The sequence below is a fragment of the Schistocerca serialis genome, chromosome 3 (genome assembly GCF_023864345.2).
Source record: "Schistocerca serialis cubense isolate TAMUIC-IGC-003099 chromosome 3, iqSchSeri2.2, whole genome shotgun sequence".
In the NCBI taxonomy this organism is placed as follows: Eukaryota; Metazoa; Arthropoda; class Insecta; order Orthoptera; family Acrididae; genus Schistocerca; species Schistocerca serialis.
In genome coordinates, this window is record NC_064640.1 from 811,315,418 (window position 1) to 811,387,506 (window position 72,089).

The following is a 72,089-nucleotide window of genomic DNA, read 5'->3' on the forward strand; positions in this document are numbered from 1 at the left end:
TGTAGTTAAAACACAAATATGGGAAAAACGGTAATATGATAAAAACGCAAATATGGGAAAAACTCAAGTATGGGAAAAACGCAGATATGGGAAAAACGCAAATATGGGATAAACGCAAATATGGGAAAAACGCAAATATGGGAAAATCGCAAGTATGGGAAAAACGCAAATATGGGAAAAACGCAAATATGGGAAAAACGCACATATGGGAAAGACGCACATATGGGAAAACGCAAATATGGGAAAACGCAAATATGGGAAAACGCAAATATGGGAAAACGAAAATAAGGGAAACGCAAGTATGGGAAAACGCAAGTGTGGGAAAACGCAAGTGTGGGAAAATGCAAGTATGGGAAAACGCAAATATGGGAAAACGCAAATATGGGACAAGCAGACTTGTGGCTCAACTTGACAACAGGCTAGAATCAGTTGGTAGGACACACTGTATCAAGGGTTCGCAAAATATAGAAAAGTCGCGAATGTGGGAAAGACGCAAATTTGTGAAAGACGTTAATGTGTGAAGGACGCTCATGTGATAAAGGCGCTAATGTGGGAAAGGCGCTAATGTGGGAAAGACGCTAATGTGGGAAAGACGCTAATGTGGGAAAGACGCTAATGTGGGAAAGACGCTAATGTGGGAAAGTCGCTGATGTGGGAAAGACGCTGATGTGGGAAAGACGCTGATGTGGGAAAGACGCTGATGTGGGAAAGACGCTGATGTGGGAAAGACGCTGAGGCGGGAAAGACGCTGATGTGGGAAAGACGCTGAGGCGGGAAAGACGCTGATGTGGGAAAGACCCTGATGTGGGAAAGACCCTGATGTAGGAAAGACGCTGATGTGGGAAAAACGCAAATGCGGGAAAAACGCAAATGTGGGAAAAACGCAAATGTGGGAAAAACGCAAATGTGGGAAAAACGCAAATATGGGAAAAACGCAAATATGGGAAAAATGGAAATATGATAAAAACCCAAATGTGGGAAGAACGCAAATATGGGAAAAACGCAAACATGGGAAAAACGAAAGTATGGGAAAAACGCAAGTATGGGAAAACGCAAATATGGGAAAAACGCAAATATGGGAATAAAGCTAATATGGGTAAAACGCAAATATGGGAAAAACGCAAATATAGGAAAAACGCTAATTTAGGAGAAACGCAAATATGGGAGAAACCCAAGTCGGGGAAAAGCGCAAGTATGGGAAAAACGCAAGTATAGGAAAAACGCAAGTATGGGAAAAACGCAAGTATGGTAAAAACGCAAGTATGGGTAAACGCAAATATGGGAAAAATGCAAATATGGGAATAACGCAAATATGGGTAACACGCAAATATGAGTAAAACGCAAATATGGGAAAAACGCAAATATGGGAAAAACGCAAATTTAGGAAAAACGCAAATATGGGAGAAACGCAAATATGGGAGACACGCAAATATGGGAAAAACGTAAATATGGGAAAAACGCAAATATGGGAAAAACGCAAATATGGGAAAAACGCAAATATGGGAACAACGCAAATATGGGAATAACACAAATATGGGAAAAACACAAATATGGGAAAACCACAAATTTGGAAAAAACGCAAATATCGCAAAAACGCAAGTATGGGAAAACGTCAAATATGGGAAAACCTCTAATATTGGAAACACTCAAATATGGGAAAACCGCAAATATGGGAAAACCGGAAAAATGGGAAAACGCAAATATGGGATAACGCAAATATGGGACAAGAAAACTTGTGGCTCAACTTGGTAACAGGCAAGAATCTGTTGGTAGGACAGTCTGCATCAAGGGTTCGCAAAATGTGGGAAATACGCAAAATGTGGAAAAGACGCAAAATGTGTGGAAGATGCAAATGTGTGAAAGACGCAAATGTGGGAAAGACGCAAATGTAGGAAAGACGCTAATCCTGGAAAAACGTAAATATGGGAAAAACGTAAATATGGGAAAAACGTAAATATGGGAAAAACGCAAATATGGGAAAAACGCAAATATTGGAAAAATGCAATCATGGGAAAAACGCAAGTATGGGAAAAACGCAATTATGGGAAAAACGCAGATATGGGAAAAACGCAAATATGGGATAAACGCAAATATGGGAAAAACGCAAATATGGGAAAATCGCACGTATGGGAAAAACGCAAATACGGGAAAAACGCAAATATGGGAAAAACGCAAATATTGGAAAAATGCAATCATGGGAAAAACGCAATTATGGGAAAAACGCAATTATGGGACAAATGCAATTATGGGACAACCGCAATTATGGTAAAAAAACGAAATATGGGAAACCCGCAAATATGGGAAAAACGTAAATATGGGAATAACGCAAATATGATAAAAACGCAAATACGGAAAAACCCAAGTATGGGAAAAACGCAGATATGGGAAAAACGCAAATATGGGATAAACGCAAATATGGGATAAACGCAAATATGGGAAAAACGCAAATATGGGAAACGCACATATGGGAAAAACGCACATGTGGGTAAAACGCACATATGGGAAAACGCAAATATGGGAAAACGCAAGTATGGGAAAACGCAAGTATGGGAAAACGCAAGTATGGGAAATCGCAAGTATGGGAAAATGCAAGTATGGGAAAATGCAAGTATGGGAAAACGCAAATATGGGAAAACGCAAATATGGGAAAACGCAAATATGGGAAATTGCAAGTATGGGAAAACGCAAATATGGGAAAACATAATATGGGATAATGCAAATATGGGAAAACGCAAATATGGGAAAACGCAAATATGGGACAAGCAAACTTGTGGCTCAACTTGACAACAGGCTAGAATCAGTTGGTAGGACACTCTGTATCAAGGGTTCACAAAATATAGGAAAGACGCGAATGTGGGAAAGACGCAAAAGTGTGAAAGACGTTAATGTGTGAAGGACGCTCATGTGTTAAAGGCGCTAATGTGGGAAAGGCGCTAATGTGGGAAAGACGCTAATGTGGGAAAGACTCTAATGTGGGAAAGATGCAAATGTGGGAAAGGCGCTAATGTGGGAATGACACTAATGTGGGAAAGTGGCTGATATGGGAAAGACGCTGATGTGGGAAAGACGCTGACGTTTGATAGACGCTGAGGTGGGAAAGACGCTGATGTGGGAAAGACGCTGATGTAGGAAAGACGCTGATGTGGGAAAGACCCTGATGTAGGAAAGACGCTGATGTGGGAAAGACGCTGATGTGGGAAAGACGCTGATGTGGGAAAGACGCTGACAACAGGCAAGAATCGGTTGGTAGGACAGTCTGCATCTAGGGTCGCAAAATGTGGGAAAGACGCAAATATGGGAAAGATGCTAATGTGGGAAAGACGCAATTGTGGGAAAGACGCAAATGTGGGAAAGACGCAAATGTGGGAAAGACGCAAGTGTGGAAAAGACGCAAATGTGGGAAAGACGCAAATGTGGGAAAGACGCAAATGTGGGAAAGATGCAAATGTGGGAAAGACGAAAATAAAAACGCAAATATGGGAAAACCCAAATATGGGAAAGATGAAAATGTGGGAAAAACGCAAATATGGGAAAAACGCAAATATGGGAAAAACACAAATATGGGAAAAACACAAATATGGGAAAATCGCAAATATGGGAAAACGCAAATATGGGAAAGACTCAAATGTGGGAAAGACGCTAATGTGGGAAAGGCGCCAACGTGCAAAAGGCGCCAATGTGGAAAAGGCGCCAATGTGGAAAAGGCACCAATGTGGAAAAGGCGCCAATGTGGAAAAGGCGCCAATGTGGGAAAGGCGCTAATGTGGGAAAGGCACTAATGTGGGAAAGGCGCTAATGTGGGAAAGGCTTTAATGTGGGAAAGGCGCTAATGTGCGAAAGGCGCAAATGTGGGAAAGGCGCTAATGCGGGAAAGGCGCTAATGCGGGAAAGGCGCTACTGCGGGAAAGGCGCTACTGCGGGAAAGGCGCTAATGCGGGAAAGGCGCTAATGCGGGAGAGGCGCAAATGCGGGAGAGGCGCAAATGTGGGAGAGGCGCGAATGTGGGAGAGGCGCAAATGTGGGAAAAACGCAAATATGGGAATTACACAAATATGGGAATAACACAAATATGGGAAAAACACAAATATGGGAAAACCACAAATTTGGAAAAAACGCAAATATCGCAAAAACGCAAGTATGGGAAAACGTCAAATATGGGAAAACCTCTAATATTGGAAACACTCAAATATGGGAAAACCGCAAATATGGGAAAACCGGAAAAATGGGAAAACGCAAATATGGGATAACGCAAATATGGGACAAGAAAACTTGTGGCTCAACTTGGTAACAGGCAAGAATCTGTTGGTAGGACAGTCTGCATCAAGGGTTCGCAAAATGTGGGAAATACGCAAAATGTGGAAAAGACGCAAAATGTGTGGAAGATGCAAATGTGTGAAAGACGCAAATGTGGGAAAGACGCAAATGTAGGAAAGACGCTAATCCTGGAAAAACGTAAATATGGGAAAAACGTAAATATGGGAAAAACGTAAATATGGGAAAAACGTAAATATGGGAAAAACGCAAATATGGGAAAAACGCAAATATTGGAAAAATGCAATCATGGGAAAAACGCAAGTATGGCAAAAACGCAATTATGGGAAAAACGCAGATATGGGAAAAACGCAAATATGGGATAAACGCAAATATGGGAAAAACGCAAATATGGGAAAATCGCACGTATGGGAAAAACGCAAATATGGGAAAAACGCAAATAGGGGAAAAACGCAAATATTGGAAAAATGCAATCATGGGAAAAACGCAATTATGGGAAAAACGCAATTATGGGACAAATGCAATTATGGGACAACCGCAATTATGGTAAAAAAACGAAATATGGGAAACCCGCAAATATGGGAAAAACGTAAATATGGGAATAACGCAAATATGATAAAAACGCAAATACGGAAAAACCCAAGTATGGGAAAAACGCAGATATGGGAAAAACGCAAATATGGGATAAACGCAAATATGGGATAAACGCAAATATGGGAAAAACGCAAATATGGGAAACGCACATATGGGAAAAACGCACATGTGGGTAAAACGCACATATGGGAAAACGCAAATATGGGAAAATGCAAGTATGGGAAAACGCAAGTATGGGAAATCGCAAGTATGGGAAAATGCAAGTATGGGAAAATGCAAGTATGGGAAAATGCAAGTATGGGAAAACGCAAATATGGGAAAACGCAAATATGGGAAAACGCAAATATGGGAAATTGCAAGTATGGGAAAACGCAAATATGGGAAAACATAATATGGGAAAATGCAAATATGGGAAAACGCAAATATGGGAAAACGCAAATATGGGACAAGCAAACTTGTGGCTCAACTTGACAACAGGCTAGAATCAGTTGGTAGGACACTCTGTATCAAGGGTTCACAAAATATAGGAAAGACGCGAATGTGGGAAAGACGCAAAAGTGTGAAAGACGTTAATGTGTGAAGGACGCTCATGTGTTAAAGGCGCTAATGTTGGAAAGGCGCTAATGTGGGAAAGACGCTAATGTGGGAAAGACTCTAATGTGGGAAAGATGCAAATGTGGGAAAGACGCTAATGTGGGAATGACACTAATGTGGGAAAGTGGCTGATATGGGAAAGACGCTGATGTGGGAAAGACGCTGACGTTTGATAGACGCTGAGGTGGGAAAGACGCTGATGTGGGAAAGACGCTGATGTAGGAAAGACGCTGATGTGGGAAAGACCCTGATGTAGGAAAGACGCTGATGTGGGAAAGACGCTGATGTGGGAAAGACGCTGATGTGGGAAAGACGCTGACAACAGGCAAGAATCGGTTGGTAGGACAGCCTGCATCTAGGGTCGCAAAATGTGGGAAAGACGCAAATATGGGAAAGATGCTAATGTGGGAAAGACGCAATTGTGGGAAAGACGCAAATGTGGGAAAGACGCAAATGTGGGAAAGACGCAAGTGTGGAAAAGACGCAAATGTGGGAAAGACGCAAATGTGGGAAAGACGCAAATGTGGGAAAGATGCAAATGTGGGAAAGATGCAAATGTGGGAAAGACGAAAATAAAAACGCAAATATGGGAAAACCCAAATATGGGAAAGATGAAAATGTGGGAAAAACGCAAATATGGGAAAAACGCAAATATGGGAAAAACACAAATATGGGAAAAACGCAAATATGGGAAAAACGCAAATATGGGAAAACGCAAATATGGGAAAGACTCAAATGTGGGAAAGACGCTAATGTGGGAAAGGCGCCAACGTGCAAAAGGCGCCAATGTGGAAAAGGCGCCAATGTGGAAAAGGCACCAATGTGGAAAAGGCGCCAATGTGGAAAAGGCGCCAATGTGGGAAAGGCGCTAATGTGGGAAAGGCACTAATGTGGGAAAGGCGCTAATGTGGGAAAGGCTTTAATGTGGGAAAGGCGCTAATGTGCGAAAGGCGCAAATGTGGGAAAGGCGCTAATGCGGGAAAGGCGCTAATGCGGGAAAGGCGCTACTACGGGAAAGGCGCTACTGCGGGAAAGGCGCTACTGCGGGAAAGGCGCTAATGCGGGAGAGGCGCTAATGCGGGAGAGGCGCAAATGCGGGAGAGGCGCAAATGCGGGAGAGGCGCAAATGTGGGAGAGGCGCGAATGTGGGAGAGGCGCAAATGTGGGAGAGACGCAAATGTGGGAGAGACGCAAATGAGGGAAATACGCAAATGTGGGAGAGCCTCAGATGTGGGAGAGACGCAAATATGGGAGAGACGCAAATATGGGAGAGACGAAAATATGTGAGAGACGAAAATATGTGAGAGACGAAATTATGTGAGAGACGAAAATATGGGAGAGACGCAAATATGAGACAGACGCAATTATGGGAGAGACGCAATTATGGGAGAGACGCAATTATGGGAGAGACGCAATTATGGGAGAGACGCAATTATGGGAGAGACGCAATTATGGGAGAGACGCAATTATGGGAGAGACGCATTTATGTGAGAGACGCAATTATGGAAGAGACGCAATTATGGGAGAGACGCAATTATGGGAGAGACGCAATTATGGGAGAGACGCAATTATGGGAGAGACGCAATTATGGGAGAGACGCAGTTATGGGAGAGACGCAGTTATGGGAGAGACGCAATTATGGGAGAGACGCAATTATGGGAGAGACGCAATTAAGGGGGAGACGCAATTATGGGAGAGATGCAATTATGGGAGAGACGCAATTATGGGAGAGACGCAATTATGGGAGAGACGCAATTATGGGAGAGACGCAATTATGGGAGAGACGCAAATGTGGGAGAGACGCAAATGTGGGAGAGACGCCAATGTGGGAGAGCCGCAAATATGGGGGAGACGCAAATATGGGGGAGACGCAAATATGGGGGAGACGCAAATATGGGGGAGACGCAAATATGGGGGAGACGCAAATATGGGGGAGACGCAAATATGGGAGAGATGCAAATATGGGGGAGATGTAAATATGGGAGAGAAGCAAATATGGGAGAGACGAAAATATATGAGAGACGAAAATATGGGAGAGACGCAAATATGGGAGAGACGCAAATATGGGAGAGACGCAAATACGGGAGAGACGCAAATACGGGAGAGACGCAAATATGGGAGAGACGCAAATATGGGAGAGACGCAAATACGGGAGAGACGCAAATACGGGAGAGACGCAAATATGGGAGAGACGCAAATATGGGAGAGACGCAAATATGGGAGAGACGCAAATATGGGAGAGACGCAAATATGGGAGAGACGCAGTTATGGGAGAGACGCAATTATGGGAGAGACGCAATTATGGGAGAGACGCAATTATGGGAGAGACGCAATTAAGGGGGAGACGCAATTATGGGAGAGATGCAATTATGGGAGAGACGCAATTATGGGAGAGACGCAATTATGGGAGAGACGCAATTATGGGAGAGACGCAATTATGGGAGAGACGCAATTATGGGAGAGACGCAAATGTGGGAGAGACGCAAATGTGGGAGAGACGCCAATGTGGGAGAGCCGCAAATATGGGGGAGACGCAAATATGGGGGAGACGCAAATATGGGGGAGACGCAAATATGGGAGAGATGCAAATATGGGGGAGATGTAAATATGGGAGAGAAGCAAATATGGGAGAGACGAAAATATATGAGAGACGAAAATATGGGAGAGACGCAAATATGGGAGAGACGCAAATATGGGAGAGACGCAAATACGGGAGAGACGCAAATATGGGAGAGACGCAAATATGGGAGAGACGCAAATACGGGAGAGACGCAAATACGGGAGAGACGCAAATATGGGAGAGACGCAAATATGGGAGAGACGCAAATATGGGAGAGACGCAAATATGGGAGAGACGCAAATATGGGAGAGACGCAGATATGGGAGAGACGCAAATATGGGAGAGACGCAAATTAAATATGGGAGAGACGTAAATATGGCAGAGACGTAAATATGGGAGAGACGAATATATGGGAGAGACGCAAATATGGGAGATACGCAAATATGGGAGAGACGCAATTATGGGAGAGACACAATTATGGGATAGACGCATTTATGGGAGAGACGCAATTATGGGAGAGACGCAATTATGGGAGAGACGCAATTATGGGAGAGACGCAATTATGGGAGAGACGCAATTATGGGGAAGACGCAATTATGAGAGAGATGCAATTATGGGAGAGACGCAATTATGGGGGAGACGCAATTATGGGGGAGACGCAATTATGGAAGAGACGCAATTATGGGAGAGACGCAATTATGGGAGAGACGCAATTATGGGAGAGATGCAATTATGGGAGAGACGCAATTATGGGAGACACGCAATTATGGGAGAGACGCAATTATGGGAGAGACGCAACTATGGGAGAGACGCAACTATGGGAGAGACGCAATTATGGGAGAGACGCAATTATGGGAGAGACGCAATTAAGGGGGAGACGCAATTATGGGAGCGATACAATTATGGGAGAGAGGCAATTATGGGAGAGACGCAATTATGGGAGAGACGCAATTATGGGAGAGTTGCAATATGGGAGAGACGCAAATATGGGAGAGACGCAAATATGGGAGAGACGCAAATATGGGAGAGACGCAAATATGGGTGAGACGCAAATATGGGAGAGACGCAATTATGGGAGAGACGCAATTATGGGAGAGACGCAATTATGGGAGAGACGCAATTGTGGGAGAGACTCAAATATGGGAAACACGCAAATATGGGAAACACGCAAATATGGGAAACACGCAAATATGGGAAACACGCAAATATGGGAAACACGCAAATATGGGAAAAACGCAAATATGGGAAAAACGCCAATATGCGATAAAAGCCAATATGGGAAAAACGCCAATATGGGAAAAACGCAAATGTAGTTAAATCACAAATATGGGAAAAACGCTAATATGATAAAAACGCAAATATGGGAAAAACCCAAGTATGGGAAAAACGCAGATATGGGAAATACGCAAATATGGGAAAAACGCAAATATGGGAAAAACGCAAATATGGGAAAACGCAAATATGGGAAAACGCAAATATGGGAAAACGCAAATATGGGAAAACGCAAATATGGGAAAACGCAAATATGGGAAAACCCAAGTATGCGATAACCCAAGTATGGGAAAACCCAAGTATGGGAAAACCCAAGTATGGAAAAACGCAAATATGGGAAAACGCAAATATGGGAAAACGCTAATATGAGAAAACATAATATGGGAAATCGCAATTATGGGAAAACGCAAATATGGGAAAACACAAATATGGGAAAACGCAAATATGGGAAAACGCAAATATTGGAAAACGCAAATATGGGAAAACGCAAATATGGGAAAACGCAAATATGGGAAAACGCAAATATGGGAAAACGCAAATATGGGAAAACGCAAATGTGGGACAAGCAAACTTGTGGCTCAACTTGACAAAAGGCTAGAATCAGTTGGTAGGACACTCTGTATCAAGGGTTCGCAAAATGTAGGAAAGATGCGAATGTGGGAAAGACGCAAATGTGTGAAAGACGCTAATGTGTGAAGGACGCTAATGTGTTAAAGGCGCTAATGTGGGAAAGGCGCTAATGTGTAAAAGACGCTAATGTGGGAAAGACGCAAATGTGGAAATGACGCAAATGTGGGAAAAACGCAAATGTGGGAAAAACGCAAATGTGGGAAAAACGCAAATGTGGGAAAAACGCAAATGTGGGAAAAACGCAAATGTGGGAAAAACGCAAATGTGGGAAAAACGCAAATGTGGGAAAAACGAATATGTGGGAAAGACGCAAATGTGGGAGAGACGCAAATGTGGGAGAGACGCAAATGTGGGAGAGACGCCAATGTGGGAGAGCCGCAAATGTGGGAGAGACGCAAATGTGGGAGAGACGCAAATATGGGGGAGACGCAAATATGGGGGAGACGCAAATATGGGGGAGACGCAAATATGGGGGAGACGCAAATATGGGAGAGACGCAAATATGGGGGAGATGTAAATATGGGAGAGAAGCAAATATGGGAGAGACGAAAATATATGAGAGACGAAAATATGGGAGAGACGCAAATATGGGAGAGACGCAAATACGGGAGAGACGCAAATATGGGAGAGACGCAAATATGGGAGAGACGCAAATATGGGAGAGACGCAAATATGGGAGAGACGCAAATACGGGAGAGACGCAAATACGGGAGAGACGCAAATATGGGAGAGACGCAAATATGGGAGAGATGCAAATATGGGAGAGACGCAAATATGGGAGAGACGCAGATATGGGAGAGACGCAAATATGGGAGAGACGCAAATTAAATATGGGAGAGACGTAAATATGGCAGAGAAGTAAATATGGGAGAGACGCAAATATGGGAGAGACGCAAATATGGGAGATACGCAAATATGGGAGAGACGCAATTATGGGAGAGACACAATTATGGGATAGACGCATTTATGGGAGAGACGCAATTATGGGAGAGACGCAATTATGGGAGAGACGCAATTATGGGAGAGACGCAATTATGGGAGAGACGCAAATATGGGAGAGACGCAATTATGGGAGAGACGCAATTATGGGAGAGACGCAATTATGAGAGAGACGCAATTATGGGAGAGACGCAATTATGGGAGAGACGCAATTATGGAAGAGACGCAATTATGGAAGAGACGCAATTATGGGAGAGACGCAATTATGGGAGAGACGCAATTATGGGAGAGACGCAATTATGGGAGAGACGCAATTATGGGAGAGACGCAATTATGGGACAGACGCAATTATGGGAGAGACGCAATTATGGGAGAGACGCAATTATGGGAGAGACGCAATTATGGGAGAGACGCAATTATGGGAGAGACGCAACTATGGGAGAGACGCAACTATGGGAGAGACGCAATTATGGGAGAGACGCAATTATGGGAGAGACGCAATTATGGGAGAGACGCAATTATGGGAGAGGCGCAATTATGGGTGAGGCGCAATTATGGGTGAGACGCAATTATGGGAGAGACGCAATTATGGGAGAGACGCAATTATGGGAGAGACGCAATTATGGGAGAGACGCAAAAGTGGGAGAGACGCAAATATGGGAAACACGCAAATATGGGATACACACAAATATGGAAAACACACAAATATGGGAAACACACAAATATTGGAAATACGCAAATATGGGCAACTAGCAAATATGGGAAAAACGCAAATATGGGAAAACGTCATATATGGGAAAACCTCTAATATGGGAAAACCTCAAATATGGGAAAACCGCAATTATGGGAAAACCGGAAAAATGGGAAAACGCAAATATGGGATAACGCAAATATGGGACAAGAAAACTTGTGGCTCAACTTTGCAACAGGCAAGAATCGGTTGGTAGGACAGTCTGCATCAAGGTTTCGCAAAATGTGGGAAATACGCAAAATGTGGAAAAGACGCAAATGTGTGAAAGACGCAAATGTGGGAAAGACGCAAATGTGGGAAAGACGCAAATGTAGGAAAGACGCTAATCTGGGAAAAACGTAAATATGGGAAAAACGTAAAGATGGGAAAAACGTAAATATGGGAAAAACGTAAATATGGGAAAAACGTAAATATGGGAAAAACGCAAATATGGGAAAAACGCAAATATGGGAAAAACGCAAATATGGGAAAAACGCAATTATGGGAAAAATGCAATTATGGGAAAAATGCAATTATGGGAAAAACGCAATTATGGGGAAAACGCAATTATGGGACAAACGCAATTATGGTAAAAACAGAAATATGGGAGAAACGGAAATATGGGAAAAAACGGAAATTTGGGAAAAACGCAATTATGTGAAACCCGCAAATATGGGAAACACGCAAATATGGGAAACACGCTAATATGGGAAACACGCAAATATGGGAAACACACAAATATGGGAAACACGCAAATATGGGAAACACGCAAATATGGGAAAGACGCAAATATGGGAAAGACGCAAATATGGGAATCACGCAAATATGAGAAACACGCAAATATGGGAAACTCGCAAATATGGGAAACTCGCAAATATGGGAAACTCGCAAATATGGGAAACTCGCAAATATGGGAAACTCGCAAATATGGGAAACTCGCAAATATGGGAAACTCGCAAATATGGGAAACTCGCAAATGTGGGAAACTCACAAATGTGGGAAACTCACAAATATGGGAAACTCGTAAATATGGGAAACTCACAATTATGGGAAACACACAAATATTGGAAACACGCAATTATGGGAAAACACAATTTTGGTAAAAACACAACTATGGGAAAAACGCAATTATGGGAAAAACGCAATTGTGGGAAAACGCAATTATGGGAATTATGGGAAAAATTAATTATGGGAAAAGCGCAATTTTGGGAAAAACGCAATTATGGGAAAAACGCAATTATGGGAAAAACGGAATTATGGGATAAACGGAATTATGGGAAAATCGCATTTATGGGATAAATGGAAATATGAGAAGAACGGAAATATGGGAAAAACGGAAATATGGGAAAAACGCAGTTATGGGAAAAACGCAATTATAGAAACACGCAAATATGGGACACACGCAAATATGGGAAACACGCAAATATGGGAAACACGCAAATATGGGAAACACGCAAATATGGGAAACACGCAAATTTGGGAAACACGCAAATTTGGGAAACACGCAAATTTGGGAAACACGCAAATTTGGGAAACACGCAAATTTGGGAAACACACAAATTTGGGAAACTCGCAAATTTGGGAAACTCGCAAATTTGGGAAACTCGCAAATATGGGAAACACGCAAATATGGGAAACTCGCAAATATGAGAAACACGAAAATATGGGAAACAAGAGAATATGGGAAACACGCAAATATGGGAAACACGCAAAAATGGGAAACACGCAAAAATGGGAAAAACGCAAATATGGGAAAAAAGCAAATATGGGAAAAAAACAAATATGGGAAAAAAGCCAATATGGGAAAAACACAAATCTAGTTAAAACACAAATATGGGAAAAACGCAAATATGATAAAAACGCAAATATGGGAAAAACGCAAATATGGGAAAAACGCATGTATGGAAAAAACGCAAATATGTGAAAAACGCAAATATGGGAAAAACGCACATGTGGGAAAAACGAAAATATGGGAAAAACGCAAATATGGGAAAAACGCAAATATGGGAAAAACGCAAATATGGGAAAACGCAAGTATGAGAAAACCCAAGTATGGGAAAACCCAAGTATGGGAAAACGCAAATATGGGAAAACGCTAATATGGGAAAACGCAAATATGAGAAAACATAATATGGGAAAACGCAAATATGGAAAAACGCAAATATGGGAAAACGCAAATATGGGAAAACGCAAATGTGGAACAAGCAAACTTGTGGCTGAACTTGTTGGTAGGACACTCTGTATCAAGGGTTCGCAAAATGTTGGAAAGATGCGATTGTGGGAATGACGCAAATGTGTGAAAGACGCTAATGTGTTAAAGGCGCTAATGTGGGAAAGGCGCTAATATGTGAAAGTCGCTAATGTGTGAAAGACACTAATGTGTGAAAGACGCTAATGTGTGAAAGACGCTAATGTGGGAAAGACGCAAATGTGGAAAAGACGCAAATGTGGTAAACACGCAAATGTGGAAAAGACGCAAATGTGGAAAAGACGCAAATGTGGGAAAGACGCAAATGTGGGAAAGACGCAAATGTGGGAAAGACGCAAATGTGGGAAATACGCAAATGTGGGAAAGACTCAAATGTGGGAAAGACGCAAATGTGGGAAAGACTCAAATGTGGGAAAGACGCAAATGTGGGAAAGACGCAAATGTGGGAAAGACGCAAATGTGGGAAAGACGCAAATGTGGGAAAGACGCAAATGTGGGAAAGACGCAAATGTGGGAAACATGCAAATATGGGAAACTCGCAAATATGGGAAACACGCAAATATGGGAAAAACGCAAATATGGGAAAAACGCAAATATGGAAAAAACGCAAATATGGGAAAAACGCAAATATGGGAAGAACGCAAATATGGGAAAACGCAAATATGGGATAACGCAAATATGGGACAAGAAAACTTGTGGCTCAACTTGACAACAGGCAAGAATTGGTTGGTAGGACAGTCTGCATCAAGGGTTCGCAAAATGTGGGAAAGACGCAAATATGGGAGAGACGCAATCATGGGAGAGACGCGATTATGGGAGAGGCGCAATTATGGGAGAGGCGCAATTATGGGAGAGGCGCAATTATGGGAGAGACGCAATTATGGGAGCGACGCAATTATGGGAGAGACGCAATTATTGGAGAGACGCAATTATGGGAGTGACGCTATTATGGGAGAGACGCAATTATGTGAGAGACGCGAATATGGGAGAAACGCGAATATGGGAGAAACACAAATATGGGAGAAATGCGAATATGGGATAAACGGGAATATGGGAGAAACGCAAATATGGGAGAAACGCAAATATGGGAAAAACGCAAATATGGGAAAATGCAAATATGGGAAAAACGCAAATATGGGAAAAACGCAATATTGGGAAAAACGGAAATGTAGTTAAAACACAGATTTGGGAAAAACGCAAATATGATAAAAACGCAAATGGGGGGAAACGCAAATATGGGAAAAACGCAAATATGGGAAAAACGCAAATATGGGAAAAACGCAAATATGGGAAAACGAAATTATGGGAAAAACGCAAATATGGGAAAACGCAAATATGGGAAAACGCAAATATGGGACAAAATAACTTGTGGCTTAACTTGACAACAGGCAAGAATCGGTTGGTAGTTTAGTCTGCATCAAGGGTTCGCAAAATGTGGGAAAGACGCAAATATGGGAAAGATGCTAATGTGGGAAAGACAAAAATGTGGGAAAGACACAAATGTGGGAAAGACGCAAATGTGGGAAAGACGCATGTGGGAAAGACGCAGATGTGGGAAAGACGCAAAAGTGGGAAGGATGCAAATGTGGGAAAGACGAAAATAAAAATGCAAATGTGCGAAAAACGCAAATATGGGAAAAACGCAAATGTGAGAAAAACGGAAATGTAGTTAAAACACTAATATGGGAAAAACGCAAGTATGATAAAACGCAAATGTGGGAAAAACGCAAATTTGGGAAAAACGCAAATGTTGGAAAAACGCAAATGTGGGAAAAACGCAAATGTGGGAAAACGTAAATATGGGAAAAACGCAATTATGGAAAAACGCAATTATGGGGAAAACGCAAATATGGAGAAACCGCAAATATGGGGAGAACGCAAATATGGGGAGAACGCAAATATGGGGAGAATGCAAATATGGGGAAAACGCAAATATGGGGAGAACGCAAATATGGGGAAAGCGCAAATATGAGGAAAACGCAATTATAGGGAAAGCGCAATTAAGGGGAAAGCGCAATTATGGGGAAAACACAATTATGGGGAAAACGCAATTATGGGGAAGACGCAATGATGGGGAAAACGCAATTACGGGGAAAACGCAATTATGTTGAAAACGCAATTATGGGGAAAACGCAATTATAGGGAAAACGCAATTATGGGGAAACGCAAATATGGGGAAACGGAAATATGGGAAAACGCAAATATGGGGAAACGCAAATATGGGGAATCGCAAATATGGGGAAACGCAAATATGGGGAAACGCAAATATGGGGAAACGCAAATTAGGGGAAACGCAAATATGGGGAAACGCAAATACAAGGAAACGCAAATATGGGGAAACGCAAATATGGGGAAACGCAAATACGGGAAACCGCAAGTATCGGACAAGAAAACTTGAGCCTCAATTTGACAACAGGCATGAATCGGTTGGTAGGACAGTCTTCATCAAGGATTCGCAAAATGTGGGAAAGACGCAAATGTGGGCAAGGCGCAAATGTGGGCAACACGCAAATATGGGCGAGACGCATATGTGGGCGAGACGCAAATGTGGGCGAGACGCAAATGTGGGCGAGACGCAAATGTGGGCGAGACGCAAATGTGGGCGAGACGCAATTGTGGGAGAGATGCAAATGTGGGAGAGACGCAAATGTGATAGAGACACAAATGTAAGAGAGACGCAAATGTGGGAGGGACGCAAATGTGGGAGAGACGCAAATGTGGGATAGACGCAAATGTGGGAGAGACGCAAATGTGGGAGAGACGCAAATGTGGGAGAGTTGAAAATGTGGGAGAGACGCAAATGTGGGAGGGACGCAAATGTGGGAGGGACGCAATTAGGGGAGGGACGCAATTAGGTGAGAGACGAAATTAGGGGAGAGACGAAATTAGGGGAGAGACGAAATTAGGTGAGAGACACAATTAGGGGAGAGACGCAATTAGGGGAGAGACGCAATTAGGGGAGAGACGCAATTAGGGGAGAGACGCAATTAGGGGAGAGACGCAATAAGGGGAGAGACGCAATAAGGGGAGAGTCGCAATAAGGGGAGAGACGCAATAAGGGGAGAGACGCAATAAGGGGAGAGACGCAATAAGGGGAGAGACGCAATAAGGGGAGAGACGCAGTTGTGGGAGAGACGCAATTATGGGAGAGACGCAATTATGGGAGAGACGCAATTATGGGAGAGGCGCAATTATGGGAGAGACGCAATTATGGGAGAGACGCAATTATGGGAGAGACGCAATTATGGGAGAGACGCAAATATGGGAGAGACGCAAATATGGGAGAGACGCAAATATGGGAGATAAGCGAATATGGGAGATAAGCGAATATGGGAGATAAGCGAATATGGGAGATAAGCGAATATGGGAGATAAGCGAATATGGGAGATAAGCGAATATGGGAGATAAGTGAATATGGGAGAGACGCGAATATGGGAGAGACGCGAATATGGGAGAGACGCGAATATGGGAGAGACGCGAATATGGGAGAGACGCGAATATGGGAGAAACGCGAATATGAGAGAAACGCGAATATGGGAGAAACACAAATATGGGAAAAACGCAAATATGGGAAGAACGCAAATATGGGAAAACACAAATATGGGAAAAACGCAAATATAGGAAAACGCAAATATGGGAAACCGCAAGTATGGGACAAGAAAACTTGTGGCTCAACTTGACAACAGGCAAGAATGGTTTGGTAGGACAGTCTGCATCAAGGGTTCGCAAAATGTGGGAAAGGCGCTAATGTGGGAAAGGTGCTAATGTGGGAAAGGTGCTAATGTGGAATAGGCGCTAACGTGGGAAAGGTGCTAATGTGGGAAAGGTGCTAATGTGGGAAAGGCGCTAATGTGGGAAGGGCGCTAATGTAAGAAAGGCGGTAATGTGGGAAAGGCGTTAATGTGGGAAAGGCGCTAATGTGGGAAAGGCGCTAATGTGGGAAAGCCGCTAATGTGGGACAGGAGCCAATGTGGGAAAGGCGCAAATGTGGGAGAGACGCAAATGTGGGAGAGACGCAAATGTGGGAGAGACGCAAATGTGGGAGAGACGCAAATGTGGGAGAGACGCAAATGTGGGAAAGACGCAAATGTCGGAAAGACGCAATTGTGGGAAAGACGCAAATGTGGGAAAGACGCAAATGTCGGAAAGACGCAATTGTGGGAAAGACGCAAATGTGGGAAAGACGCAAATGTGGGAAAGACGCAAATGTGGGGAAGACGCAAATGAGGGAAAGACGCAAAAGTGGGAAAGACGCAAAAGTGGGAAAGGCGCAAATGTGGGAAAAACGCAAATGTGGGAAAAACGCAAATATGGGAAAAACGAAAATATAGTTAAAACAGAAATATTGGAAACACACAAATATGATAGATACGCAAACGTGACAAAATCGCAAATTTGGGAAAAAATCAAATATGGGAAAACGCAAATATGGGAAAACGCAAATATGGGAAAACGCAGATATGGGAAAACGTAAATATGGGACAAGAAAACTTGTGGCTCAACTTGACAACAGGCAAGAATCGGTTGGTAGGGCAGTCTGCATCAAGGGTTCGCAAAATGTGGGAAAGTCGGTAATGTGGGAAAGACGCAAATGTGGGAAAGACGCAAATGTGGGAAAGACGCAAATGTGGGAAAGACGCAAATGTGGGAAAGATGCAAATGTGGGAAAGACGCAAATGTGGGAAAGACGCAAATGTGGGAAAGACGCAAATGTGGGAAAGACGCAAATGTGGGAAAGACGCAAATGTGGGATAGACGCAAATGTGGGAAAGACGTAAATAGAAACGCAAATATGGGAAAATGAAAATATGGGAAAAATGCAAACGTGTGAAAAACGCAAATATGGGAAAAACGCAAATATGGGAAAACTCAAATATGGGAAAAACGCAAATGTGTGAAAAACGGAAATGTAGTTAAAACACAAATATGGGAGATACGCAAGTATGATATAAACGCAAATGTGGGAAAATCGCAAATTTGGGAAAAACGCAAATGTGGGATAAACGCAAATATGTGAAAACCGGAGATGTAGTTAAAACACAAATATGGGAGAAACGCAAGTATGATAAAAACGCAAATATGTGAAATACGCAAATATGTGAAAAACGCAAATATGGGAAATCGCAAATATGGGAAAACGCAAATATGGGAAAACGCAAATATGGGAAAACGCAAATATGGGACAACACAAATATGGGACAAGAAAACTTGTGGCTCAACTTGACAACAGGCAAGAATCGGTTGGTAGGACAGTCTGCATCAAGGGTTCGCAAAATGTGGGAAAGACGCAAATATGGGAAAGATGCTAATGTGGGAAAAACGAAAATGTGGGAAAGATGCAAATGTGGGAGAGACGCAAATTTGGGAAAGATGCAAATGTGGGAAAGATGCAAATGTGGGCAAGACGAAAATGTGGGCGAGACGAAAATGTGGGCGAGACGCAAATGTGGGCGAGACGCAAATGTGGGCGAGACGCAAATGTGGGCGAGACGCAAATGTGGGCGAGACGCAAATGTGGGCGAGACGCAAATGTGGGCGAGACGCAAATGTGGGCGAGACGCAAATGTGGGAGAGACGCAAATGTGGGAGAGACGCAAATGTGGGAGAGACGCAAATGTGGGAGAGACGCAAATGTGGGAGAGACGCAAATGTGGGAGAGACGCAAATGTGGGAGACACGCAAATGTGGGAGAGACGCAAATGTGGTAGAGACGTAAATGTGGGAGAGACGTAAATGTGGGAGAGACGCAAATGTGGGAGAGACGCAAATGTGGGAGAGACGCAATTAGGGGAGAGATGCAATTAGGGGAGAGACGCAATTAGGGGAGAGACGCAATTAGGGGAGAGACGCAATTAGGGGAGAGACGCAATTAGGGGAGAGACGCAATTAGGGGAGAGACGCAATTAGGGGAGAGATGCAATTATCGGAGAGACGCAATTATCGGAGAGACGCAATTATCGGAGAGACGCAATTATGGGAGAGACGCAATTATGGGAGAGACGCAATTATGGGAGAGACGCAATTATGGAAGAGACGCAATTATGGGAGAGACGCAAATATGGGAGAGACGCAAATATGGGAGAGACGCAAATATGGGAGATACGCAAATGTGGGAGAGACACAAATGTGGGAGAGACGCAAATGTGGGAGAGATGCAAATGTGGGAGAGACGCAAATGTCGGAAAGACGCAAATGTGGGAAAGACGCAAATGTGGGAAAGACGCAAATGTGGGAAAAACGGAAATACAGTTAAAACACAAATATTGGAAACACACAAATGTGATAGATACGCAAACGTGGGAAAAACGCAAATTTGGGAAAAAAGCAAATATGGGAAAACGCAAATATGGGAAAACGCAGATATGGGAAAACGTAAATATGGGACAAGAAAACTTGTGGCTCAACTTGACAACAGGCAAGAATCGGTTGGTAGGACAGTCTGCATCAAGGGTTCGCAAAATGTGGGAAAGTCGGAAATGTGGGAAAGACGCAAATGTGGGAAAGACGCAAATGTGGGAAAGACGCAAATGTGGGAAAGACGATAATGTGGGAAAGACGCTAATGTGGGAAAGACGCAAATGTGGGAAAGACGCAAATGTGGGAAAGTCGCAAATGTGGGATAGACGCAAATGTGGGAAAGACGCAAATGTAGGAAAGACGCAAATGTGGGAAAGACGCAAATAGAAACGCAAATATGGGAAAACCGAAAATATGGGAAAAATTCAAACGTGTGAAAAACGCAAATATGGGAAAAACGCAAATATGGGAAAACGCAAATATGGGAAAACTCAAATATGGGAAAAACGCAAATGTGTGAAAAACGGAAATGTAGTTAAAACACAAATATGGGAGTAACGTAAGTATGATATAAACGCAAATGTGGGAAAAACGCAAATTTGGGAAATACGCAAATGTGGGATAAACGCAAATGTGGGAAAACCGCAAATATGTGAAAACCGGAGATGTAGTTAAAACACAAATATGGGAGAAACGCAAGTATGATAAAAACGCAAATATGTGAAAAACGCAAATATGGGAAAACGCAAATATGGGAAAACGCAAATATGGGAAAACGCAAATATGGCACAAGAAAACTTGTGGCTCAATTTGACAACAGGCAAGATTCGGTTGGTAGGACAGTCTGCATCAAGGGTTCGCTAAATGTAGGAAAGTCACAAATATGGGAAAGACGCAAATGTGGGAAAGATGCAAATGTGGGAATGACGCACATGTGGGAAAGACGCAAATGTGGGAGAGGCGCATAGGTGGGAGAGACGCAACTGTGGGAGAGACGCAACTGTGGGAGAGACGCAACTGTGGGAGAGACGCAACTGTGGGAGAGACACAACTGTGGGAGAGACGCAACTGTGGGAGAGACGCAACTGTGGGAGAGACGTAAATGTGCGACAGCCGCAAATGTGGGAGAGACGCAAATGTGGGAGAGACGCAAATGTGGGAGAGACGCAAATGTGGGAGAGATGCAAATATGAGAGAGACGCAAATATGGGAGAGACGCAAACATGGGAGAGACGCAAATATGGGAGAGACGCAAATATGGGAGAGACGCAAATATGGGAGAGACGCAAATATGGGAGAGACGCAAATATGGGAGAGACGCAAATATGGGAGAGACGCAATTATGGGACAGACGCAATTATGGGACAGACGCAATTATGGGACAGACGCAATTATGGGACAGACGCAATTATGGGAGAGTCGCAAATATGGGAGAAACACGAATATGGGAGAAATGGGAATATGGGAGAAACGCGAATAAGCGAGAAACGCGAATATGGGAGAATCGCGAATGTGGGAGAAACGCGAATGTGGAAGAAACGCAAATGTGGGAGAAACGCAAATGTGGGAGAAACGCAAATGTGGGAGAAACGCAAATGCGGGAGAAACGCAAATGCAGGAAAGACGCAAATGCGGGAAAGACGCAAATGGGGGAAAGACGCAAATGCGGGAAAGACGCAAATGTGGGAAAGACGCAAATGTGGGAAAGACGCAAATGTGGGAAAGACGCAAATGTGGGAAAAATTCAATTGTGGGAAAAACGCAAATATGGGAAAAACGCAAATATGGGAAAAACGCAAATATGGGAAAATGCAAATATGGGAAAAACGCAAATATGGGAAAAACGCAAATATGGGAAAAACGCTAATTTAGGAAAAACGGAAATTTAGTTAAAATTCAGATATGGGAAAAACGCAAATATGATAAAAACGCAAATGTGGGAAAAACGCAAATATGCCAAAAACAAAAATATGGGAAAACGAAATTATGGGAAAAACGCAAATATGGGAAATACGCAAATATGGGAAAACGCAAATATGGGACAAGAAAACTTGTGGCTCAACTTGACAACAGGCAAGAATCGGTTGGTAGGACAGTCTGCATCAAGGGTTCGCAAAATGTGGGAAAGACGCAAATATGGGAAAGATGCTAATGTGGGAAAGACGCAAATGTGGGAAAGACGCAAATGTGGGAGACACGCAAATTTGGGAAAGATGCAAATGTGGGAAAGATGCAAATGTGGGAAAGACGAAAATAAAAACGCAAATATGGGAAAAACGCAAATATAGGAAAATTGCAAATGTGGGAAAAACGCAAATGTGGGGAAAACGTAAATGTGGGAAAAACGCAAATGTGGGAAAAACGTAAATATGGGAAAAACGCAATTATGGGAAAACGTAAATATGGGGAAAACGCAAATATGGGGAAAACGCAAATATGAAGAAATCGAAAATATGGGAAAAACGCAAATGTGGGGAAAACGTAAATGTGGGAAAAACGCAAATGTGGGAAAAACGTAAATAAGGGGAAAAACGCTATTATGGAAAAACGTAAATATGGGGAAAACGCAATTATGGGGAAAACGCAATTATGGGGAACACGCAATTATGGGGAAAACGCAATTATTGGGAAAACGCAATTATGGGAAAACGCAATTATGGGGAAAACGCAATATGGGGAAAACGCAGTTATGGGGAAAACGCAGTTATGGGGAAAACGCAGTTATGGGGAAAACGCAGTTATGGGGAAAATGCAGGTATGGGGAAAACGCAGTTATGGGGAAAACGCAAATGTGGGGAAAACGCAAATGTGGGGAAAACGCAAATATGGGGAAAACGCAAATATGGGGAAACGCAAATATGGGGAAACGCAAATATGGGGAAACGCAAATATGGGGAAACGCAAATATGGGGAAACGCAAATATGGGGAAACGCAAATATGGGGAAACGCAAATATGGGGAAACGCAAATATGGGGAAACGCAAATATGGGGAAACGCAAATATGGGGAAACGCAAATATGGGGAAACGCAAATATGGGGAAACGCAAATATGGGGAAACGCAAATATGGGGAAACGCAAATACAGGAAACCGCAAATATGGGACAAGAAAACTTGTGGCTCAATTAGACAACAGGCATGAATCTGTTGGTAGGACAGTCTGCATTAAGGGTTCGCAAAATGTGCGAAAGACACAAATGTGGGAAAGATGCAAATGTGGGAAAGATGCAAATGTGGACAAGACACAAATGTGGTCAAGACACAAATGTGGTCAAGACGCAAATGTGGGCAAGACACAAATGTGGGAAAGACGCAAATGTGGGAAAAACGCAACTGTGGGAAAGACGCAAATGTGGGAAACACGCAAATGTGGGAAAGTCGCAAATGTGGGAATGACGCAATAGTGGGAAAGACGCAAATGTGGGAAAGACGCAAATGTAGGAAAGACGTAAATGTGGGAAAGACGTAAATGTGGGAAAGACGTAAATGTGGGAAACACGCAAATGTGGGAAAGACACAAATGTGGGAAAAACGCTAATATGGGAAAAACGCAAATATGATAGAAACGCAAATATGGGAAAACGCAGATATGGGAAAAAAGCAAATATAGGAAAAAAACAAAATTGGGAAAAAAGCAAATATGGGGAACACGCAAATATGGGGAAAACGCAAATATGGGGAAAACGCAAATATGGGGAAAACGCAAATATGGGGAAAACGCAAATATGGGGAAAACGCAAATATGGGGAAAACGCAAATATGGGGAAAACGCAAATATGGGGAAAACGCAAATATGGGGAAAACGCAAATATGGGGAAAACGCAAATATGGGGAAAACGCAAATATGGGGAAAACGCAAATATGGGAAGACGCAAATATGGGAAAACGCAAAGATGGGAAAACGCAAATATGGGAAAAGGCAAATATGGGAAAAGGCAAATATGGGAAAACGCAAATATGGGAAAACGAAAATATGGGAAAACGCAAATGTAGGAAAACGCAAATGTGGGAAAACGCAAATGTGGCAAAACGCAAATGTGGGAAAACGCAAATGTGGGAAAACGCAAATGTGGGAAAACGCAAATGTGGAAAAACGCAAATGTGGGAAAACGCAAATGTGGGAAAACGCAAATTTGGGAAAACGCAAATTTGGGAAAACGCAAATATGGGAAAACGCAAATATGGGAAAACGCAAATATGGGAAACGCAAAGATGGGAATACGCAAATATGGGAAAACGCAAATATAATAAAACGCAAATATGAGAAAACGCAAATATGGGAAAACGCAAATATGGGAAAACGCAAATATGCGACAAGAAAACTTGTGGCTCAACGTGACAGCAGGCAAGAATCGGTTGGTAGGACAGTCTGCATCAAGGGTTCGCAAAATGTGGGAAAATCACAAATATGGGAAAGACGCAAATGTGGGAAAGACGCAAATGTGGGAAAGACGCAAATGTGGGAAAGACGCAAATTTGGGAAAGACGCAAATTTGGGAAAGACGCAAATTTGGGAAAGACGCAAATTTGGGAGAGACGCAGATGAGGGAGAGACGCAAATGTGGGAGAGACGCAAATGTGGGAGAGTCGCAAATGTGGGAGAGTCGCAAATGTGGGAGAGACGCAAATGTGGGAGCGACGCAAATGTGGGAAAGACACAAATGTGGGAGAGACGCAAATGTGGGAGAGACGCTAATGTGGGAGAGACGCAAATGTGGGAGAGACGCAAATGTGGGAGAGACGCAAATGTGGGAGAGACGCAAATGTGGGAGAGACGCAAATGTGGGAGAGACGCAAATGTGGGAGAGACGCAATTATGGGAGAGACGTAATTATGGGAGAGACGCAATTATAGGAGAGACGCAATTATGGGAGAGACGCAATTATGGGAGAGACCCAATTATTAGAGAGACGCAATTATGGGAGAGACGCAAATATTGGAGAGATGCAATTATGGGAGAGACGCAAATATGGGAGAGACGCAATTAAAGGAGAGACGCAATTGTGGGAGAGACGCAATTGTGGGAGAGACGCAATTGTGGGAGAGACGCAATTGTGGGAGAGACACAATTGTGGGAGAGACGCAATTGTGGGAGAGACGCAATTGTGGGAGAGATGCAATTGTGGGAGAGACGCAATTGTGGGAGAGACGCAATTGTGGGAGAGACGCAATTGTGGGAGAGACGCAATTGTGGGAGAGACGCAATTGTGGTAGAGACGCAATTGTGGGAGAGACGCAATTATGGGAGAGACGCAATTATGGGAGAGACGCAAATATGGGAGAGACGCAAATATGGGTGAGACGCAAATATGGGAGAGACGCAAATATGGGAGAGACGCGAATATGGGAGAGACGCGAATGTGGGAGAGACGCGAATGTGGGAGAGACGGGAATGTGGGAGAAACGCGAATGTGGGAGAAACGCGAATGTGGGAGAAACGCGAATGCGGGAGAAACGCGAATGCGGGAGAAACGCAAATGCGGGAAAGACGCAAATACGGGAAGGACGCAAATGCGGGAAAAACGCAAATGCGGGAAAGACGCAAATGCGGGAAAGACGCAAATGCGGGAAAGACGCAAATGCGGGAAAGACGCAAGTGCGGGAGAGACGCAAGTGCGGGAAGGACGCAAGTGCGGGAAGGACGCAAGTGCGGGAAGGACGCAAGTGCGGGAAAGACGCAAGTGCGGGAAAGACTTAAGTGCGGGAAAGACGCAGGTGCGGGAAAGACGCAAATGCGGGACAGACTCAATTGGTGGGACAGTCTGCATCAAGGGTTCGCAAAATGTGGGAAAGACGCAAATGTGGGAAAGACGCAAATGTGGGAATGACGCAAATGTGGGAATGACGCAAATGTGGGAATGACGCAAATGTGGGAACGACGCAAATGTGGGAACGACGCAAATGTGGGAAAGACGCAAATGTGGGAAAGACGCAAATGTGGGAAAGACGCAAATGTGGGAAAGACGCAAATGTGGGAAAGACGCAAATGTGGGAAAGACGCAAATGTGGGAAAACGCAAATATGGGAAAAACGGAAATATAGTTAAAACACAAATATTGGATAAACGCAAATATGATAGAAACGCAAATATGAGAAAACGCAAATATTGGAAAAAATCAAATATGTGAAAAAAGCAAATATGGGAAAAACGCAGATAGGGGAAAAACGCAAATATGTGAAAAACGGAAATGTAGTTAAAACACAAATATGGGAAAAACCCAAATATGATAAAAACGCAAATGTGGGAAAAACGCAAATATGGGAAAAACGCAAATATGGGGAAAACGCAAATATGGGGAAAACGCAAAAATGGGGAAAACGCAAAAATGGGGAAAACGCAAATATGGGGAAACGCAAATATGGGATAACGCAAATATGGGAAAAACGCAAATATGGGAAAAACGCAAATATGGGAAAAACGCAAATATGGGAAAAACGCAAATATGGGAAAAACGGAAATATGGGAAAAACGCAAATATGGGAAAATCGGAAATGTAGTTAAAACGCAATTATGATAAAAACGCAAATATAGGAAAAACGCAAATATGGGAAAAACGCAAATATGGGAAAAACGCAAATATGGGAAAAACGCAAATATGGGAAAAACGCAAATATGGGAAAAACGCAAATATGGGAAAACGCAAATACGGGACAAGAAAACTTGTGGCTCAACTTGACAACAGGAAGGAATCGGTTGGTAGGACAGTCTGCATCAAGGGTTCACAAAATGTGGGTGAGACGCAAATGTGGGAGGGACGCAAATGTGGGAGGGTCGCAAATGTGGGAGAGACGCAAATGTGGGAGAGACGCAAATGTGGGAGAGATGCAAATGTGGGAGAGACGCAAATGTGGGAGAGACGCAAATGTGGGAGAGACGAAAATGTGGGAGAGACGAAAATGTGGGAGAGACGAAAATGTGAGAGGGACGCAAATGTGGGAGGGACGCAAATGTGGGACAGACGCAAATGTGGGACAGACGCAAATGTGGGACAGACGCAAATGTGGGACAGACGCAAATGTCGGACAGACGCAAATGTCGGACAGACGCAAATGTCGGACAGACGCAAATGTCGGACAGACGCAAATGTCGGACAGACGCAAATGTCGGACAGACACAAATGTGGGACAGACGCAAATATGGGACAGACGCAAATGTGGGACAGACGCAAATGTGAGACAGACGCAAATGTGGGACAGACGCATATGTGGGAAAGACGCAAGTGTGGGAAAGACCAAATGTGGGAAATACGCAAATGTGGGAAAGACGCAAATATGGGAAAGACGCAAATATGGGAAAGACGCAAATATGGGAAAAACAATGGGAAAAACGCAAATATGGGGAAAAACGCAAATATGGGAAAAAGCCAAATGTGCGAAAAAGCCAACTGTGCGAAAAAGCTAATTGTGCGAAAAAGCTAATTGTGCGAAAAAGGCAATTGTGCGAAAAAGGCAATTGTGCGAAAAAGGCAATTGTGCGAAAAAGGCAATTGTGCGAAAAAGGCAATTGTGCGAAAAAGGCAATTGTGCAAAAAAGGCAATTGTGAGGAAAAGGCAATTGTGAGGAAAAGGCAATTGTGAGGAAAAGGCAATTGTGAGGAAAAGGCAATTGTGAGGAAAAGGCAATTGTGCGGAAACAGCAATTGTGCGGAAAGAGCAATTGTGCGAAAAGAGCAATTGTGCGAGAAAGGCAATTGTGCGAAAAAGGCAATTGTGCGAAAAAGGCAACTGTGCGAAAAGGGCAACTGTGCAAAAAAGGCAACTGTGCGAAAAAGGCAACTGTTCGAAAAAGGCAAATGTGGGGAAAAGGCAAATGTGGGGAAAAGGCCATTGTGGGGAAAAGGCCAATGTGGGGAAAAAGGCGAATGTGGGAAAAAGGCGAATGTGGGAAAAATGCGGATGTGGAAAAATGGCAAATGTGGGAAAAAGGCGAATGTGGGAAAAAGGCGAATGTGGGAAAAAGGCGAATGTGGGAAAAAAGCGAATGTGGAGAAAAGGCGAATGTGGGGAAAATGCGAATGTGGGGAAAAAGGCGAATGTGGGAGAACCGCGGATGTGGGAGAACCGCGGATGTGGGAGAACCGCGGATGTGGGAGAACCGTGGATGTGGGAGAGCCGCGAATGTGGGAGAACCGCGAATGTGGGAGAACCGCGAATTTGGGAGAAACGCGAATATGGGAGAAACGGGAATATGGGAGAAACGCGAATATGGGTGAAACGCGAATATGGGAGAAACGCGAATATGGGAGAAACGCGAATATGGGATAAACGCGAATATGGGAGAAACGCAAATATGGGAGAAACGCAAATATGGGAGAAACGCAAATATGGGAGAATCGCAAATATGGGAGAAACGCAAATATGGGAGAAACGCAAATATGGGAGAAACGCAAATATGGGAGAAACGCAAATATGGGAGAAACACAAATATGGGAGAAACGCAAATATGGGAGAAACGCAAATATGGGAAAAACGCAAATATGAAAAAAATGCAAATATGTGAATAACGCAAGTATGTGAAAAACGGAAGTGTGGTTAAAACACAAATATGGGAAAAACGCAAATATAATAAAAACGCAAATATGGAAAAAAGCAAATATGTGAAAAACGGAAATGTGGTTAAAACACAAATATGGGAAGAATGCAATTATAATAAAAACGCAAAAATCGGAAAAACGCAAATATGGGACAAGAGAAAGTTGTGGCACAACTTGACAACAGGCAAGAATCGGTTGGTAGGACTGTCTTAAGCATCATCAAGGGTTCGCAAAATGTGGGAAAAACGCATGTGTGAGGAAAATGTGGGGAAAGAGGCGAATGTGGGGAAAAAGGCGAATGTGGGGAAAGAGGCGAATGTGGGGAAAGAGGCGAATGTGGGGAAAGAGGCGAATGTGGGGAAAGAGGCGAATGTGGGGAAAGAGGCGAATGTGGGGAAAGAGGCGAATGTGGGGAAAGAGGCGAATGACGGGAAAGAGGCGAATGACGGGAAAGAGGCGAATGTGGGGAAAGAGGCGAATGTGGGGAAAGAGGCGAATGTGGGGAAAGAGGCGAATGTGGGGAAAGAGGCGAATGTGGGGATAGAGGCGAATGTGGGGAAAGAGGCGAATGTGGGGAAAGAGGCGAATGTGGGGAAAGAGGCGAATGTGGGGAAAGAGGCGAATGTGGGGAAAGTGGCGAATGTGGGGATAGAGGCGAATGTGGGGATAGAGGCGAATGTGGGGATAGAGGCATATGTGGGGAAAGAGGCCATTGTGGGGAAAGAGGCCATTATGGGGAAGGAGGCCATTGTGGGGAAGGAGGCCATTGTGGGGAAGGAGGCCATTGTGGGGAAAGAGGCCGTTGTGGGGAAAGAGGCCATTGTGGGGAAAGAGGCCATTGTGGGGAAAGAGGCCATTGTGGGGAAAGAGGCCATTGTGGGGAAAGAGGCCATTGTGGGGAAAGAGGCCATAGTGGGGAAAGAGGCCATAGTGGGGAAAGAGGCCATAGTGGGGAAAGAGGCCATAGTGGGGAAAGAGGCCATTGTGGGGAAAGAGGCCATTGTGGGGAAAGAGGCCATTGTGGGGAAAGAGGCCATTGTGGGGAAGGAGGCCATTGTGGGGAAAGAGGCCGTTGTGGGGAAAGAGGCCATTGTGGGGAAAGAGGCCATTGTGGGGAAAGAGGCCATTGTGGGGAAAGAGGCCATTGTGGGGAAAGAGGCCATTGTGGGGAAAGAGGCCATTGTGGGGAAAGAGGCCATAGTGGGGAAAGAGGCCATAGTGGGGAAAGAGGCCATAGTGGGGAAAGAGGCCATTGTGGGGAAAGAGGCCATTGTGGGGAAAGAGGCCATTGTGGGGAAAGAGGCCATTGTGGGGAAAGAGGCCATTGTGGGGAAAGAGGCCATTGTGGGGAAAGAGGCCATTGTGGGGAAAGAGGCGTATGTGGGGAAGAGGCGAATGTGGGGAAAGAGGCGAATGTGGGGAAAGAGGCCATTGTGGGGAAAGAGGCCATTGTGGGGAAGGAGGCCATTGTGGGGAAGGAGGCCATTGTGGGGAAGGAGGCCATTGTGGGGAAGGAGGCCATTGTGGGGAAGGAGGCCATTGTGGGGAAGGAGGCCATTGTGGGGAAGGAGGCCATTGTGGGGAAAGAGGCCATTGTGGGGAAAGAGGCCATTGTGGGGAAAGAAGCCATAGTGGGGAAAGAGGCCATAGTGGGGAAAGAGGCCATTGTGGGGAAAGAGGCCATTGTGGGGAAAGAGGCCATTGTGGGGAAAGAGGCCATTGTGGGGAAAGAGGCCATTGTGGGGAAAGAGGCCATTGTGGGGAAAGAGGCGAATGTGGGGAAAGAGGCGAATGTGGGGAAAGAGGCGAATGTGGGGAAAGAGGCGAATGTGGGGAAAGAGGCGAATGTGGGGAAAGAGGCGAATGTGGGGAAAGAGGCGAATGTGGGGAAAGAGGCGAATGTTGGGAAAGAGGCGAATGTGGGGAAAGAGGCGAATGTGGGGAAAGAGGCGAATGTGGGGAAAGAGGCGAATGTGGGGAAAGAGGCGAATGTGGCAAGGAGGCAAATGTGGCAAAGAGGCGAATGTGGCAAAGAGGCGAATGTGGCAAAGAGGCGAATGTGCCAAAGAGGCGAATGTGGCAAAGAGGCGAATGTGGCAAAGAGGCGAATGTGGCAAAGAGGCGAATGTGGCAAAGAGGCGAATGTGGCAAAGAGGCGAATGTGGCAAAGAGGCGAATGTGCCAAAGAGGCGAATGTGGCAAAGAGGCGAATGTGGCAAAAAGGCAAATGTGGGAAAAAGGCAAATGTGGCAAAAAGGCAAATGTGGTAAAGAGGGAAATGTGGCAAAGAGGCAAATGTGGCAAAGAGGCAAATGTGGCAAAGAGGCAAATGTGGCAAAGAGGCAAATGTGGCAAAGAGGCAAATGTGGCAAAGAGGCAAATGTGGCAAAAAGGCAAATGTGGCAAAAAGGCAAATGTGGCAAAAAGGCAAATGTGGCAAAAAGTCAAATGTGGCAAAAAGGCAAATGTGGCAAAAAGGCAAGTATTGCAAAAAGGCAAGTATTGCAAAAAGGCAAGTATTGCAAAAAGGCAAGTATTGCAAAAAGGCAAGTATTGCAAAAAGGCAAGTATGGCAAAAAGGCAAGTGTGGCAAAAAGGCAAGTATGGCAAAAAGTCAAGTATGGCAAAAAGGCAAGTATGGCAAAAAGGCAAGTATGGCAAAAAGGCAAGTATGGCAAAAAGGCAAGTATGACAAAAAGGCAAATATGGCAAAAAGGCAAACATGACAAAAAGGCAAATATGGCAAAAGCTCAATTATGGGGAAAAAAGGAAATATGATAAAAATGTAAGTATGGGAATTACGCATATATGGGAAAAAAGGAAATAAGGGAGAAGAGGAACTTGTTGCACAACTTGTCAACAGGAAAGTGACGGTTGGTAGGACAATCTGAAGCATCAAGGGTTCGCAAAATGTGGGAAAAACGTAAATGCAGGGAAAAAGGAATATGCGGGGAAAAACGAATATGCGGGGAAAAACGAATATGTGGGGAAAAACGAAAATGCGGGGAAAAACGAAAATGCGGGGAAAAACGAAAACGCGGGGAAAAACGAAAACGCGGGGAAAAACGAAAACGCGGTGAAAAACGAAAACGCGGGGAAAAACGAAAACGCGGGGAAAAACGAAAACGCTGGGAAAAACGAAAATGTGGGGAAAAACGAAAATGTGGGGAAAAACGAAAAAATGGGGGAAAACGAAAATGGGGGGAAAACGAAACTGTGGGGGAAAACGAAAATGTGGGGAAAAACGAAAATGTGGGGAAAACGAAAATGTGGGGAAAAACAAAAATGTGGGGAAAAATGCAAAGGAAATGTGCGAAAAACGCAAAGGAAATGTGCGCAAAATGCGAAGGAAATGTGCAAAAAACGCAAAGGAAATGTGCGCAAAATGCGAAGGAAATGTGCAAAAAACGCAAAGGAAATGTGCGAAAAACGCAAAGGAAATGTGCGAAAAACGCAAAGGGAATGTGCGAATAACGCAAAGGGAATGTGCGAATAATGCAAAGGGAATGTGCGAAAAACGCAAAGGGAATGTGCGAAAAACGCAAAGCGAATGTGCGAAAAACGCAAAGCGAATGTGCGAAAAACGCAAAGGAAATGTGCGAAAAACGCAAAGGAAATGTGCGATTAACAGAAATATGGGAAAATGGAAATATGGTTAAAACGCAAATATGGGAGAAGAGAAATTTGTGGCACAACTTGACAAGAGGAAAGAATCGGTTGGTAGGACATAGTCTGTAGCATCAAGATTTCACGAAATATGGGACAAACGCAAATATGGGACAAACGCAAATATGGGAAAAACGCAAATATGTGAAAAACGCAAGTATGGGAAAAACGCAAATGTGGGAAAAAACACAAACGTAGGGAAAAACGCAAATGTCAGTTTACCTGGACGTGGCTTTCTGCCTACCGGCGCCAACTAACGTGTTTCCACAATGACACAGCGGATCTCGGCCGTCCAGTGTTTTGGTTTTCAGGAGTGCCAACACCGTGTTACTAGAGGAGGCCGAAAGGCACGCGTTTTAGCTCACGCAGGCTGGCGTGAGGTCTGGAACATGACAAGGAAATTAGAATTTAGAAAAACGGACGTAGCTGGTGGAATACTTAACTTTAATCCGTTAATGAAGAACGTCGGTCTTGACGGTACATGAATCATTATCAATAGTAACTGATAATGGCGCCTTGCTAGGTCGTAGCAAATGATGTAGCTGAAGGCTATGCTAAACTATCGTCTCGGCAAATGAGAGCGTATTTTGTCAGTGAACCATCGCTAGCAAAATCGGTTGTACCACTGGGGCGAGTGTTAGGAAGTCTCTCTAGACCGGCCGTGTGGCGGCGCTCGGTCTGCAATCACTGATAGTGGCGACACGCGGGTCCGACGTATACTACCGGACCGCGGCCGATTTAAAGGCTACCACCTAGCAAGTGTGGTGTCTGGCGATGACACCACATCCAGAAATGTTTTCACCGAGATTCTGCAGAAAAAAACGCGCTCTCCTTGGCCCACCGGCGCCGTGCTTTTACTGCAGTCGTTTAAACTGGCACCCTATACCTTTGAATGCAGGTAAGGCTTACCGTTATTACCTCCTTAGAGCACACAAGCAAGAGCATGAACTACTGCTCACCATTTCATCATGATGTTAGAAGTCAAACTGCAATAAAGATCGCCCGCATCTCGTGGTCGTGTGGTAGCGTTCTCGCTTCCCACGCCCGGGTTCCCGGGTTCGATTCCCGGCGGGGTCAGGGATTTTCTCTGCCTCGTGATGGCTGGGTGTTGTATGCTGTCCTTAGGTTAGTTAGGTTTAAGTAGTTCAAGGGGACTGATGACCATAGATGTTACGTCCCATAGTGCTCAGAGCCATTTGAACCATTTTTTTTTGCAATAAAGATCATATTTCCTAAGAACATGAAGTGGCATAATACCAATCAGAAGTGAGAGTGCCCTGCAATATCTCACATTTTACATGCATACGTGTGCCTCAGGGTCACAACATCTTTGATCGAACATTTGTCTGCTTTATAGGGTGTATTACGTTCTAGAAGTACAGCATCTACTTCCCCAGGAATGCTATCAGGGACGTCATGTAGGTCCGAAAGTACGGTATTAACGGCTTCAGCCCTGTGTATGGCTTTTGACAATGGCTGCAAGAGGCGCCATACTTCATCAAACTGCTGCCATTTTTCGCCTCTTTTTTCTTTAGTGTTATTTCGTCTCCCAGCGTCCAAGAAGAGCTTGGAGGGGGGGGGGGGGGCAGGATGAGCTGTCAGCGGTACAGGCAACCCACTCTTCAGCCAATGGACAGTTAAAATAGAAAAAGTAGGTGATAAGAAATAAATAAAGGAGATATAAGATATATACACTAAATTTAAAACTTTTTAAAATGGAAGTTTTTGAGATATACAATGGATGACTTTTTGCAGTGATACTTGAAAACAATAATAATAGAAGGTAAAATACGATAAGCGCACAGTTAAGACATTTAAAACATGTTGCCGAAACACTGATATGTGAAAGAAGGACTTTCCTGTCACTAGAAACTGGAAAGATCTGCCACGGAATAGGTCAGTTATTGGAGCGGAAAAGGTTGGCTGGTGAAGAGGGTTGGAATGTGGTGATATAAGGATGGAGGATTGGTTCATTGCAGCGACGGAGCAGGAGTGGCTGTTGAGATAGAAGAGGGGTAGAGTAGAGGGGGAACTGGTGACTCTAATAGTTGTTGGGAAAAGGGGTGGGAGGTGAGGAAAGAAAGGCAGAAGGGAAATATAGGGGGTTAAGAAATGTGGGAAGGAGAAGTAGCCCTGATGAGGTGGATTGGGTCGGATGGACCTATAGGTGGTAGGATGGGTAAAAGTCGGGACAGAGTTCATGATCTGGAATGGGGGGATGGTTTAAGTTTCTCTGGGAGAATATGTGAAAGCTATGTAAGTGGAGGGCTGGTGGAATGTGTTGGTAAAGGCGCAGCAGTGTATGGGGACTGGAAAGTAGAGGGGAAACGACAGGATTATTGGTGTCGGGTTTCTGCATGGTGTGGTTTGTTCGGAGGTGTTCAGTTTGAGTGAGGAGAGGCGGGAATGTAATGAGTTGGTAAAGCATCCTTGCTGTGGAAAGTAAACGGATGCGGAAATCGAGGCAGAGCGCATGGCATTCAATGATCTGGAGGGACTTGTAGGACTTAGGAGGGTTAATTTTCCGTCTGCTAACACAGAACCTTTAGAAGTTTTGTCGTAACTGCACGGTTGAGCATACAATAGTGTGTGTACAACATCTGTATTATAAAGTGAACCATCCAAAAAAAAAATCACTGTACCTGCCTAACGTGTTGGTGATCGAAGCTGTAATATCACGAATGTATGACCATACTCCTCTTTCCTCTTTGTTTGCAATAGGGCATGGGGGACATGGCACTCCTTAAGGAATGTCACTTTTTTTTCACTAAATGAAAGCATTCCTCCAGCTTTCTCAGTGACATTGTGTTCTTTATTGCTAGATTAAATATATGTGCTGCACAACCTATACAGGATATGTATATACAGAGTGATTTCTTCCACAGTGTACAAGCTCTGCGGATTGATCGATGAGAAGATACGGATTAAAAAAGGTCTTATGAATTTACGTCCGGTAGTGCAAGGTTTCCAAGATAGATACCATTTATTCAATTATACTTTGTTACAGAGACTGCAGTCTAATATGTGCTGTACCATGCAGCTACAGTTAAAGTATGCGTTGAAAATTGTTTCCATGTGCCTCAAGGCATGCATGTACGCGCCGTAGCATGTTCTGTCTCACACGTTTACATCGATCACGTTGCGTCCGAGCAGTGTCAAAGACAGCATGCATATTATGTGCGTTGTCAGTGGTCAGTGGCCAGTACTACGAACCTCTCCGCATTTATTTCACTAATGACTTAATTAGTTATGAAGAAAAATATTGTGTGGCTTTCCTTTCGTCAGGAGATCGCGTACTTTTATAGAATATTGTATTGGTGTTGTCACGATAAAGCTCATGACATTGAGAGGCACCCACATGCCTTGCTCATACTATGGCATCAAGCAGATGAGTGGTCTGCCAAGCGAGTGGATTCATTCTTATTTATCGAGTAACATGAACTCTCGTACTCACAATTGAGTCACAAATTATCCTCCTGTATGAATAATACGCAACGGAAACGCACATCTGACTATCAGTAATTTACAGAACTCTGACTGTTCACTACGCACTGGCAATACCACATTTTCTTTTTTCTTTTATTTAACGGCTTTTATCAACACGTGGCCATCGCACTGAATATGAATGGCGCACACATTATAAATTCGGGACATCATGAAAACATACAATTCCAAGGAAAAGTCCACCAATCTTTTTCTTTTCACTATCTTATTTATTCCGATAAATTCTATAACCTAAACACACAAATTCTGTAACCTACAACAATAACACATGAGAAATTCCGCCCAGTGGGCATGGCTTTACATTGGTGATTCTCTACCTTATGGTCTCGTAATTATTTAAGGCTACAGTGCACTTTCTGGATAGGATGGTGGATCTTTTATTATATCTCACACTTCGACTCTCACAATCATCATCACGAAACTTTCCTCCAGACCGAGCGGTACAAAAGGAACACGCATAACCCACTACCTCTGCAACTACCTAGCTACTCTCCCATGCAAACCACACATACCCAAATTACATGACATACACCATACTACAACATGGAATACAATACAATAAATAGTCACAACACTATCACTTTCAGCTTTCCCACTTCAATTAGTATTTATCCCAGTTTCCCACGACACTGCCCCACTTCGTAATTCTTCTTTCCTACTATGAACTCTGCAGATCTATGCACGTCTTCCTGTGCAATGCAAGCCAAGTGGCGTTGCTGGATAGACGGCTGACTCACCTTGCCTCTCTCTCAGAGTATTACAATTTGAATCAAGCGTCACACGGAAACATAACATGCAAAGTAATATTAAGAGCATATTCATCACACACGCGAGTCCTCAACTGGTACCATGGACGAGTGCTTCTCTTTATCTTTTGTCTCATAAACAGATTGAGACTCACACGGTACTCACCACGTGGAAGTACTCGTCTCTAATTTCAAGTTCTGCACACGCCATTTCTTAAATATTTCAACTTATAGTACACACGCTAGTAATTCAGCTTAACTTAAGCACACGGAAGTATTTCAACTTATTGCTACACGTGGCTTCATTGTGAGCGTTGGTCACTTCCGAAGATTACTACGATCCCATTAATATTACCTGCCTGACATTTAATTCTCCCCACAAGAGTTCCTGAAATAGAGAAATTATTATTTCAAACTACTCTTAAATATTCCACATGCATACCATGTCTCCACTCTTTTGTCTTTACGGAGCACACCTAAGACAGGTCTTAACAACACAAGATCCAGCGGCAGAGTGCTGAAACATGGCCGTTCTTCAGGTCCTCTCGCACCTCTGTCAAAGAGGGGGGCACCTTGCTACCGTATTGGTCAGCCACATTTCAGGCGCTCAAAGCTCAGGTAAATTTCATCTCTTTGGTTCCACCAAAGGTGGCCAAAGGATTGTCTCAAAGATGATCATATATTCACATTCACTATCTGTGGTTAGCAGATTCATTCATTTCACAGGTCTCACCAAACTGGATGTAGGGATTTATTTTGTGGGAGTGCACATGTGATCAATTAAATAAATAAATTGTCATTCTCTCCCACACTGGTATCCGGCTTCGCCGTATTATTTGAAATTGAGTTATTTTACAAAAAAAATGTGTTGTTCTGACAAGAATAATGAAGTATGTTGTACCTATTTTGAATGTCGGGCGGTACTGTACCCTTTCACCACTGGCTACCCATGCAGAAAAAAATGGCACGGTACTATCCTTGCAATGCGAGGGTAGTTCCAAACATTTTTTTAAGAAAGCTGTATTAGAACAAACGTAGCAAGTCATCAAAATAACCAGGAGGAGACCTTAGCCCCTGGTGACCTCAAATAGACGACCAAATGCTGTTAGTTTACCAAATTATTGACACAGTTGTTGCATTATTGTACTCTCCACAATCCGGAGTAACGTACACATACAAATTTACAACAATCCACATGACAAATAAAACAATCCACATGACAAATAAAACATTACATCATACAAATAAAAAAATAATGTTGAGATAAAAATTTGCTTAGTTACTGGGATCTTCGTTATTTTTATGAGTAATCCAAACTTCACTAATTCTATGACAAATAAAAAAAATACTAATTGTACTCATGAAATTTTAAATAGCTCACCGTCCGAACACAGAACAAGTAATCCGACATTCATAAATTGCGTTGTAATAATCTTTACACGGCAATGCCTAAATACAAAACAAAATCAACAAAAGAAAAAAAATGCGTACACTAGTTACACTTAGAAGTCAGGCTCCATATCAGTACTCTAAAATATACACTCCTGGAAATTGAAATAAGAACACCGTGAATTCATTGTCCCAGGAAGGGGAAACTTTATTGACACATTCCTGGGGTCAGATACATCACATGATCACACTGACAGAACCACAGGCACATAGACACAGGCAACAGAGCTTGCACAATGTCCGCACTAGTACAGTGTATATCCACCTTTCGCAGCAATGCAGGCTGCTATTCTCCCATGGAGACGATCGTAGAGATGCTGGATGTAGTCCTGTGGAACGGCTTGCCATGCCATTTCCACCTGGCGCCTCAGTTGGACCAGCGTTCGTGCTGGACGTGCAGACCGCGTGAGACGACGCTTCATCCAGTCCCAAACATGCTCAATGGGGGACAGATCCGGAGATCTTGCTGGCCAGGGTAGTTGACGTACACCTTCTAGAGCACGTTGGGTGGCACGGGATACATGCGGACGTGCATTGTCCTGTTGGAACAGCAAGTTCCCTTGCCAGTCTAGGAATGGTAGAACGATGGGTTCGATGACGGTTTGGATGTACCGTGCACTATTCAGTGTCCCCTCGACGATCACCAGTGGTGTACGGCCAGTGTAGGAGATCGCTCCCCACACCATGATGCCGGGTGTTGGCCCTGTGTGCCTCGGTCGTATGCAGTCCTGATTGTGGCGCTCACCTGCTCGGCGCCAAACACGCATACGACCATCATTGGCACCAAGGCAGAAGCGACTCTCATCGCTGAAGACGACACGTCTCCATTCGTCCCTCCATTCACACCTGTCGCGACACCACTGGAGGCGGGCTGCACGATGTTGGGGCGTGAGCGGAAGACGGCCTAATGGTGTGCGGGACCGTAGCCCAGCTTCATGGAGACGGTTGCGAATGGTCCTCGCCGATACCCCAGGAGCAACAGTGTCCCTAATTTGCTGGGAAGTGGCGGTGCGGTCCCCTACGGCACTGCGTAGGATCCTACGGTCTTGGCATGCATCCGTGCGTCGCTGCGGTCCGGTCCCAGGTCGACAGGAACGTGCACCTTCCGCCGACCACTGGCGACAACATCGATGTACTGTGGAGACCTCACGCCCCACGTGTTGAGCAATTCGGCGGTACGTCCACCCGGCCTCCCGCATGCCCACTATACGCCCTCGCTCAAAGTCCGTCAACTGCACATACGGTTCACGTCCAAGCTGTCGCGGCATGCTACCAGTGTTAAAGACTGCGATGGAGCTCCGTATGCCACGGCAAACTGGCTGACACTGACGGCGGCGGTGCACAAATGCTGCGCAGCTAGCGCCATTCGAGGGCCAACACCGCGGTTCCTGGTGTGTCCGCTGTGCCGTGCGTGTGATCATTGCTTGTACAGCCCTCTCGCAGTGTCCGGAGCAAGTATGGTGGGTCTGACACACCGGTGTCAATGTGTTCTTTTTTCCATTTCCAGGAGTGTACATCAAACCTACAGAGAAATAAAACTGAGAAGCAAAACAATGAAATATACCACAAGTTACATACTGGTTACGTAATATAGTCAACCTAATACATCATGTCGTACCTCATTAACTATCATCACTTAAGCAATTGCCACCACTACTCGACTGTGGGTTTAACCTTATCCTTGTCCACCAGTACAAATACCTGCTGCTGAACCAGTCAGCCCATCAACTTTGATCAATACACGCAGTAAATAGTTTAGCAATAAGTGCTTGAATCCACCAGTAGCTCTCGTATCTTACTCTACTGCTCATTTCTCTGTTGTTACACATTTAGACGACAAGAACTTGCATTTCGACTAGCCTTCGTTACACTTTAATGTGAAATATCACCACTGTGATAATGAAAATAAGTGGCTTCAGTCAACGCACCAACAAGATCATTACTGTCCACGACATCAAAATGCATCAGTTAATTCCGATATTTGTTGTGCAATGCAAACTCTTGTCCCATGTGACAACCTTACTGACCAATGCAACAAGAGCCGCTACATTAGTATTACGCCACTGGCTAATAATTAAAGCATCATTGTACCAAATATTCTAATAAACATGCTACGTGAACTGGTAACCCAGAACAAAAACACTAACTATTCTAAACACAAATGTTAAAGAAATACAATTACACTCGCTTTGTATTTGAGCGCTGCTTTTTTCTGAGGTGCGTCCCAGAATCTTACGGCGTGTCATCTGGTGCAATAACAGGCAATATTCAACATACGTCTGAAATTGCACTGACGGCTGCAGTACCGATTCAGATCACATATTTTATGTAATAACGTCAGTGTAATAGCTGCGTTAGTTACTTTAATATTTGTTCGGAATTCAGTATAAGTGCAGCTCAATGGCGGGCCCCAGAGCTCGAAAGAGAACACACATAACATGTGTGTGATTCTTAATTAGACAATAGATCGAAAAGGTAATAATGAACTACAAACAGTCACAACAGGTAAAGAGAATCAGAATGATTATCCTCAATGCTATATTTTGTTGCTTGATATATGTGATTTTTACGCAACATTTTTCCTGATAATTATTTTTATAAGCACCTTAAATGTGTGGCAAGATGTTGTCTCAGACCCTGACAATTCTTGGAACTCAGAAATGGACATTTATCTTGCAGTACGGTAAAGAAAATTACCGCTCTGCTAAGATTGATATCGCAATTGCAGCTGATGAGCTAATCATTCACTTGGAATTGTCATTTGGTTCTAGAAACCTGGTGTTGGAGCAACCATTTTGGTAGAGGGTAGTCCATACACAATTCAATCAAAACAAGCAAATAAAATAATACGCAGTTTGCAGAGTTATTTGGTAGCTGAAATCGTATATGCTAGTGGTCTTAACTTTTCTATTCATAAGCTTCATACCAGAAATGCTGATCGAATTTTCGTGTGGAAATGAACGCGACAGAAGACTCATTCAATCTTTAAAAGTTACACGTCACAAACTGCATGCAGACAGTAATGTTTTTTGTTACCGTAACATTTTGTCTGGTGAAATATAAATTTTATTTTTATAGTCAGTATTTTGACAGATTATGTTACGTGCGTAGCAGCTGTGGTTATTTCTGTGTCCGCTGCACGTTCAAAACGATTACCAGCTTCCACCAATTCGGTGAAGTTGATAGATTCCTTCGCTATTGTCTAAGAGCAATTCTGACTGTTGCTATACACTGCTGTTATTTTTCTCTTTTATTGTATCATCATACAGTTTTGTGATGCAGATCGTCATCGGAGTAAATCTGTGTTGTAAGTCTCCTACGCCGTTTCCGCATGTAACATACTGCCAAGGATCGGAGCCTGCGGAGGCGTCTTTCCGTCGTCCAGCCCTTCGCTTTCTCAACGCGATCTCCACGTTATTGCGTTTGTGCGTGAGCCCCTGCAGGATTCATTGCACGCACTTGCCTGTCGTGACGGCTCAGGGCTTTGGAGCTACGAGTCCACGATAGCCCCTCTCCATCCAGTCAATTCTACTGTTGCTGGTGACCAAAGCCTTCTCTCTGGTGAACACATTTATAGTTCCATGAAGAAATTCCGTTCTTAAAATGGAAAAAAATGTCTATATAAACGAGGGACGTTCAATAAGTAACGCAACAAATTCTGTTTCTTGACCAATTTCCGTTGAAAAAAATGCAAAATTTATTGTAGCCCATTGAGGACTATTGCTGTTTCAGCCGCTTTATCTTCATGAAGTTCCGACTGGTGGCGGCACTATACGTAGTTTCCAAAATGGCATCAGTAACGGGGGTGTGTTCCAAGCAGATAGCTGTCATTGACTTTCTTTCGGCGGAAAGCCAGAGCATCACAGATATTCAAAGGCGCTTGCAGAATATCTACGGACACCTGGCAGTGAAAAATATCATGGTGAGTCGTTGGACGAGGCGTCTTTCATCATCGCACTAAGGTCGCCACGCACACCTGTCAGATCTTCCGCGTGGCAGACGGCCGCACACAGCTCCAGTGTTGGAACGTGCGGACACTCTTGTTCGAGGTAACTTAGAGATCAGAATTAGTTACCTCGTTGCACAACTGGATGCATCTGTTGGCAGTGCTGACACACTCGTCCACCATTTGGGTGCTCAAAGGTGTGTGCTGCTGGGTTCCTCGCCGCATAACAGAAGACCATAGGGGGCAACGAAGGACCGGCATTGCTTGCTTATCTTGACAATTTTTTGTCACAGGCAATGAAACATGGATTCATCTCTCCGAACCAGACACAAAACGACAATCCACTGAGTGGCACCACACCATCTCTCTTCCCAACAAAAAGATCAAAGCCGCACCTTCAGCCGGTAAAGTCATGATGACGGGTTTCTGGGACTCTGAAGGGGTTATTCTGCTTGATATCCACGTTCACGGACGAACGATCAACTCTGAAGTGTATTGTGCTGCCCTCAAGAAATTGAAGAAACGACTTCAGCGGGTTCGGCGCCACGAAAATGCAAACGAACTTAGCCTTCTCCATGACAAAGCAAGGCTTCACACAAGTCTTCGCACACGCTAGCAAAACGTCATTGGACTGCTGTTCTTCATCGGCCCTACAACCTTTCCGCAGCTCGTTGTCTCGCGGTTGCGTTCTCGCTTCCCGAGCACGGGGTCCCGGGTTCGATTCCCGGCGGGATCAGGGATTTTCAGCTGCCTCAAGATGACTGGGTGCTGTTGTGTCGTCTTCATCATCATCATTCATCCCCATTACAGTCGGAGGAAGGCAATGGCAAACCACCTCCACTAAGACATTGCCCAGTACGGCGGTGCGGGTCTCCCGCATCGTTCCCATACGCTCTGTCAAGGAGTATGGGACTTCATCATCATCATCACCCTACAACCTGGTTCTCGCACTTTCCGTCTTCCATCTGTCTGACCCAATAAAGGAAGCAGTACGTGGATGATGAAAAGGTTATTGATGCAACAAAATGTTGGCTCTGATGTCGACCAGCAGAGTGGCATTATACAGGCACACAGGCCCTCACAGTAAGGTAACGTAAAGCCGTCGCATTGAACGGAGATTATGTTGAAAAATAGCGTTTTGTAGAGAATAATACGGCGTACAGTAAGACACGCGACGGTAGCCGAGCTTCCTGGACTCGGGTAGGCGCGCCAGCCCTGGATAGACTCCGCCTGGCGGATTAACGACGACGGCCGGTGTGCCGACCAGCCTGGATGTGGTTTTTAGGCGGTTTTCCACATCCTCCTAGGTGAATACCGGGCTGGTCCCCACGTGCCTCCACAGTTACACGAGTCGTAGACATTTGCAACACATTCACACTATTCCACGATTTACACTAGATGCAGACAGCTGGGGTACACTACTTCCGTCCCGGGGGGTATGGGGTGGGTGCAGGAAGGGCATCTGGCCACTCCTTAAAATTAACCATGCCAATTCCGTACTTAACCCTGCCGACCCTGCGCACAATGCGGGATAAAGGCGGTAGCAAAAGAAAGAAAGAAGGAACGATTATGGTGTACAGTAATCCTGAATGAAATCAACCTGCTTTCAGAAAAAATGTGTTGCATTACTTTCTGAACACCCGTCGTACTTATCACAAATAACCTGTGACACTCCAGTATCATCATTATTTGTCTGTGTCCAGCCACAGTCACATATGTCTAAGGATTTTGGATTTATTCATCCTAGGTAATAATTCGTGTAAGTTGCTGAGGCATGTCGTGGCTTGTGCCTACCTTCATCTTTTGCTCTGAGATCCGAGACCGAAATACATACGGTCGGCTGTTCGCCCTCGGGTGATGATATCCGGGCAGGTCAAGCATACAAATCTGTTGGGGCAGATGCGGTGGAGCCGCAGGCAACGCTTGTGGTAGCTAGGGGGTGCGAGGTCGCTACCGCCGTAGCTGTCTCAAGCCTGCCGATCGTAGCCAGCGCAGGCCCCGTTTGACAGTGGCTTACATTTTACACTACTGGCCATTAAAATTGCTGCACCAAGAAGAAATGCAGATGATAAACTGGTATTCATTGGACAAGTATATTATACTAGAACAGACATGTGAGAACATTTTCACGCAATTTGGGTGCATGGATCCTGAGAAATCAGTACCCAGAACAACCAACTCTGGCGGTAATAACGGCCTTGATACGCCTGGGCATTGAGTCAAACAGAGCTTGGATGGCGTGTACAGGTGCAGCTGCCCATGCAGCTTCAACACGATACCACAGTTCATCAAGAGTAGTGACTGGCGTAATGTGACGAGCCAGTTGCTCGGCCACCATTGCCCAGACGTTTTCAATTGGTGAGAAATCTGGAGAATGTGCTGGCCAGGGCAGCAGTCGAACATTTTCTGTATCCAGAAAGGCCCGTACAGGACCTGCTACATGCGGCCGTGCATTATCCTGCTGAAATGTAGGAATTTGCAGGGATCGAATGAAGGGTAGAGTCATTGGGTCGCAACACATCTGAAATGTAACGCCCACTGTTCAAAGTGCCGTTAATGCGAACAAGAGGTGACCGAGACGTGTAACCAATGGCATCACGCCGGGTGATACGCCAGTATGGCGATGACGATTACACGCTTCCAATGTGCGTTCACCGCGATGTCACCAAACACGGATGCGACCATCATGATGCTGTAAACAGAACCTGGATTCATCAGAAAAAATGACCTCTTGTCATTCGTGTACCCATGATCGTCATCGAGTACACCATCGCAGGCGCTCCTGTCTGTGATGCAGCGTCAAGGGTATCCGCAGCCATGGTATCCGAGCTGATAGTCCATGCTGCTGCAAACGTCATCGAACTGTTCGTGCAGATGATTGTTGTCTTGCAAACGTCCCCATTTGTTGATTCAGGGATCGAGAAAGTGGCTGCACGATCCGCTACAGCCATACGGATAAGATGCGTGTCATCTCGACTGCTAGTGATACAAGGCCATTGGGATCGAGCACGGCGTTCCGTATTACCCTCCTGAACCCACCGATTCCATATTCTGCTAACAGTCATTGGATCTCGACCAACGCGAGCAGCAATGTCGCGATACGATAAACCGCAATCGCGATAGGGTACAATCCGACCTTTATCAAAGTCGGAAACGTGATGGTACGCATTTCTCCTCCTTACACGAGGCTTCACAAGAACGTTTCACCAGGCAACGCTGGTCAACTGCTGTTTGTGTATGCGAAATCGGTTTGGTAACTTTCCTCATGTCAGCACGTTGTAAGTGTCGCCACAGGCGCCAACCTTGTGTGAATGCTCTGAAAAGCTAATGATTTACATGTCACAGCATCTTCTTCCTGTCGGTTAAATTTCGCGTCTGTAGCACGTCATCTTCGTGGTGTAGCAATTTTAATGGCCAGTAGTGTATTAGCTCAGGCCAGAAATATATTACTTTAAATAAACTGTTGGCCGTATGCAACAGACGTCAAATTGGCGTGATTTGTTCTATAAAGGGTGATCAAAAAGTTTCTGTTTGAGGAAGTTGCTGCAGCATATATTCGCCGGCCGGTGTGACCGAGCGGATCTAGGCGCTTCAGTCTGGAACCGCGCGACCGCTACTGTCGCAGGTTCGAATGCTGCCTCGGCCAGGGATGTGTGTGATGTCCTTAGGTTAGTTAGGTTTAAGTAGTTCTAAGTTCTAGGGGACTGATGACCTCGGATGTTAAGTCCCATAGTGCTTAGAGCCATTTGAACCATTTTTGCAGCATATATTCAACTAGCACGACTGCGATATGAGTATATCAGCACCGACATGTAGACATGGTATTAGTGTGGCATTCGTGTATTTCCGACATGCGTTCGGCATATCCGGAAACGTGAGCTATGGCGACGTTACTACCGAATGCTTCAAAACAGGATCAATGTGCTGTTATTATTTTCTTGGCTGCCCGTGGACAAACACGGCTAAACATCCACCGGAGAATGAAGAATATGCATGGGGCAGCATTTGTGTCGAAAACAACTGCCGTGGAATGGTGCGTCAAGGGTTACTGCTACTTCATGAAAATGCACGTTCCCACATCGCAAATGTCGTAACGCGGAAGTTACGCCAGCGCAAATGGGAGACACTCAGGCACCTGCCCAATAGTTCTGGTTTCTCTCCATGCGTTTAAAGGGGACTGATGACCTCAGATGTTAAGTCCCATAGCGCTCAGAGCCATTTGAGCCATGTGATTATCATGCCTTCGGTTCCTTCATAAAGGCCTTGAAGAGCCGACGATTCCAATCAAGGAGGATGTGCAGCAGGCAATTGCACTTCCTTACGCAGCAAGGTTGGTGACTGTAGTCTGTCTTCGAGGCCACAGGGTCACAACCAGATAAAGCAAAACCACATACTGCCCTGCGGTCATGACGTATTTCTATAGAGAGGCTGTTCGACTGTTGCCACGAGAAACTCGTTCTCCTAGTCTCTCACCCACTGGTAACATCTGGTCGTGAGCTGCTGAGGGACTGAGACATCACTAAACAAGTGCCATCGATGAATCCTGTCGTATAGTTGAAAGAAAAGCATACACCATCGAACAGGCCTTGAAGACCCAGCGGTACCGACAGGCCGCCGTCTCATACTCAGCCCACAGGCGTCATTGGATTCGGATATGTAGTGACATGTGGCCAGAGCACCGCTCTCACGGCCGTCGTCAGTTTTCGTGACCGATACCATCACTTCTCAAACAAGTAGCTCCTCAATTGGCCTCACAGGAGCTGAGTGCACCTCGCTTGCCCACAGCACTAGGCAGACCCGTTCGGTGACCCATCCAAGCGCTAGCCAAGCCCAACAGCGCTTAACTTCTGTGATCTGACGGGAACCGGTGTTACCACTGCGGCAACGCCATTAGCCGGCATGTTATTGAAGCAGCATGAAAAGACGTAGCCTTATCTGTCATTCAAGCTCAGTTCAACTCGATGCCCAGCTGGGTTACGGTCGTGGTTTGCTGCGACAGCTGGCATCGCTATGTACTAAAATTCACACCCTATATTGTCCCAACTCACCTACAAATACGATCATATTTTCACCATAATATATTATATCATCACAGTAAGTAAAATTTCGTTAACCCGCCAGGATAGCCGACAGCGCTAAAACATTGCATCCTGGACTCGGATAGGCACGCCGGCCCCGTATCGAATCCGCCTGGCGGATTAACGATGAAGGGCCGGTGCGCTGGCCAGCCTGGTTGTGGTTTTTAGGCAGTTTTCCACATCCCACTAGGTGAATACCGGGCTGGTCCCCACGTCCCACCTCTAAATCCTCACACAAACGAAAAAATGGCTGACATCGAAATAAGTGTCCAAGGAATAGAAAAGCAACTGGAATCACAAAACAGAGGAAAGTCCACTGGACCTGACGGGATACCCATTCGATTCTACATAGAGTAGGCGAAAGAGCTTACCCCCCTTCTAACAGCCGTGTACCGCAAGTCTCTAGAGGAACGGAAGGTTCCAAATGATTGGAAGAGAGCACAGGTAGTCCCAGTCTTCAAGAAGGGTCGTCGAGCAGAAGCGCAAAACTATAGACCTATATCTCTACGTCGATCTGTTGTAGAATTTTACAACATGTTTTTTGCTCGCGTATCATGTCGTTTCTGAAAACCCAGAATCTACTCTGTAGGAGTCAACATGGATTCTGGAAACAGCGATCGTGTGAGACCCAAATCGCTTTATTTGTTCATGAGACCCAGAAAATATTAGATACAGGCTCCCAGTTAGATGCTATTTTCCTTGATTTCCGGAAGGCGTTCGATACAGTTCCGCACTGTCGCCTGATAAACGAAGTAAGAGCCTACGGAATATCAGACCAGCTGTGTGGCTGGATTGAAGAGTTTTTAGCAAACAGAACATAGCATGTTGTTCTCAATGGAGAGACGTCTACCAACGTTATGGTAACCTCTGGCGTGCCACAGGGGATTGTTATGGGACCATTGCTTTTCACAATATATATAAATGACCTAGTACATAGTGTCGGAAGTTCCATGCGGCTTTCCGCGGATGATGCTGTAGTATACAGAGAAGTTGCGGCATTAGAAAATTGTAGCGAAATGCAGGAAGATCTGCAGCGGATAGGCACTTGGTGCAGGGAGTGGTAACTGACCTTTAACATAGACAAATGTAATGTATTGCGAATACATAGAAAGACGGATCCTTTATTGTATGATTATATGATAGCGGAGAAACACTGGTAACAGTTACTTCTGTAAAATATCTCGGAGTATGCGTGCGGAACGATTTGAAGTGGAATGATCATATAAAATTAATTGTTGGTAAGGCGGGTACCAGTTTGAGATTCATTGGGAGAGTGCTTAGAAAATGTAGTCCATCAACAAAGGAGGTATCTTACAAAACACTTGTTCGACCTATACTTGAGTATTGCTCATCATTGTGGGATCCGAACCAGATCGGGTTGACGGAGGAGATAGAGAAGATCCAAAGAAGAGCGGCGCGTTTCGTCACAGGGCTATTTGGTAACCGTGATAGCGTTACGGAGATGTTTAACAAACTCAAGTGGCAGGCTCTGCAAGAAAGGTGCTCTGCATCGCGGTTTAACTTGCTGTCTAGGTTTCGAGAGGGTGCGTTTCTGGATGAGGTATGGAATATATTGCTTCCCCTTACTTATACCTCCCGAGGAGATGACGAATGTAAAATTAGAGAGATTCGAGCGCGCACGGAGGCTTTCCGGCAGTCGTTCTTCCCGCGAACCATACGCGACTGGAACAGGAAAGGGAGGTAATGACAGTGGCACGTAAAGAGCCCTCCGCCACACACCGTTGCGTGGCTTTCGGAGTATAAATGTAGATGTAGTTACACGACTCGCAGACATTTACAACACGTTTGTACTCTTTCATAATTTACACTAGACGCAGAAACCTTGGGTACACTGATTCCGTCCAGGGGGCGAACGGGTTGGCGAAAGGAAGGGCATCCAGCCACCTCGTCAATTACCCATGCCAAATCCGACTGTAACCATGCTGACCCTGCGAAAACTGCAGGACGAAGGCACTAGGAAAAGAAGAAGAGTTAGTAAAATTTCGATATATTCTGTACTTGCTCGTCTTGAAATTCTAGTGGTCTGCAATATAGGAGGTGTGTTCAATAAGTAAAGCAGCTCATTTTTCCCCTAAAATCAGGTTGGTTTTATTCAGGGTTCAGTACGCCGTATTATTCACCCGTTGGCTATAAAACCCTATATTTCAACATAATCTCTGTTCAGTGCGACGGCCGTAAGCCACCTTACTGGGAAGATCTGTAATCCTGCATGCTACCAACTTCTGTCTACATCAGTGCGCCAAAACCCGCCCGTCAACCACGTACAGCTTCCCTCGATTGCCCCCTTCATTCTGGCCAAACAGGTGGGAGTCGGAAGGTGTGAGATACGGGCTGTAGCGTGGATGAGGAAGAACGGTCCGATCAAGTTTTGTGAGCTCCTCTCGGGTGCGCAATCTTGTGTGAAGCCTTGCATTGTCATCGATGAGAAGTTCGTTTACATTTTTGTGCCTACGAACACGCTGTAGTTGTTTCTTCAGTCTCTTGAGGTTGGAAAAATACACTTCAGAGTTGATCGTTGGACCGTGAGCGTGGACATAAAGCAGGACAACCCCTTCAGAGCCCCATAAGACCGTCGCCATATCTTTATCGGCATAGGATGCGGCTTTGAACTTCTTCTTCGGAGGAGATGTGGCTTGGTGCCACTCCTTGGACTGCCGTTTTGTTTCCGGTTCGAAGTGAAGAACACATGTTTAATTGCCTGCGACGATGTTCGAAAAAAAATTGTCTTGATCAGCCACGTAAGGCGCAAGCAATTCCGCACAAATGGTCTTTTGCTGCTCTTTATGGTCTTCTGTAAGGCAGCGAGGAACCCAGTGGGCAGACACCTTTGAGTACCCCAGGTGGTGGACGAAAAAAATGGTTCAAATGGCTCTGAGCACTATGGGACTTAACATCTGTGGTCATCAGTCCCCTAGAACTTAGAACTACTTAAACCTAACTAACCTAAGGACATCACACACATCCATGCCCGAGGCAGGATTCGAACCTGCGACCGTAGCGGTCACGCGGTTCCGGACTGAAGCGCCTAGATCCGCACGGCCACACCGGCCGGCCGGTGGTGGACGAGTGTGTCAGCACTACCAACAGACATCTCTAGTTAAGCAGCGAGGTGTTTGATTGTGGTCTGTCAGTCACCTCGAAAGAGAGTGTCCACACGTTCCAACATTTCACAAGTTACAACTGCATGCGGCCGGCTGGCACGCGGGAGACCTTGTTGTAATGGCGACAGGCGCCTCGACCAACGACTCACCGTCCTTTTGTTCATTTCCTGGTGTCCATAGACATTCTGCAAGCGCCTATGAATATCTGCGATGCTTCGTTTTTCCACCAAAAGAAACTCAATGACAGCTCTCAGCTTGGAAAGCATCTTCTTCACAGGCTCTATTTTGAAGGCTATGCATACCGTCGCCACTTATTACAACTTCATCAAACTCTAGGGGCCGCAGTACGAATATTCCATAATGTCCCACAACAAATTCCGTATTGTTTTCAACCGGAACTGGCCAAGGAAAAAATTTGTTGCATTACTTATTAAACTCACCTTACAGAATGTATTTTATGAAAACCGTGTGGCTGTGGCAGTGTGATCTAACGCCAAAGAGGCGCTACTCTGTCGTTAATTATGTCTATGTCTACATCTACATCTACATTTATACTCCGCAAGCCACGCAACGGTGTGTGGCGGAGGGCATTTTACGTGCCACTGTCATTACCTCCCTTTCCTGTTCCAGTCACGTATGGTTCGCGGGAAGAACGACTGTCTGAAAGCCTCCGTGCGCGCTCTAATCTCTCTAATTTTACATTCGTGATCTCCTCGGGAGGTATAAGTAAGGGGAAGCAATATATTCCATTCCTCATCCAGAAACACACCCTCTCGAAACCTGGCGAGCAAGCTACACCGCTATGCAGAGCGCCTCTCTTGCAGAGTCTGCCACTTGAGTTTGTTAAACATCTCCGTAACTCTATCACGGTTACCAACTAACCCTGTGACGAAACGCGCCGCTCTTCTTTGGATCTTCTCTATCTCCTCCGTCAACCCGATCTGGTACGGATCGCACACTGATGAGCAATACTCAAGTATAGGTCGAACGAGTGTTTTGTAAACCACCTCCTTTGTTGATGGACTACATTTTCTAAGGACTCTCCCAATGAATCTCAACCTGCTACCCGCCTTACCAGCAATTAATTTTATATGATCATTCCACTTCAAATCGTTCCGCACGCATACTCCGAGATATTTTACAGAAGTAACTGCTACCAGTGTTTGTTCCGCTATCATATAATCATACAATAAAGGATCCTTCTTTCTATGTATTCGCAATACATTGCATTTGTCTATGTTAAGGGTCAGTTGCCACTCCCTGCACCAAGTGCCTATCCGCTGAAGATCTTCCTGCATTTCGCTACAATTTTCTAATGCTGCAACTTCTCTATATACTACAGCATCATCCGCGAAAAGCCGCATGGAACTTCCGACACTATCTACTAGGTCATTTATGTATATTGTGAACAGCAATGGTCCCATAACACTCCCCTGTGGCACGCCAGAGGTTACTTTAACGTCTGTAGACGTCTCTCCATTGAGAACAGTATGCTGTGTTCTGTTTGCTAAAAACTCTTCAATCCAGCCACACAGCTGGTCTCATATTCCGTAGGCTCTTACTTTGTTTATCAGGCGACAGTGCAGAACTGTATCGAACGCCTTCCGGAAGTCAAGAAAAATAGCATCTACCTTGGAGCCTGTATCTAATATTTTCTGGGTCTCATGAACAAATAAAGCGAGTTGGGTCTCACACGATCGCTGTTTCCGGAATCCATGTTGATTCCTACATAGTATATTCTGGGTTTCCGAAAACGACATGATACTCGAGCAAAAAACATGTTGTAAAATTCTACAACAGATCGACGTCAGAGATATAGGTCTATAGTTTTGCGCTTCTGCTCGACGACCCTTCTTGAAGACTGGGACTACCTGTGCTCTTTTCCAATCATTTAGAACTTTCCGTTCCTCTAGAGACTTGCGGTACACGGCTGTTAGAAGGGGGGCAAGTTCTTTCGCGTACTCTGTGTAGAATCGAATGGGTATCCCGTCAGGTCCAGTGGACTTTCCTCTGTTGAGTGATTCCAGTTGCTTTTCTATTCCTTGGACTCTTATTTCGATGTCAGCCATTTTTTCGTTTGTGCGAGGATTTATAGAAGGAACTGCAGTGCGGTCTTCCTCTGTGAAACAGCTTTGGAGAAATGAGTTTAGTATTTCAGCTTTACGCGTGTCATCCTCTGTGTCAATGCCGTCATCATCCCGGAGTGTCTGGATATGCTGTTTCGAGCCTCTTACTGATTTAACGTAAGACCAGAACTTCCTAGGATTTTCTGTCAAGTCGGTACATAGAATTTTACTTTCGAATTCACTGAACGCTTCATGCATAGCCCTCCTTACGCTAACTTTGACATCGGTTAGCTTCTGTTTGTCTGAGAGGTTTTGGCTGCGTTTAAACTTGCAGTGAAGCTCTCTTTGCTTTCGCAGTAGTTTCCTAACTTTGTTGTTGTACCACGGAGGGTTTTTCCCGTCCCTCACAGTTTTACTCGGCACGTACCTGTCTAAAACGCATTTTACTATTGCCTTGAACTTTTTCCATAAACACTCAACATTGTCAGTGTCAGAACAGAAATTTTCGTTTTGATCTGTTAGGTAGTCTGAAATCTGCCTTCTATTACTCTTGCTAAACAGATAAACCTTCCTCCCTTTTTTTATATTCCTATTAACTTTCATATTCAGGGATGCTACAACGGCCTTACGATCACTGATTAACTGTTCTGCACATACAGGGTCGAAAAGTTCGGGTCTGTTTGTTATCAGTAGGTCCAAGATGTTATCTCCACGAGTCGGTTCTCTGTTTAATTGCTCGAGGTAATTTTCGGATAGTGCACTCAGTATAATGTCACTCGATGCTCTGTCCCTACCACCTGTCCTAAACATCTGAGTGTCCCAGCCTATATCTGGTAAATTGAAATCTGCACCTAAGACTATAACATGCTGAAAAAATTTATGTGAAATGTATTCCAAATTTTCTCTCAGTTGTTCTGCCACTAATGCTGCTGAGTCGGGAGGTCGGTAAAAGGAGCCAATTATTAACCTAGCTCGGTTGTTGAGTGTAACCTCCACCCATAATAATTCGCAAGAACTATCCACTTCTACTTCACTACAGGATAAACTACTACTACCAGCGACGAACACTCCACCACCGGTTGCATGCAATCTATCCTTTCTAAACACCGTCTGTACCTTTGTAAAAATTTCGGCAGAATTTATCTCTGGCTTCAGCCAGCTTTCTGTACCTATAACGATTTCAGCTTCGGTGCTTTCTATCAGCGCTTGAAGTTCTGGTTCTTTACCAACGCAGCTTCGACAGTTTACAATTACAATACCGATTGCTGCTTGGTCCCCGCATGTCCTGACTTTGCCCCGCACCCGTTGAGGCTGTTGCCCTTTCTGTACTTGCCCAAGGCCATCTAACCTAAAAAACCGCCCAGCCCACGCCACACAACCCCTGCTACCCGTGTAGCCGCTGGTTGTATATAGTGGACTCCTGACCTATGTAGCGAACCCGAAACCCCATCACCCTATGGCGCAAGTCGAGGAATCTGCAGCCCACACGGTCGCAGAACCGTCTCAACCTCTGATTCAGACCCTCCACTCGGCTCTGTACCAAAGGTCTGCAGTCAGTCCTGTCGACGATGCTGCAGATGGTGAGCTCTGCTTTCATCCCGCTAGCGAGACTGGCAATCTTCACCAAATCAGATACCCGCCGGAAGCCAGATAGGATTTCCTCCGATCCACAGCGACACACATCATTGGTGCTGACATGAGCGACCACCTGCAGATGGGTGCACCCTGTACCCTTCATGGCTTCTGGAAGGACCCTTTCCACATCTGGAATGACTCCCCCCGGTATGCACACGGAGTCCACATTGGTTTTCTTCCACTCTCTTCCTGCCATATCCCTAAGGGGCCCCATTACGCGACTGACGTTGGAGCTCCCAACTACCAGTAAGCCCACCCTCTGCGACCGCCCAGATCTTGCAGACTGAGGGGCAACCTCTGGAACAGGACAAGCAGCCATGTCAGGCCGAAGATCAGTATCAGCCTGGGACAGAGCCTCAATCCGGTTCGTCAGACAAACTGGAGACGCCTTCCGTTTAGCCCTCTGGAATGTCTTTCGCTCCCTGCCACACCTTGAGACGACCTCCCACTCTACCACAGGTGAGGGATCAGCCTCAATGCGGGCAGTATCCCGGGCAACCACAGTCGTAGTCCGATCGGGGGATGCGTGGGACGAGCTGGCCGTCCCCGACAAACCCCGATCCGGACCCCCACAGTGATGCCCATTGGCAACAGCCTCAAGCTGTGTGACCGAAGCCAACACTGCCTGAAGCTGGGAGCGAAGGGATGCCAACTCAGCCTGCATCCGAACACAGCAGTTGCAGTCCCTATCCATGCTAAAAACTGTTGTGCAAAGAACGTCTGAACTAATCTACAGAGAGCGCAAACAAATCGACACAAAATTTAAACGGTTATTAAAATACAAGATTGCCTAGTAAATGCAGTAATGCTGCTACTTGCGCACTGCTGACACACTGCTCGGCGGCGGAAGGAGACTACGCGATTTTACACTATGCAGGTACTAAAACGCGATGCTACAACTCTGAAATACTATAATACGCCCGAAATTTATGAATTAAACAATGCAAGTACCAAAAACACGCAAAGAATTAAGAATTAAACTATGTAACAAATGGGTGAGCTAGGAGTATACGACTTGCTGCTGCAGCTGCTTATCCAACGGCGGCAGGGAGCACACTGACTGTGAATCGTATTGGAAATGAATTCAGTTTTTATTCCAATAATGTACTTAGTGGGTTACTAATTTCCGAAGGTACACTACTGGCCATTAAAATTGCTACACCACGAAGATGACGTGCTACAGACGTGAAATTTAACCGGCAGATAGAAGATGCTGTGATATGCAAGTGATTAGCTTTTCAGAGCATTCACATAATGTTGGCGCCGGTGGCGAGACCTACAACGTGCTAAGATGAGGAAAGTTTCTAACCGATTTCCCATACACAAACAGCAGTTGACCGCCGTTGCCTGGTGAAACGTTGTTGTGATGCCTCGTGTAAGGAGGAGAAATGCGTACCATCACGTTTCCGACTTTGATAAATGTCGGATTGTAGCCTATCGCGATTGCCCTTTATCGTATCGCCACATTGTTGCTCGCGTTGGTCGAGATCCAATGACTGTTAGCAGAATATGGAATCGGTGGGTTCAGGAGGGTAATACCGAACGCCGTGCTGGATCCCAACGGACTCGTATCACTAGCAGTTGAGATGACAGGCATCTTATGGCTGTAACGGATCGTGCAGCCACGTCTCGATCCCTGAGTCAACAGATGGGGACGTTTGCAAGACAACAACCAACTGCACGAACAGTTCGACGACGTTTGCAGCAGCATTGACTATCTGCTCGAAGACCATGTTGCGGATACCCCTGACGCTGCATCACAGACAAGAGCGCCTACGATTGTGTACTCAACGACGAACCTGGGTGCACGAATGGCAAAATTGTCATTTTTTCTGATGAATTTAGCCCTCTGGAATGTCTTTCGCCCCCTGCCACACCTTGAGACGACATCCCACTCTACCACAGGTGAGGGATCAGCCTCAATGCGGGCAGTATCCCGGGCAACCACAGTCGTAGTCCGATCGGGGGATGCGTGGGACGAGCTGGCCGTCCCCGACAAACCCCGATCCGGACCCCCACAGTGATGTTTACATCATGATGGTCACATCGCGGTGAACGCACATTGGAAGCGTGTATTCGTCATCGCCATACTGGCGTATCACCCGGCGTGATGGTATGGGGTGCCATTGGTTACACGTCTCGGTCACCTCTTGTTCGCATTGACGGCACTTTGAACAGTGGACGTTAGATTTCAGATGTTTTACGACCCGTGGCTGTACCCTTCATTCGATTCCTGCGAAACCCTACATTTCAGCAAGATAATGCACGACCGCATGTTTGAAGATCCTGTACGGGCCTTTCTGGATACAGAAAATGTTAGACTGCTGCCCTGGCCAGCACATTCTGCAGATCTCTCACCAAATGAAAACGTCTGGTCAATGGTGGCCGAGCAAATGGTTCGTCACAATACGCCAATCATTACTCTTGATGAAATGTGGTATCGTGTTGAAGATGCATGGGCAGCTGTACCTGTACACGCCATCCAAGCTCTGTTTGACTCAATGCCCAGGCGTATCAAGGCCGTTATTACGGCCAGAGGTGGTTGTTCTGGGTACTGATTTCTCAGGGTCTACGCACTCAAATTGCGTGAAAATGTAATCACATGTCAGTTCTAGTATAATATATTTGTCCAATGAATACCCGTTTATCATCTGCATTTCTTCTTGGTGTAGCAATTTTAATAGCCAGTAGTGTAATATAAGATCAGCCACATGCATTCCCGAGACCATCCTGAACATGGTTCCAGGGAGTCACGTCGGAATAGCGACTGGAATGGACTCCTCCACCTGCTGAATTGTTTTGTATTGAAACTATTCCTCACTGAAGCGCAGTTTTCTTAAAGTTTTAAATCATAGATCTGCATACACGTAATTGCAAGTTGGAGACATCGATAATGGCCGCTACCTACAGATACGTTATTTTACGTAGTCACTACGTTTGTGGAAGTTTTGATACATGATTATGACTTCTGGCTTCTCACTGGATTAAAAATATCCGATATCACTTTTAAGGTATGCAAGGGCTCAGCTGAGAAGATGACGCCAAGGATCACCATTTGTATCGCATATGTCTTCTCTGACTCATCGCCTATACTAATCTCAGACGTCTGGTATCAGGTATTTAGAGTTGATTTAAGTGGACCGAAACATCAGTACTTTGCCTACTGCAATGCTGTGCGTCAATATTGAAGTAACAACACAGAAGGCTTTGCTGTAAACTGCGTGCAGTTCACGGTACGTCTGATCTCACGTTGCTGCTCTAAAATGGCTCTAAGCACTATGGGACTTAACGAGGTCCACGAGAAAGACAGGCCGCGGCGCGTACGTCACGAAGGTAGCCTTGAACTCGCTCGCTCGCTCAGCTCAGCAGACAAAATGCGTTTCTAAACCTGTTAACTCGCAGCTGGGAGTGTAAGTACTAACGAGAATTGCATCTTCCACTGGAATCTGCTGTTATGAAGTCTTACTGATTAACAGTACTACAGCAAAATTTAATTTAACATCAATACTCGATATAAATGGTATGGCGGCTTGTTTGTAGCATTTAGTCTCTTCTGCTTAACAGTACTTTTTACATACTGGAAGTGGTGCCTTATGCAACTGATAATCATTTTAAATTTTTTTTTTTTTTTATTGTACGCCAGTGCAGCCGTAACAAATTACATGCAGCTCCATGGACTTCCCATCATTATAGGGCTAATAACAATAAGATTTCATAATAGCAGATTCCAGTAGAAGATTCAGTTTTCATTTGTACCGACACGCCTAGTTACGAGTTAACACTTGTAGAAACGTAGTTTGTCTGCTGATTTGAGCTATCGAGCGAGGGCAGGACTACCTTCGTGAAGTACGCGCCGCTGCCTGTCTTTCTCGTAGGCCTCGGGACTTAACATCTGAGGTCATCAGTGCCCTAGACTTGGTACTACTTAAACCTAACTAACCTAAGGACATCACACACATCCATGCCCGAGGCAGGATGCGAACCTGTGACCGTAGCAGCAGCGCGGTTCCGGACTGAAGCACCTAGAACCGCTCGGCCACAGCGGCCAGCTCACGTTACCGTTGCTGGAAATCGTGCTGGAAACACAACTATCTATATGCGAGTAACTACCATACTGTGAGAAATGCTGAGTCCTAGCACATTCGGTTACAAGCCATCCTCAAGAATGAAATGATTCGCAAATTGCGCATGCGGTCCACAATAGCTGTAGTACAAATTACTAGAAGCATATGAAAGTTTGTGCCGGACCAGGACTCGAACTCAGATTTCCTCCCTTGTTGCTAGAGGTCACCTTAACTACTACAGCTACCCGAGTACACTTCGTGGACCGACCAAAATCTCCATACGTCCCAGTGTCTGTTTCCCACAGTGCTCGCACTGTTATGTGGTTCTCGCACAGGGAATACTAACTGATTTTTCTCGTCAGGTTGTTTTGGCTCTGGTATAAAATAGATTAGTGCCGTGTCTGTATTTGGCAGTGTCTGTTTAGTTCGATGTAAAAGGACACAAAACTCCCCTGTTTTCGTTTTTCGTTTAGTGTATTCTTCATTCCAGCCCAGTGGCATACCTGCCGTTCTATTTCCGGACGGAGACCAACATCACTCGTGACCTGGAGCATTTTCTCAGCATACAATGGCCGCAGTACGGTCGCGGACAGTTCTAAATCTGAGGCGAGTGTGAGATACTCCTTCTTTAGCCCTTGTAGTGGCGCCTACCAAATGTTTTCGCTTCCACCTGAATCTTCTATCTACACGTCGGAGCTATTGGTCATCAGTGACGCTATTCATTATGGTACCCGGACGTTCAGGTTTGTCCAGATACATACGGACTCTCCAAGTGTGCTGCAGAAACTGCAACACCCCGCGTTAGATAAGCAGACCAATAGACATGTTCTGGACGTCTTGGCGGCCATAACAGGCGCTCAGACCTTGGGCATTGCTGTCCAATTACTCTGAATTAAAGAACATCATGGCATTCTTCATAATGAACCTGTTGACCGCCTTGCCAAGAGGAGTATTACAGAAGAGCAGTTACGTCAAATGCCTATCCCTTCTACGGATCTCACATCGACAATACGGAAGACTGTTTATCACGCTTGGAACTGTGAATGGTATGTCTCTCAGCATTCTAATGGCGGCCACCTGACGACTATACAGTCGAACATCTCTTCTCGACCATGGATCGCCTCGGTGCAGCTTCGTAGACGTCGTGTGACTTCTGTCATTCGCATGAGGCTAGGACACTGGTGTTACCCCGCACACCTATATCGGTTGAAGATTATCACATCTGGACACTGCGATAAGGACACAACGGCAGTAGCGGATCACAACCAGATCATACTGGCATGTTCCAAGTGCACGACTACACAATCAGCCTTGTATAAGGCATTGGTTGCGAGACGTTACCCCCTCCTCAACAGTTATCTTGTTTTGCTCCACCGTTTTGATAAAAGTAACTTGCTCACAGACTATTTGAAAGCCACCGGCATCCAAATTTAATTTATGAGTTGCCGAGGGTTTCATTTGTGCACAGCATCAGCTGGATTCGTAATCGGGTGCGTAATTATGTGTTTTAATTTGCGTACATACCTCTATTTGTACATTAAATTTTCATTATTGATCTCTTACGCATTTTACGTCACTGTTCTACGGAAACTATTGTACATACAGTTGGTTGTATTGCGTTTGTCAGTTTGTGTTTTACTTTAAATACGTCTGCCTGTATGCTACATTTCTCGGATTGTTATATGATGTTATTTGCAATTTTGCTTTTCAGGTAGCGTTGTACTTACTGTACGATGTACGGTTTTTGTTCTTTCATGTTTTGTCTTTTACTGTAAAAGCACATGCATGTTTGTCATAATGTTGCTGTATAGTGGTGTTTGTAATTCTGCTCCAATGTCGATGTCGTCACTGCCGCCAGCTATCTGGTGTTTGTCTAATTGCGCTTTTATTATACTTTAAGAGTGTGTTTGTATGCTAACTTCGTAATTTAGTGCTATTCTACTTTTTTTTGCGCTTATGTTTCTGTGGCAATTTATAACCATTGTTGGCTGTATGGTCCTCGTAACCCAAAGCCAAAGCAAAACAATGAAAAAAGAAGGATTCTTACATCGAAATATACAGAAACTGCACTAATGCATCCCTGAGCATTCAGAAAACGAAATCCGCCAGCTTCCTTTATATACCAGGATCAGAGTGACGATCAAAGATACGGCTGAAAAGATACAATCTATTTTGAAATTTTTTCGGATATGTTTTAAACGGATCTGAAGATGGTCACCACTGACCGAGTTCGAAGTCTGAGAACAATTTTTGTTATCAGATACAGGGTGGGGGGGATGGAGGGGAAGAATCAAATATATCTCTTGATATAACGATTTCATTAGATGATTGGAACATGATTAGTAGAACTACACATCTTATTTTATAAAAAATCTTTCAATATGTGGAGCGCAGCCCGTCACCGGGCTACCTGGTCTGAAGGCAGGTATAGTGCAGCCTTTCTTCGCCGTAGCACAAGGAGGACGAGGATGGATGACCCCATCGGTCCAGGCCCCTTTCACCTACGCGATACGCCAGTATTCATACGATAGCAGGCTGAGTGGACCTGGGACCGTTTTGGAGAGACTGGAATGAGGAAATTCCCCGCTCCTAGTCAAAATTGAACCTGGGACCTCCAGAGCTAGAGATTTGTGCCTACCTAGTAACTCACTATAGCTACACAGGTTTATTGGACAAAGGAATTTACATACAGCGTTTTAGCACAAGGGTATGTTTACATACGTTTTGATTTTACAATATGTGAGGTACGTCTAAGGACAGTGAATTATAAAGATAAGTATCTGTTATACTGGAACGTTGGTGAAATACAGTACATAAACTGAACCACACATTGAAATAACGTAAACAGTTTGTCTTTACTGTCAGGGATACTAATTTAACACAACATTTTTTGAAAGTCTCATAAATTATGGAATGAAAGAAACTTGATCCTTGAAGTGAGTGCTACGCTGTAGCTCTCTCATCTCAGGATGGACGTAATGAGGTACATTAACAGCCACTAGTGAAATCTGTTTAATAATTTAATCGAAATCAGTTTAGAGTCATGTGATGTCACAGTACCTCCTTGAGAACTCTTCATACAGCGTTTCAATCAGTGAAACCTAGTCAATCATGTCTACTTCGAAACGGTCTAACTTGAAGTCCAGGAAATCTTCCATGTCATGAACATGAAGTTCATCTTTTCATTGGGACCTGGTTATTGTTTCAAATCATCGATTGTTTCATTCATAGAGGAGACGTAATGTTTTTCTCTTTGTACTGAGAAGCTTATGGAATACAAATAACATCTCTAGAAATGAAATTTCATTGCCTCATGTCGTCTTTTTACCTGATCTTGTATTGGATTTAATAGAATGGTCTTTTTTTAGCACATAATAGAGTGGTGGCACATTACCGATACGAAAAAGTAAAGCAACAATACTACACTTTGAATTAAGTGGGTTCCACTCGCCTTCTTCTGAGCAAGTACGTGATATGAAATGGATTAAAGTGTAGGTTAACAGGAGGAGAAACTTTGCAGTGGACATGGGTCTTGAAACGGATGCTGTGTCGGAGAATTGCAAATGTGTGGTTACGAGCTGCCACTCACTTCGGTACGAAATATTCTCCCACTTAGTACAATTGTAAACTTCTACATTACATCCCTTGTGTGTCCTACATGGTAGCACACACTCAATAAGTGGTTGTCTAAGGCCGTAGTCAGTTAGCATTTGATTCAAGCACCTATGACAGGGTTTCAGGCAGGATCCTCCGTTTCGTACGATGCTGAGATCCTATTCCAATACAGTTGGAAAGACTCTGCAATACTATTCCAAGACAGTTGGACGACCTGTGCAATGTTGTTCGAATGTAGGGCGAATACCAAGTGGGGTGAGGAGCGAACGGGAGTTTTGATTGAGGAGGGAGGCATGTTAGGGCAGTTCGTGCCGGTGTGCAAATCTATTCCGTTAGGATGGTATAGTGGTTAACGGATCTGCCTAGTGAGGAGGAGACTCGGGTTCGAATCCTGGCTTTGGTACAAATTTCCGTTCGTCGCTGCATGTGCAGGGTTAATAGCCTAAAACTTGCACAAATAATATTGCGGAAAAGGAAAGTGCTATTGATGTGCCGTTTTCACAGAGTGGTAGTCAGCGGCTCATATTATTAATCAATAAACATATTATAATAATACTTAGAAAGTGTATTTTTGTGCAAACATACATTTTTTTTTAAATCGAACAATACCAGTTGACAGTAACAAACTAAAAGTAGGGTAAATTAGAATGTCAGTGGTATTTTTTCCAGGATTATAATGCGAGCCGTTGACGACGTAATGTATTTTGAAAAGTTCGCACACCGACAGTTGCACAATACCTGTGGTAGGACACACTAAAAAGCAACATAAGTGCATACACTAATTATGTGGGTTCTGACCAGTAACGAGACACTTGGCCATCTCAGATGCGTTCAAAATGACCACCGGCAACGGTAATACACACTTCCAACCTGGTATGGAATGACTGCTGCACGCGTGCTAACGTTCCAACAGAGATATCTGAGCACGTTGTTGTGTTTCACCGGATGTAGTTGGTATGTCTTTGCAGACAGTCTTTCAGTTCTCCACACAGAAAAAATGTCTACAGGCGTCAAATCCGGGGAACGGGGCAGCTAAGGTAAAGATCCTCTGCGTCAAATCCAACGATTTGGAAACAATTCGTGAAGACATGCTGTAGCACTTCGTGCCCTATTGGCTGGACAGCCATCGTATTGGTACCACAGGTTCCGCTTAGTCGGCAGAGGACCGTCTTCAAGGATCCATGAAAGATGGTCTGTTAGGAGGCTGCGATACTTGGTCGCTTTCAAATGTTCCGTTTATGAAGCACTGGCCTATGAGCTGATGGTTCACTATTCCACACCACACGTTTACATTCCATGGACGGTGACGTTCCACCTGACGAAGTCAATGGGGACTGTCAACAGACAAATAGTGCACGTTTCGGCAGTTTACCTGCCCATGATTGGTAAATATGGCTTCATTACTAAACAAGATACGTGATAATCTGGAGAATCCTGTCTTAATGTCCATGTACAGAAGTTAACACAATTCTTATAATCGTTTCGATGCAACTCTCGATGGAGAGAAAAGTGATAGGAATGGAACCTATGTCGATGGAAAATGTGTAGGACACTTACCTTACTCATGCCAATTCATCGTGCGACGGCACGGGAGCTGACGCGTGGATCAACTGCTACAGCAGCAAGAACATTCATTTACCCCCCTTCTGTCGTCCCTTGTTTCCTCCTGTTGTCTAGGTGTTACAGTACCACTTTTGCGTAACTTGCTGATAAGGTCTGCATCGTCTACTAAATTTTATTTAGGCTAAAAGTTTCTATCCGATTGTGCATGAAGAACTTTTTCCTTGTCTCTGAAGGTAAACTTTATTTCATTGAATTTATCTGAATCAGGGAACAATCAGATCAGAAGAAAGTTGCAGTACTTCATTAGATGATTCCCATATAATCAGAATGATTCCCTGCTCCACAAAAGTTAAGAATTTTGCAATATCTGTCGTGATTTGATTTCTGAAAATTGTAAGAGAGAATTGTGGCTTTCTTATTTAGGAAAATTGGTGAAGGCGCACTTAATACGTATAACCTACAGGAAATTGACAATAGAATACAACACTTGTCCGAAATACTTTTTGTATCACAAGGCACACGTCTTTCAATTTTTTAAATAGGCACATGTACTATGCCCAGGAGCGCAGATTGTCCTCCTCAAAACGGGAAATTTAATGTGTTCCTGAGGTAAATTCATTGTCACATTTCCAGTAAACTGTTATAGATATAATCAATATTCAAGTTTTATTGGGATCACCATGAAAATTTATGAAGGATGGTAGATTAAAATTACTGTGGCTTCATTCCCTGAGTTACTACAGTATTAAATAGTTTTCATAAACAGAAATGTTCCGTATTTTAGGCGGCCTTTTATATATGCTCACTGAGATTCTAGCAGAATTTTATAGCAGAATTTAGTAAGACGCTCATCACTTACGGAACCAAAGAGAACGAAATGAGGTAACGCCCAATAGGTATGCAACACACTTACCGTAATGGTAACAGGATTACGATCTTAACTGACAATAGCTACTACCAGTACTACGGTAGTCTGCATTCACTTAAGTTAGTCTACTGCAGCCTACGGTGGTTATACAACTATACGTGGGGATGAAGTATCCAAGCACTTCGCTACCTGCATTACAAGCGTGGTCTGCAAGTTGCTTGCTCCACCTCCGCAGGAAACACTCCCTTGTCAGATTCAGATGGAAAAGTATGGCAGGCACAACGTGTCAACCAGAAGCTGGATCGAGTCCAAAACACATCGGTCTGTTTTGAAGTGCAGTTCCAGCTTGAACCATGGAAACATGCGACTCCAGCTTTGCCACTATAGGTGGCAGCATGGAGACCAACGGTGCGTGTATACCGGATAACAGCGCCACAATCGGAAGCTCTACTTTGCCACCGCGAATCACGTGGCATCCGACCATTGAGCAGTATCATTCTCCTGGGTGTAATTTTAGGATGGCGCCCGGTTGCTCTCGGCCAGTTCAGTCCGCTGAGCCTCTGCAAGCAATTCCGATGAGGAGCGACGACCAAGATTAACACCACGTGGTTCCGGCAGAAGCCCGATCTGGTGGATACCACATTGCAGTCACTCTGAGCAGCCAGCCGTCGCCCAGGGAACGTGGCCTCCAGTGGACTCGGTGCTCCATCACTGGTACTCTTGCGTAGAACTTACACTGTCAACTGTGGTCAGTAACTAACGTCACTACACTACGAAACAGACTGACTTTGTCGCACTTCCTAAATAGGTGACAGTAAAAACCGAACACTTTCGTAGTTCAGTGAATTCTGTCATCACGACTCCTTCCGTGGAACTTCTAATATTTTAAGCGATTTCATGCACTGCAATTAAACACACTGATAAGACATAACATTATGACCACAGCCCACTGCATCGTTGGACACCGTCTCGTGGCGTTGCGGGCAACGTGACGCGATAACAAAAGTATGTAAGCGGAGCAAACACTGGCGCGGGATTAACCTAGCGAAGATATGGGCTGAAAATGCGGAAATCCAATGAGATAAAATGGTTGAAATGGCTCTGAGCACTATGGGACCTAACATCTGAGGTCATCAGTCCCCTAGAACTTAGAACTATTTAAACCTAACTAACCTAAGGACATCACACATATCCATGCCCGAGGCAGGATTCGAACCTGCGACCCTAGCGGTCGCGCGGGTCCAGACTGAAGCGCCTAGAACCCCTCGGCCACCGCGGCCGGCCCAATGAGATAAGCGACATTGAGAAAGGGCAGGTTATTACTACGCAGAGCCTGTGAACGAGTATATCGAAACGAGCGAAGCTGGTCGAATGATCACGTGCTACTGTCGTGGGCTTCTGTAGAGAGAGGTATAAGGACAGTGAAACTAACACTAGTCGCTAAATGGTTGGACATCCACGACTATTCACAGAACGTGGGGTTAGGAGGCATCATTGCTCTGTAAAATGGTACAGCTGGTGATCTGTGGCATCACTGTCGAAAGAGCACAATGCTAGTGCACGCACAAGTATTTCGGGGTACACCGTTCATCGTACATTTTTGAACACGGTACTCCGCAACTGACGACCCTGCGTGTTCATATGTTGACCCAACGACATCAGTTGCGATTTCAATGGGCATGCGACCATCACGATTCGATCTTCGATCAAACCTGTCGGCTTTTCGGTTGAATCACATTTTTACGACACTAGGTTGATGGTTGTCTTTGCAAACACCGCCATCGAGTGAACGGCAGCTCGAAACGCACAGGGCGCCACGGACGCAGGCTGGTGGGAGCAGTATTACGCCATGGGAGACGTTCTACTGCGCTTGCATGGGGCCTCTGGTAGTAATCGAAGATACGCTGACAGCTGCGAACCACTTGCACCCCTTCATGCCTTAGGTCTTCCCCGACGTCGATGTCATCTTTCAGCAGTATAATTATCCGTGTCTCGCAGCCGGAACCTGCTACAGTTGCTTGAGGCGCATAATAGTGAACTCAGGTTGTTGTGTCGGCGTCCAAATTCGCTGATGTAAATTCTATGGAACCCATCTGAATCGCTATCGGGCACCGTCACCGCATACAGCTGCCCGCTATTTACACGAATTAAATGACCTGCACGTAGACATTTAATGCCACATACCTCCACAAACCTATAGACAAACTATCCCTGATACGCGGAATGTGTGATGTATTTCGTTCCAAATTTATCAGTCACTAATTTGTTGTTAGGTCCAATCGGCACACTAACTCAGTGCCGAGCAAGCTGATTTATATTATTGCATTTTTGAGTGGAACGAAAGTAGCTGCTAATTGAATTAAACTATATCAAGACTCAAACATATATGATGTATACAGGGCGAATCACCTAAAACTTGCACCGCAAATATCGCGGATATGGAAAGTACTATTGACGTGCAGTTTTCACAGAATGGATTGGTGCTCATGGGCTCGTATTATTAGCCAATAAACAGATTGCAATAATACTTAGGAAGTGTATTTTTTGTCCAAACTTACATTTTTCTTTTATTGTAACCATACCCACTGACGTTCTCAGACTAAAAGCAAGGTAAATTAGAATTTCGGTGCTGTCTGTGGTACGATTCTAGTACGAGTCGTTTACTAGATACCGTATTTTGAAAAGTTTCCGGACAGGCACTTGTTTCCGCCACGCAACCTGCGTAGTTGCTAGATACGATGTTGTTATGTTTGCTTACAGTATGCTTGTGTGTTCCTTGAGTGCACTACGACTTGCTAATCAGCTAGTGTGTAACAGTCTAAGCAGTAGGTTGTGAGTGGACGATGGGATTTGCAGAAAAAGCCGACATGCTCATGGATGTATAAAAGATGGTGGAAGAACGCACCTCGATCTTGTACGGTTTCAACAAGAAAGAGGAAAGCCTAAAGGTAAACGGATCCTGGCTTCCCGTACTGCAGCGAACGACCGTCGCAGGTAGCAAGAGCAGAACCGCACCGGAAATGACCGCAGAGAAGCCCTCGGGCGTTGGCGCGCCAGGCACAAATAGTTTGCGAGCTGGACTCCAGTTCACCACCGGCAATGAAGGGTGAAGCTTTGACAGTGCCAGCCACTCGTGCTGGCGAAACGTCAGTAAAATCATGAGATAAACGTCGGCCGAAGAACCCGAGACAGAAGCCAATAGTCAGTTTGTCACATGCGGTTCCTCTTCGTCGAAATGTTTTGGCTAAAACTCGTCTAGGGTTTGAACCGCACGTGTCACATTACACGCCCTAAATTAGACATTTGTGACCCTTTGGTTAAATTGTCTGGCTGATGGCAAGTCTGCTAAATTGGATGAAACATACAACGTTAATGTAACATATAACAATAATAATAATAATAATATCGGGAGCTAAATTAACGACCCATAAATGATGTAGGCCACACAGTTGCGATTTGTTTAGAATAATGTTTATTCAGAAAGCCAACTAATAGCTAAAGTTGGTCGTATTTAGAATTACTATTATATTCGAGCTCATATCCATTTGACACAGTTCGATCATTCACAATCTCATCGCGAATTAAAGTTCAATACTCCACCTCGTTAACTACGCGAGAAGTTAAGAGTTCACACCAGGCGCGCGGCTGGTCACCATTCAAAGACTAAGTCCTGCGATACCACGCAACGCGAAATTTTCTAAGTCACTCCACTTCCTAGCTATCTTAAGACCGACCGTCCGCTTTCGCGTCTCCACCAGCACTGTCCCTCTGCCTGTCCCCGGCCGCGTTTCCTGCGTGTCGAACACCCTCCCTCAACTGACTAGGGCAGTTCCCTTTCCTGAAGCCGTCCATCTGATTGGCTACAGCTTATTCTACATTATTTTACATTTTAACATATTTAAATAATCAAAGCTTGACCATTTTCACGTTCTAAATAAAGTAACAATTGTATCCATTACATAATAAACGTTAAATTCTTTTACATAAAACCAATATAATTTCCTTCTTAGCTTTAAATGTTATGGCCAGTAGCCTTTCACCACTGTGATTTCTGATAAATAAATAAAGATCAAAAGTAGCTATTATGCACTAAGCTTTACAACAAATATTCTATTACCTAATAATTCAATAAGGTGTCATGCTGTGATCGTTCAATGTGTTTTGTGTGGAGCAAATGATGATCTGATGCTTAACTGAAAAAACTGATAATTTAAATTTACTGTATCTTTTAAACAAATAAAGTTACAGAGTTGATATTTATAACATTTGTCATTTTAATGATGCGCTTCTATATGAAATTTCGATCGTTAAGATCGATCAAAGCGTTCAGATTTTAGCATTCAGGTCGTTGTTACAAAACTGGGCAAAGCGTCTCTTCAAAGACCAAGTATGTATAAATCTACTTCGCTTTAGATTGGGAAGTATTGCACTTACACATGACAGTATCAGTTTCTACTTATAGAACTTTTTGGAAGTTCATCTGTAGTTTTTGTTATCAGTACTGGCATACGTATGCAAACGCCGTTTGACACATTTGATTTTACGAATTACACAGGCTTAAAAATTTGTAGAATGTAGTGCCTACCCTGACTTGACAGAAGTTATGAAATAGCATTACTTACATGTACAGATGATGGTAGTATCGTGTACACAAGGTATAAATGGACAGTGCATTGGAGGAGCAGTCATTTGTACTTAGGTGATTCATGTCAAAAGGTTTCCGACGTGATTATTGCCGCACAACGAGAATGAAGAGATGACGAACACAGAATGGTAGTTGGAGCTTCACGAATGTACATTTCATTTCGGAGATCGCTAGGTAATTCAATATTCAGAGATCCACAGAGTCAAGAGTGTGCCGAGAGTACCAAATCTTAGCCATGACCTCTTACCACGGACAGCTCAGTGGCCGACGGCCTTCACTTAACGACCGGGATCAGCGGCGTTTGCACAGTGTTGTCAGCGCTAACAGACAAGCGACACTGCGTGAAATCACCGCAGAAATCAATGTTGGACGTACGACGAACGTATCCGTTAGGACAGGGCGCAAAATCTGGCATTAGTGGGCTGTGGCTGCAGACGACCGACGCGAGTGCCTTTGCTAACAGCACGACATAACCTCTCCTGGTCTCGTGACCATATAGGTTGGATCCTAGACGACTGGAAAACCCTGGACTGATGTATCCCTATTTCAGCTGGTAATACCTGATGGTAGAGTTCGAGTGTAGTGCAGTCGCCACGAAACCATGAACCCAAGTTGTCAACAAGATACTGTGCAAGCTGATTACGGCCCGGAATAGGTGTGGGATGAGTTTACATGGACAGGATTGCGCCCTCTTATCCAACTGAAGCGATCATTGGATGGAAATGGCTATGATCGGCTACTTGGAGACCACATGCAGCCATTTATGTCACCGGGCCACAGTTGTTTGCAATTGGTTAACAGAACATTGTGGATACTTCGTGCGAATGGTTTAGCCACCTACATTGCCCGACATCAATCCCATCGAACATTTATGAGACGTAATCGAGAGCTCAGTCCGTTTACAAAATCCTGCACCGGCAACACTTTCACGATTTTGCACGGCAGTAGAGGCAGCATGGCTCAGTATTTCAGCAGCGGACTTCCAGTGTTTTGTTAAGTCCATACCACCTTAAGTTCGTGCACTTCAGGGCGCAAAAGGAGATCCGACACGATATTGGGAGGTATACCATGACTTGCCGTCTCAATGCAATCTATCGGTTTCTATTGCATCTCATGGCTTTGTTTTGAACCAATTAGCAAAGTACACTACTGGCCATTAAAATTGCTACACCACGAAAATGAAGTGCGACATACACGAAATTTTACCGACAGGAAGAAGATGCTGTGATATGCAAATTATTAACTTTTCAGAACATTCACACAAGGTTGGCGCCGGTGGCGACATCTATAACGTGCTGACATGAGAAAAGTTTCCAATCGATTTCTCATACACAAACAGCAGTTGACTGGCATTCCCTGGTGAAACGATGTTGTGATGCCTCGTGTAAGGAGGCGAAATGCGTACCATCACGTTTCCGACTTTGGTAAAGGTCGGATTGTAGCCTATCACGATTGCGGTTTATCGTATCGCGACATTGCTGCTCGCGTTGCTCTAGATCCAATGACTGTTAGCAGAATATGAAATCGGTGGTTTCAGGAAGGTAATACGTAACGCCGTGCTCGATCCCAACGGCCTCCTTTCACTAGCAGTCGAGATGACAGGCATCTTATCCGCGTGGTTGCAACGGATCGTGCAGCTGCGTCTCGATCCCTGAGTCAACAGATGGGGACGTTTGTAAGGCAACAACCATCTGCACGAACAGTTCGACGACGTTTCCAGCAGCATGGACTATCAGCTCGGAGACCATGGCTGCGGTTATCCTTGACGCTGCATCACAGACAGGAGCGCCTGCGATGGTGTACTCAACGACGAACCTGGGTGCAGTTTGGCGACATATCGCGGTGAACGCTCGTTGGAAGCGTGTATTCGTCATCGCCATACTGGTGTATCACCCGGCGTGATGGTATGGGGTGCCATTTGTTAGACGTCTCGGTCACCTCTTGTTCGCATTGACGGCACTTTGAACAGAGGACGTTACATTTCAGATGTGTTACGACCCGTGGCTCTACCCTTCATTCGATCCCTGTGAAACCCTACATTTCAGCAGGATAATGCACGACCGCATGTTGCAGGTCCTGTACGGGCCTTTCAGGATACAGAAAATGTTCGACTGCTGCCTGGCCAACACATTCTCCAGATCTCTCACCAATTGAAATCGTCTGGTCAATGGTGACCGAGCAACTGACTCGTCACATACGCCAGTCACTACTCTTGATGAACTGTGATAACGTGTTGAAGCTGCATAGGCAGCTGTACCTGTACACGCCATCCAAACTCTGTTTGACTCAATGCCCAGGCGTATCAAGGCCGTTATTCCGGCCAGAGGTGGTTGTTCTGGGTACTAATTTGTCAGGATCTATGCACCCAAATTGCGTGAAAATGTAATCACATGTCAGTTCTAGTATAATATACACTCCTGGAAATTGAAATAAGAACACCGTGAATTCATTGTCCCAGGAAGGGGAAACTTTATTGACACATCCCTGGGGTCAGATACATCACATGATCACACTGACAGAACCACAGGCACATAGACACAGGCAACAGAGCATGCACAATGTCGGCACTAGTACAGTGTATATCCACCTTTCGCAGCAATGCAGGCTGCTATTCTCCCATGGAGACGATCGTAGAGATACTGGATGTAGTCCTGTGGAACGGCTTGCCATGCCATTTCCACCTGGCGCCTCAGTTGGACCAGCGTTCGTGCTGGATGTGCAGACCGCGTGAGACGACGCTTCATCCAGTCCCAAACATGCTCAATTGGGGACAGATCCGGAGATCTTGCTGGCCAGGGTAGTTGACTTACACCTTCTAGAGCACGTTGGGTGGCACGGGATACATGCGGACGTGCATTGTCCTGTTGGAACAGCAAGTTCCCTTGCCGGTCTAGGAATGGTAGAACGATGGGTTCGATGACGGTTTGGATGTACCGTGCACTATTCAGTGTCCCCTCGACGATCACCAGTGGTGTACAGCCAGTGTAGGAGATCGCTCCCCACACCATGATGCCGGGTGTTGGCCCTGTGTGCCTCGGTCGTATGCAGTCCTGATTGTGGCGCTCACCTGCACGGCGCCAAACACGCATACGACCATCATTGGCACCAAGGCAGAAGCGACTCTCATCGCTGAAGACGACACGTCTCCATTCGTCCCTCCATTCACGCCTGTCGCGACACCACTGGAGGCGGGCTGCACGATGTTGGGGCGTGAGCGGAAGACGGCCTAACGGTGTGCGGGACCGTAGCCCAGCTTCATGGAGACGGTTGCGAATGGTCCTCGCCGATACCCCAGGAGCAACAGTGTCCCTAATTTGCTGGGAAGTGGCGGTGCGGTCCCCTACGGCACTGCGTAGGATCCTACGGTCTTGGCGTGCATCCGTGCGTCGCTGCGGTCCGGTCCCAGGTCGACGGGCACGTGCACCTTCCGCCGACCACTGGTGACAACATCGATGTACTGTGGAGACCTCACGCCCCACGTGATGAGCAATT

At 44.9% G+C, this 72,089-nt stretch overlaps 1 protein-coding gene across 1 annotated transcript; it reads left to right on the forward strand.

Annotated features, from left to right (window-relative positions):
- The first annotated feature begins 22,820 nt into the window (after positions 1-22,820).
- LOC126471240 (fibril-forming collagen alpha chain-like) lies at positions 22,821-30,900 on the forward strand. Its single transcript, XM_050099360.1, has 5 exons — positions 22,821-22,852; positions 28,905-29,050; positions 29,103-30,006; positions 30,254-30,327; positions 30,380-30,900. Exons 1-5 carry the CDS (start codon positions 22,821-22,823, stop codon positions 30,898-30,900), a joined length of 1,677 nt encoding a protein of 558 aa, XP_049955317.1.
- The last annotated feature ends 41,189 nt before the right edge of the window (positions 30,901-72,089 follow it).

Bases quoted from the DNA above. Each gene is read 5' to 3' on its own strand.
- LOC126471240 (XM_050099360.1), top strand. From the start codon at position 22,821: ATGGGGAAAACGCAGTTATGGGGAAAATGCAG. The intron at 22,853-28,904 runs GTATGGGGAAAA...ATGTGGGGAAAG, and splicing joins CAGTTATGGGGAAAATGCAG to AGGCGAATGTGGGGAAAAAG. The intron at 30,328-30,379 runs GCCATTGTGGGG...TTGTGGGGAAAG, and splicing joins AGGCCATTGTGGGGAAAGAG to AGGCCATTGTGGGGAAAGAG.